The sequence below is a fragment of the Gymnodraco acuticeps genome, unplaced genomic scaffold, assembly GCF_902827175.1.
Source record: "Gymnodraco acuticeps unplaced genomic scaffold, fGymAcu1.1, whole genome shotgun sequence".
Lineage (NCBI taxonomy): Eukaryota > Metazoa > Chordata > Actinopteri > Perciformes > Bathydraconidae > Gymnodraco > Gymnodraco acuticeps.
In genome coordinates, this window is record NW_022990722.1 from 123820 (window position 1) to 195908 (window position 72089).

Below are 72089 nucleotides of genomic sequence, written 5' to 3' on the forward strand. Positions count from 1 at the left end.
CTGTTGGCTGAAATCGTCTCAGGAGAATACTTCAGTGTACCCTCGGTTATAGCTCCTCCAGAGACACTCCTCTCTCCTCTAAATCAGTGTATCCTCGGTTACGGCTCCTCCAGACAGCCTCCTCGATAATCGATCCTCGACGACCCTTTAGAGAAATTTGTTTTCCTTCGACATCCGTTTCCGGGTCGCTGCCGGAGCACCTGGGAGTCTGGGACGCGAAAATTAGAGAAATGACAAACGGCTCATTTCCCAGGACTCGCGCACGTCTGCTTGACGCCGGGACGACCTGCCGCCCTCCCCGACAGGCGCACGGACGCGAGGGCCCGCTCATCACTGCGCGCACAAGTGCGACCGCAGTTTTAATTAGGGCCCGAGCACGAGAGTGCTAGGACCCAACGGCGTCCTAGCACGAAGTGCAAGGATACCTATTGTTATTCGTGGAATTATTATTATTTATTCGCATAGTTTCATGCTTATTTGCAGGCCTTTAGGATGCTGAGAAAGTTGTATAATTTTGCACAGATTCCAGAATCGGTGAAAAATTGAATATTCTGGAGTCAATGTGTTCAAATTGTCCAACATGCTCTCTAGCGCCACCTATGGCCATTTCCGTTTTTGGAAAGATGTACAAAGTCGCACCGTAACTCCAAATGACCTGAAATTTTTCACACTTACTCGGGTGGACCTGCTCTACATATAATGTCCAAGTACCCGTAAGCTCCGCCTACTTTATTTTTTTTTAAATTAGCATAATTTGAAAAACAGTTAAATATTCACTTAAATTTCAAATTTTGGTTTTTCAACACCAAACTCAGTATACAGTATCGCCGGAGGGTCAGACACATTATCGTAGGAAATGAGCATGTTCAGTTGATAAATGTGGTCGTCATTACTCTAAATGTCTTCGCAAAAAGGCGGGGCTTAGATAGAAATGCTCATAACTCATCAACAATGTACCAAAAAAAACACACATTTTGGTGGTAAGGTTCAGTCTGTATTGGGGAAGAAGCACAAAAAGTAATTTCCATTTTGGACTATAGGGGGCGCCAAAAACATGACAAATGTCTAACTCATGAACTGATGGACGAAATATTTTTCTTTTTTTGTAGACATACTCTGGGGATGAGTATGGACTTATATTTAAAGTGTCACAACGAATGACAAATGTGGGCGTGGCCTGTACTTTTTTTTTTATGACGATGAGCTAAAATGGTTTTCGTTACGCAAAAATTGGTACACGAGTCACAGCCCACGACCTTTTCCATAATGTAAAAAAAAAACGTACATTTTCAAAAAAACTGCTCACTAGCGCCCCCTATTGTGTGGTAGTCGCATATAGTTTCTCAGAACTTCACGAATTTTGGCACAGACATTCCTCATGGAATTGCGGACATATTTGTACATACATTCCATTAGCCCCGCCCCCCAAAAAGTCGGCCATTTTGAAATATGTGCGTTTTTTATGCATTTTAAGCACATTCGTGCCGATTCCTCCTAGGGGAATGATCGGAAAAATTCCAATCCAGGACACGTTCAGCCCCTATCCAATATGATACTTAATTGAGAAGAACATTTTTGATAGCTCAATCGTGGAGGTCGTAAGCTAACAGCGAATACACCATTGTTGACGATTTACATGTCGCAAATTACTCCAAATTACTCGGATATAGTTAATCCGATATTCACGAAACGCTGTATACATATTGCTATTATGATTGCACACATATTTCAAATTGCCTTCCATTAGCCCCGCCCCCCAGAAAGTCGGCCATCTTTTAAAATGTGCGGTTTTCAGCCATTTTACGCACGTTCTTGCGAACTCCTCCTAGGGGAATGATCGGAAAAAATCCAATCCAGGACAAGTTCAGCCCATTTCCAATGTGATGCTAAATTGCGAAGGAATAGTTGATCGCTCAAACGACGACTTCGTAAGCGAACGGAGAACTTTCCATTTTTGACGATTTACATGTCCCAAATTACTCCAAATACTCGCGTATACTTTTTCCAATATTCAGGAAACGCTGTATACATATTACTATTATGATTGCACACATATTTCAAATTGCCTTCCATTAGCCCCGCCCCCCAGAAAGTCGGCCATTTTGAAAAATGTGCGGTTTTTCAGCCATTTTACGCACGTTCTTGCAAACTCCTCCTAGGGGAATGATCAGAAAAATTCCAATGCAGGACAGGTTTAGCCCCTATCCAATATGATACTTAATTGAGGAGCACATCTTTGAAAAATTACTCGTGGAGGTCGTAAGCTAACAGCGAATACACCATTTTTGACGATTCACATGTCACAAATTACTCCAAATTACTCCAAACTACTCGCGATATAGTTTTTCCAGATATTCACGAAACGCTGTATACATATTGCTATTATGATTGCACACATATTTCAAATTGCCTTCCATTAGCCCCGCCCACCAGAAAGTCGGCCATTTTGAAAATGGCCGTTTTTCATGCATTTTAAGGACATTTCTGCAAACTCCTCATAGGGGAATGATCGGAACAATTCCAATCCAGGACAACTTCAGCGCATATCCAATGTCATGCTACATTGAGAAGTAATAGTCCTTCGCTCAAACGGGGAGCTCGTAGGCTAACGGAGAATGTACCATTTTTGACCAATTATATGTCAGATAAGCTACTGAGGCCTGCCTGTTTGCCTGGCACATCAACTCTCACACACACACACACACACACACACACACAAACACACACACCTACTGTTAGTCCAACAACGCCCTTTGCTGGCGGCATATTCATTACAAAAGACACTCGCTAACCCTAACCCTAACCCTAACCCTAACCCTAATGTTTATTTGTAGATATCTCCTAAAGCCTACAAATAAAGTGTGACATGTAGGCCTGTTACATTTGTTATTGAGCGATATATATTATACACACTGTTCTGCTTTCTGCACTGACCTCAGCAGCTGTTCTCACTGTAACATCACCTAACATCCAGGGGACATGTGATTAGTGAGTAAACAAACGGTAAAGGGCAGAAAGTCTGATGCACATTTGATCATCTCAAATAACTTATAATCACAACGGGAACAGTTTGCAGAGCTGTGCTTCGTTTGACAGAAGTCCAGCCATGCGTCACGCCTCTTTTAAACATCACTGTTGGCTGAAATCGTCTCAGGAGAATACTTCAGTGTACCCTCGGTTATAGCTCCTCCAGAGACACTCCTCTCTCCTCTAAATCAGTGTATCCTCGGTTACGGCTCCTCCAGACAGCCTCCTCGATAATCGATCCTCGACGACCCTTTAGAGAAATTTGTTTTCCTTCGACATCCGTTTCCGGGTCGCTGCCGGAGCACCTGGGAGTCTGGGACGCGGAAAATTAGAGAAATGACAAACGGCTCATTTCCCAGGACTCGCGCACGTCTGCTTGACGCCGGGGACGACCTGCCGCCCTCCCCGACAGGCGCACGGACGCGAGGGCCCGCTCATCACTGCGCGCACAAGTGCGACCGCAGTTTTAATTATTATTATTCTGCATATTTCCATGCTTATTTTCAGGCCTTTAGGATGCTGAGAAAGTTGTATAATTTTGCACAGATTCCAGAATCGGTGAAAACTTAGATATTCTGGACTCAATGTGTTCAAATTGTCCAACATGCTCTCTAGCGCCACCTATGGCCATTTCCGTTTTTGGAAAGATGTACAAAGTCGCACCGTAACTCCAAATGACCTGACATTTTTCACACTTACTCGGGTGGACCTGCTCTACATATAAGGTCCAAGTACCCGTAAGCTCCGCCTACTTTATTTTTTTTTAAATTAGCATAATTTGAAAAACAGTTAAATATTCACTTAAATTTCAAATTTTGGTTTTTCAACACCAAACTCAGTATACAGTATCGCCGGAGGGTCAGACACATTATCGTAGGAAATGAGCATGTTCAGTTGATAAATGTGGTCGTCATTACTCTAAATGTCTTCGCAAAAAGGCGGGGCTTAGATAGAAATGCTCATAACTCATCAACAATGTACCAAAAAAACACACATTTTGGTGGTAAGGTTCAGTCTGTATTGGGGAAGAAGCACAAAAAGTAATTTCCATTTTGGACTATAGGGGGCGCCAAAAACATGACAAATGTCTAACTCATGAACTGATGGACGAAATATTTTTCTTTTTTTGTAGACATACTCTGGGGATGAGTATGGACTTATATTCAAAGTGTCACAACGAATGACAAATGTGGGCGTGGCCTGTACTTTTTTTTTTATGACGATGAGCTAAAATGGTTTTCGTTACGCAAAAATTGGTACACGAGTCACAGCCCACGACCTTTTCCATAATGTAAAAAAAAAACGTACATTTTCAAAAAAACTGCTCACTAGCGCCCCCTATTGTGTGGTAGTCGCATATAGTTTCTCAGAACTTCACGAATGTTGGCACAGACATTCCTCATGGAATTGCGGACATATTTGTACATACATTCCATTAGCCCCGCCCCCCAAAAAGTCGGCCATTTTGAAATATGTGCGTTTTTTATGCATTTTAAGCACATTCGTGCCGATTCCTCCTAGGGGAATGATCGGAAAAATTCCAATCCAGGACACGTTCAGCCCCTATCCAATATGATACTTAATTGAGAAGAACATTTTTGATAGCTCAATCGTGGAGGTCGTAAGCTAACAGCGAATACACCATTGTTGACGATTTACATGTCGCAAATTACTCCAAATTACTCGGATATAGTTAATCCGATATTCACGAAACGCTGTATACATATTGCTATTATGATTGCACACATATTTCAAATTGCCTTCCATTAGCCCCGCCCCCCAGAAAGTCGGCCATTTTGAAAAATGTGCGTTTTTCAGCCATTTTACGCACGTTCTTGCCAACTCCTCCTAGGGGAATGATCGGAAAAATTCCAATGCAGGACAGGTTTAGCCCCTATCCAATATGATACTTAATTGAGGAGCACATTTTTGAAAAATTACTCGTGGAGGTCGTAAGCTAACAGCGAATACACCATTTTTGACGATTTACATGTCGCAAATTACTCCAAACTACTCGGATATAGTTATTCCGATATTCACGAAACGCTGTATACATATTGCTATTATGATTGCACACATATTTCAAATTGCCTTCCATTAGCCCCGCCCCCCAGAAAGTCGGCCATTTTGAAAATGTGCGGTTTTTCATGCATTTTACGCACATTCGTGCCAACTCCTCCTAGGGGAATGATCGGAAAAATTCCAATCCAGGACAACTTCAGCGCATATCCAATGTCATGCTACATTGAGAAGGAATAGTCCTTTCGCTCAAACGGGGATCTCGTAGGCTAACGGAGAATGTACCATTTTTGACCCATTATATGTCAGATAAGCTACTGAGCCCTGCCTGTCTGCCTGGCACATCAACTCTCACACACACACACACACACACACACACACACACACACACAACACACACACACACACACACACACACACACACACACACACACACACACACACACACACACACACACACACACACCCTCGCTAACCCTAACCCTAACCCTAACCCTAACCCTAACCCTAATGTTTATTTGTAGATATCTCCTAAAGCCTACAAATAAAGTGTGACATGTAGGCCTGTTACATTTGTTATTGAGCGATATATATTATACACACTGTTCTGCTTTCTGCACTGACCTCAGCAGCTGTTCTCACTGTAACATCACCTAACATCCAGGGGACATGTGATTAGTGAGTAAACAAATGGTAAAGGGCAGAAAGTCTGATGCACATTTGATCATCTCAAATAACTTATAATCACAACGGGAACAGTTTGCAGAGCTGTGCTTCATTTGACAGAAGTCCAGCCATGCGTCACGCCTCTTTTAAACATCACTGTTGGCTTAAATCGTCTCAGGAGAATACTTCAGTGTACCCTCGGTTATAGCTCCTCCAGAGACACTCCTCTCTCCTCTAAATCAGTGTATCCTCGGTTACGGCTCCTCCAGACAGCCTCCTCGATAATCGATCCTCGACGACCCTTTAGAGAAATTTGTTTTCCTTCGACATCCGTTTCCGGGTCGCTGCCGGAGCACCTGGGAGTCTGGGACGCGAAAATTAGAGAAATGACAAACGGCTCATTTCCCAGGACTCGCGCACGTCTGCTTGACGCCGGGACGACCTGCCGCCCTCCCCGACAGGCGCACGGACGCGAGGGCCCGCTCATCACTGCGCGCACAAGTGCGACCGCAGTTTTAATTATTTTTATTTTTCGTCAGAATGTAAAAATTATATTAGTTACACATTTTTGTTCTCAAAAAACTGCATTGTGTGTAATACAACTGTGATTTTTATTAAATTAGTTAGTTTTTAAGGAAGGCCAGAGCTTCAGCTCTGTCAAATAGATTGTTCCCTTTAGTTAACGTTATTTAAAAGATAATGATTATGTCCCCTCTATTGTATTACGAGCGTCCATTGGATAACGGAGAATTGTACACCCGGAAGTAAGTATTCTCCTTACTGTCGATTGATTTTACAGTGATATCTGCACTACTCATCGACTAAAAAACACCAGATTATCCTTGTTAATTACACAACATTGATTGGTTTGAATTGTGTACAATGCTTTTGTATTTTCCCCCTTCGATTCGGAGAAACAAATATTTTTTCGGAGTTTTAGGATGGCCGAAGACACTACACTACCCAGAATCCTCAGCTATCGTTTGGGACTACACCATGTGCTTAGCTTGACAAACCCCGTGATCAGTCCTCAAGCTCGACATTAAATGGCCCGCATCATAATAACAAATCATTACCATGCTGTCATGAACGTGCGGTGCTGTTACGTGTACGCAAATTGATGTGCTTGATGTGAAGGAGCATTTTGGTTAAAGTTGCGCATGCGCTATGAGCGCACATACGGGTACTTCTCAGGCATGCCGGGTAATCTGTGACGTTTTGCTCTCTCAAAAGTTGGGCCATTTTATCATCATGCGCTAATGAGCAACTCTCATAGGAATGAATGAGGCCCCGCCTCCTACGCTGTATCCAGTTCTTATTATACATCCATGCGTTTGGCCAGCACGAATATTTTGATCTGAGTCCGGCGCACTTCCTGGGGGCTTGCTTCAGAGAGGTGGAGACTGCAGTACGTACACACACACTCTCACATACTCTCACACTCTCTCTGATCCTAGCAGTGGCTGAGTGAACATGCATTCATCATGGCAGCTTCCCCCAACGAGTCAACGCCTTAGCTACACTTGGGTCATGGAAATGAGTAAGTCTGGACAACAGCGTAAATGTAGTAATTTTAATAGATGCACACCCTTCTCTGTTCACAGGGCTTTATGCTTATACTCGCCCACCATTTATTTTTTTGCAGTCTAAAATGTATTACACGTGCTTTGACGTTGATGCTAAGCTAAAATATGCTCTCGTCGGTGGGCTCCATGTGGCATTACAAAGTGCTATAACGTTTATAATTGACAATTGGCCTTTTTTCCTAAGGAGCAACAACGTTTTAAAATGGCGCGTGAGTTTTTACTATGTATAAAACGTGACCAGCAACATTAAGCTATTGAATCAGTTTTGAAGCACGTGTTTAATAGATGTTACATATTTAAAGCAAGCTTATAGGATGGCCAATGTTAGCCGTATTTACAGCTCGAAAATATAATGCAAGTATTAATATCCTCACTTTCCAACCTGCAGGTTCTGCTGCTTGATGGCAGGGGCCATTTACTCGGTCGGCTTGCTGCCCTCGTGGCTCAACGGGTTATGTTGGGTAAGTCATTATAGCAAGCATTAACACTTTAATTAAAATACCCGGCAGAAACTGAAATGAGACCCTGCTCTTTTGATAAATATTAAGATTACCGAAGGGGAAATTAAGCTGCTTTGCCTCAGTCTGTCAATGATGATCACCTTACAGCTTTGCTTGAGTTTAACGACCATGAGAAAACTCACATGCACTACCATCTGAGACAGTATGCAGGCGATGGTTAATCTGAGCACAATATTGTTTTCTAAATGCTAAACTGCAGTTTTCTTTTAGGACACGTAGCTGTAGTGTTGGTGAGATGTGAAGGCATCAACATCTCTTGAAACTTCTACCGTAATACGGGTAAGTAGAGTTTATGCTCAAAAGAACCATATTTCCATTGTGCCTTATGCCTGTTGTCAGTGATGATTCCCTACTATATTGTTCGAGTTTAATTGACCATGAGACCACTACATGCACTACCATCTGAGACATCAGCATTTAATACTGCCATAATGGCTGCCCCTGCTTGGTGTCTTGAAGTATTTGTGACTCAGTTCAGTGTTTATATTTTGTTCCCCTTTACAGTGAAGTACCTGGCTTTCCTGCGTAAGAGGATGAACACCAACCCCTCTCGTGGACCTTTCCACTTCAGAGCCCCCAGCAGGATCTTCTGGAGGACTGTCAGAGGTGAGCATGAAACTAAGTGTAAAGTTGGGAAGAGGCAACTCCCAACACCTGAAATGTAATGCTGAAATATTCTTGTAGTGGGAATATCACAGCATTTACTGTGAAATAAATTGCCTTTCAGTGTCAAAGCTATTGAACAATGCTATTACCGTTTTGAATAAACAGATTACACTCAAACAAGTTGTTCAGTTCAAATGCAGTAAATGCACTTTATCTGTGGACTGCACATTGGACAGGCATTATTTACTTTGACAGAGATATTTATTCCTCTACCATGAAATGTGGCTGAGACACTAAGTCTAGTTGCAAGGCCTAAACCTTTTAATCATAAGAACCAACAAAGATCCAGTGTTGGCTAAAATATAATTGTGTGTAATCTAGGTTAATATTTGGTAATACAGGATCTTGGCATTTATTTGACCCAGCACAAGTTGTTCCTTGATTGACAGTGATGAACACTATACCGAAACTGATCATCCATTGATGAGACAACATTTCGGATCTGATTGCTGAGTTGAGATGAGGACATTCGTGTGTGCTTGGACAAATAAACTTTTGATTCAGGTTTAATTAATTGGCTATTTGAAACTGAACTAACGAGTATTCTCTGTTTACAGGCATGTTGCCCCACAAAACCAAGAGAGGACAGGCCGCTCTGGACAGGATGAAGGTGTTTGACGGTATCCCCCCACCCTATGACAAGGTGATTATTTCAATTGAAAAACAAAGGGCGGCCCTGACATCTCTGCTGTCTGTGATGTTAACATTTATACTTACTTACCTTGTTTGAGTTATGACTCTGAAAACAAACTCTCTCTGAGACATGCAAGCCTATCAATGCAAAGACATTTTGTTTTCTTCTTTTACTGATTTTGGCTTTGTTTCCACAGAGGAAGCGCATGGTTGTTCCAGCTGCTCTTAAGATCGTGCGCCTGAAGCCCACTCGCAAGGTGAGCATCCAATATCTCTCAAGAACAGACTAAATGGGATTTTGGCCACACTTAAGATTACATTTGTAGTTCTTACATGGCTTTCATATTAGCCAACATGCAGAAATACCAGTTGAATTGGTTCAACCTGCCACAACGGTTCCTACTCTACAGTGATGAACACTATACCGAAACTGATCATCCCTTGATGAGACAACTTTTCGGATCTGATTGCTGAGTTGAGAAGGGACGTTGTGCCTTTTTTATATATGAAACTTTAAACAAAGTTTATAGGTGCACTATCAAAGAACATGTGCAAGTTTGTTTTAGTTGGGAGTTTCTATTGCCTAAACTTAAGAAGGTTAATTTAGAAAATATATGATTCACTTTGAAAGTTACTGACTTTGACTTTTCTGTCTCTCAGTTTGCTCTTCTTGGGCGTCTGGCTCATGAGGTTGGCTGGAAGTACGCGGCCATCACAGCCACCCTGGAGGAGAAGAGAAAGGAGAAGGCTAAGCTGCGCTACGACAAGAAGAAGTGTACGATCAAGCTGACCAAGGTGGCAGAAAAGAACGTTGAGAGCAAGATCGCAAAATACACGGAAGTTCTTTTAGGACACGTAGCTGTAGTGTTGGTGAGATGTGAAGGCATCAACATCTCTTGAAACTTCTACCGTAACAAGCGTAAGTAGAGTTTATGTATGCTCGACAAAACACTTTTCCATTGTGCCTTATGATTTGCCTGTTGTCAGTGATGATTCCCTACTATATTGTTCGAGTTTAATTGACCATGAGACCACTACATGCACTACCATCTGAGACATCGGCATTTAATACTGCCATAATGGCTGCCCCTGCTTGGTGTCTTGAAGTATTTTTAACTCAGTTTTTATATTTTGTTCCCCTTTACAGTGAAGTACCTGGCTTTCCTGCGTAAGAGGATGAACACCAACCCCTCTCGTGGACCTTTCCACTTCAGAGCCCCCAGCAGGATCTTCTGGAGGACTGTCAGAGGTGAGCATGAAACTAAGTGTAAAGTTCAAATGCAGTAAATGCGCTTTATCTGTGGACTGCACATTGGACAGGCATTATTTACTTTGACAGAGATATTTATTCCTCTACCATGAAATGTGGCTGAGACACTATAAGTCTAGTTGCAAGGCCTAAACCTTTTAATCATAAGAACCAACAAAGATCCAGTGTTGGCTAAAATATAATTGTGTGTAATCTAGGTTAATATTTGGTAATACAGGATCTTGGCATTTATTTGACCCAGCACAAGTTGTTCCTTGATTGACAGTGATGAACACTATACCGAAACTGATCATCCATTGATGAGACAACTTTTCGGATCTGATTGCTGAGTTGAGAAGGGACGTTGTGCCTTTTTTTATATATGAAACTTTAAACAAAGTTTATAGTTGCACTATCAAAGAACATGTGCAAGTTTGTTTTAGTTGGGAGTTTCTATTGCCTAAACTTAAGAAGGTTAATTTAGAAAATATATGATTCACTTTGAAAGTTACTGACTTTGACTTTTCTGTCTCTCAGTTTGCTCTTCTTGGGCGTCTGGCTCATGAGGTTGGCTGGAAGTACGCGGCCATCACAGCCACCCTGGAGGAGAAAAGAAAGGAGAAGGCTAAGCTGCGCTACGGCAAGAAGAAGTGTACGATCAAGCTGACCAAGGTGGCAGAAAAGAACGTTGAGAGCAAGATTGCAAAATACACGGACGTTCTTTTAGGACACGTAGCTGTAGTGTTGGTGAGATGTGAAGGCATCAACATCTCTTGAAACTTCTACCGTAATACGGGTAAGTAGAGTATATGCTCAAAAGAACCATATTTCCATTGTGCCTTATGCCTGTTGTCAGTGATGATTCCCTACTATATTGTTCGAGTTTAATTGACCATGAGACCACTACATGCACTACCATCTGAGACATCGGCATTTAATACTGCCATAATGGCTGCCCCTGCTTGGTGTCTTGAAGTATTTTTAACTCAGTTTTTATATTTTGTTCCCCTTTACAGTGAAGTACCTGGCTTTCCTGCATAAGAGGATGAACACCAACCCCTCTCGTGGAGCGTTCCACTTCAGAGCCCCCAGCAGGATCTTCTGGAGGACTGTCAGAGGTGAGCATGAAACTAAGTGTAAAGTTCATATCCAGTAAATGCGCTTTATCTGTGGACTGCACATTGGACAGGCATTATTTACTTTGACCGAGATATTTATTTCTCCATCATGAAATGTGGCTGAGACACTAATGGTGCATTTCCACTACAGCGGGTAGCCCCGTTTAAGCGTCCTTAACGTCCTCAAGCGGCCAGGCCAGTTTTTGGTGGCCTTTCCATATAGCCTAGTACAGGCTAGCGGGTACTTTTTCCGGCCCCATAAAATCGTGGTTCTATCAGGCCAGGGCCAGGGCTGAACTAGTGACGTCAACACTCTCGACTGCTGATTGGTCAGAGAGAATCGTCACAAGATCGCGCGCAAGTTCATCCCTAGCGGCGCATATATATTTAGAAGCAAGCTTGCAGCATTTTTATAAACAGCATTTTGTAAACGGAGGAGCTACAAAAATGGCTACGTCTAATAATAAAAGCACACCGTGGTCGACCGAGGAGGTGACGACGTTCCTTCATATCATTGGGGATGATCAAATCCAGCGGGAGCTCGACGGAACAACTCGAAATGTGAAGCCGATCGCCCCGCTTACACTGCGTTGCTACCCCAGGTCCTAAACTGTAATGGAAATGCACCACGGCCTCGGACGGCCAGCGAGGCAGCCCGAGGACGCTTAAACGGGGCTACCCCGTTGCAGTGGAAATGCGCCATAAGTCTAGTTGCAAGGCCTAAACCTTTTAATCATAAGAACCAACAAAGATCAAGTGTTGGCTAAAATATAATTGTGTGTAATCTAGGTTAATATTTGGTAATACAGGATTTTGGCATTTATTTGACCCAGCACAAGTTGTTCCTTGATTGACAGTGATGAACACTATACCGAAACTGATCATCCATTGATGAGACAACTTTTCGGATCTGATTGCTGAGTTGAGATGAGGACATTCGTGTGTGCTTTTGACTCAGGTTTAATTAATTGGCTATTTGAAACTTGAACTAACGAGTATTCTCTGTTTACAGGCATGTTGCCCCACAAAACCAAGAGAGGACAGGCCGCTCTGGACAGGATGAAGGTGTTTGACGGTATCCCCCCACCCTATGACAAGGTGATGATCACAATTTTTTTTAAAAAAGAAACGGCCACATTGTATGCTATGTGGCCCTGACATGTCTACTCTGCTGTCTGTGATGTTAACCTTTATACTTACTTACCTTGTTTGAGTTATGACTCTGAAAACAAACTCTCTCTGAGACATGCAAGCCTATCAATGCAAAGACATTTTGTTTTCTTCTTTTACTGATTTTGGCTTTGTTTCCACCGAGGAAGCGCATGGTTGTTCCAGCTGCTCTTAAGATCGTGCGCCTGCAGCCCACTCACAAGGTGAGCATTCAATATCTGTCTCAAGAACAGAGTAAATTGTGTTTTGGCCATACTTAAAGGTAGGGTAGGTAAGTATGGAGAAACAGCTGGAGTGCGCTAGAATTTGAAAGTATGCAGCCGAAAAAAAGCTGCCCCTTCCTTACAGAGCCCCTCCTCCAACACACAGGAACGTGCACATGACCAATGAGGGCACGAGATAAGTTTGTATCCGGGCCGGCTAAAATAATTGGTCTTGCTTTTTACAGCACCACGGCTTCCACAGATTACATTTTTTTTTTTGTATGTATTTATTGTCAAAGCATTTAATGTATTCATTGCCATCGGGGTGTTAAGAGCATTCCATGGAATATAACAAAGTGTTTCTGAAGGGAATTACCTACCCTACCTTAAGAGTTAATTTGTAGTTCTTACATGGCTTTCATATTGGCCAACATGCCGAAACAAATTGCATCAATCTGCTACCGCGGTTACTACTTGACAGTGATGAACACTATACCGAAACTGATCATCCATTGATGAGACAACTTTTCGGATCTGATTGCTGAGTTGAGTAAGGGACGTTGTGCCTTTTTTTTTATTTTTATAAATAAATGTAACTTTAAACAAAGTTAATGGGTATCAAAGAACATGTTAATGTTTGTTTTAGCGGGGAGTTTCTATTGCCTACACTTTAGAAGGCCATGTGATTTGGTTATTTAGAAAAGCTATGATTCACTTTGAAAGTTTTTGACTTTTCTGTCTCTCAGTTTGCTCTTCTTGGGCGTCTGGCTTACGAGGTTGGCTGGAAGTACGCGGCCATCACAGCCACCCTGAAGGACAAGAGAAAGGAGAAGGCTAAGCTGCGCTACGGCAAGAAGAAGTGTACGATCAAGCTGACCAAGGTGGCAGAAAAGAACGTTGAGAGCAAGATTGCAAAAATACACGGACGTTCTGAAACAATATGGAGTTTGTCTTATCTAGTTTTCTCCGGCCAATAAATGTTTATAGAAAGTGTATTGACTGTTTCATTCCACTTTGCTGAAAGTTGAGCTTATATTGAAATAAAGTTAATTCCAATGTTATATTGGATTTGGCCAGTGTTTGCAAACTTGACTAAATGTATAGTGCGACCATGTGCCTAAGGGACTTGGCCAGATAAGCCAGGCGGTAATATGAAATGCATGGAAGGAGATACTGGAGATACTTTTTTTGGGCATGGGAATAAATATAGGCTTCAGGTATGAATATGGTGAATTCTGAAGGTTCTAAGGAAATCAGGCTAGATTTAAGAAATTGGGCTTTGAATGTCAAACATGCGAGTGATCTTGGTTTCGAAGGACTAACTGGGATGTATCACTCTAGTTTGAAATAAAAGGGTAAATAAGGGCCAAAAGAATTAAGACACACATTCAAGTAAGAATATTTGCTTTGTATGTTCACACTGTTCCCCCATCTTTATCTAAATTGTGGCATGTGCCATTAAGCATACTAATCTTTTACTGTAGTAAAAAGATCAGTGTTCAGAGAGCTATATTATTTTGAGTCTATTTCATTGGACATTGCTTCACTTAATTTACTGATAGATTACAAGCATGTTAAATATGGTTGATTATAACACCCTGTGGACTACATTAATTTTCACATTTAATTGAAAATAGTTTCAACAATCCTGTAAAATCACAGCGACCGCTGTAGATCAGCTTCTCTACCAGCAGAGAGCAGTGTTACCCTTAATTTGATTTGGGATCAATTGTGGAGATTCTCTTCCAAGTTACCTGATAAAAAAAACTTTATTTTCTATTGCACCAATTAGTTAAGGCAAAAAAGATGATTCAACCCTACTGACTTATTTTTGTCATAAAAAGTGTACATTTTTAAAATCCTTATATCAAATATGATCAAGAACCTTCAACGACTGAGGAAAAACACAATCCTATAAAGTGGACTTTATAAGTTTTAAAAGTCCATGTCATGGCCATTTCTACTGATCATAATTCCATTGTTGAGGTCTACTAGAATAGATTTACATTGTTCAATGTTCCAAAATCACATTGTTTTTCTCATACAGCATCTCTGTATAGTGTGTGTTGGGGAGGCTGTGGCTCAGTGGAATAGTGCGCTGAACTTTGAATCGGGGGATAGCAAGTTCGAGTCCCATTGCAGTCAGCATGTCGTTGTGTCCCTGGGCAAGACACTTCACCCCAAATTGCTCCTGTATTGAATGTATGTAGGTCGCTTTGGATAAAAGCATCTAAGAAGTGTAATGTAATGTGTGTGTATTCACTCTGTCCTACACGCCTTGTTACACAATAGAATATATAAAGAATAAATGAAAAATCTCTACAAAAGACCAATACACTACAAAAACAGAAACTTATTGACATAGGTAATATACATAAAGGTTTCAAATGTATTAATTATTGTATGAACATGTTTTAATTGGGGGGTGGATGTCACATCTAGCGGGGTATGCTCCCCCGGAAAGATTTGTTTTTAACATTTTAAAGTAAAATGCTTCAATCTGGTGCACTTTGAGCAAACAATTACTAGAGACCTGATAGGAGGTACAACTCTAAAACACCCATATGAAAAAGATCGGTTTACATTTTAATAACCAAATAAGTATGTGAACATAACCAATAACCCACAGCCAATAACAAATAAATGTAACATATTTATTTATTTTATCCTTATTATTAATATTGTAGTTATTAAATGAAAATCACTCATCAAACAAAAGTAGCTTCTCTTAAAACTTTAAGAAAATAAAGTGCAAACGTGGACACAAATATAGCCAACGGAGCTCTTACAACTGAGGTTATTGCAAATAAATCAAGATAATGAACAACATTGCACACACTATAAATCAAATGAAACAGGCAATCAGAACAACAAGTCTCCGCTATGTTATTGTTTCCTTTAATTAGTCCACATCCTTAAAGTCGGACACGTCTGGACTTCCTTGCTGCAAATTCATTTATTGTATCGTCAAATGATATCTGCCCGAAACCTCGCGATTGATGCTTATTAAAGCTAATCCATTGAGGCGTTCTTGAGCCATTGATGACCTCAGGTATGTTTTAATGAGCTTCAATTTGGAGATGCTCCTCTCCCCAGCAGCAACTGTCACTGGAATAGTGACAGCGATCCTGAGGGCCACCCACATATTTGGATACACTTCGTTCATTTTCTTCTCCTGTAGGAAAGTTAGAAGTTCCAGGGAAATGTTGGGAAATTCTGCATCTCCAGTGCAAGTTCCCTCTTATCCAGGTCTGACTGTCCACCCCAGCTCAGGGTGTTGCTGAGTGTTTCACACTGCTTCATCAGATCTTCCTTTGGCAGGTCAGGGAAGTTGAGTACAGTAGCACCCCAAACTTTTCCTCTACTTCACCTAAGGCCTTGAATCTCTCCTGCAGTGATGCAATGGAAACATCCACCACCATATTGAAAAAAGAAACTTCAAGTTTCTTTAGTGCATCACTCACTTGCTCCTCCGGGGACTCATAGGAGAACTGTCTCTTGGTTGTTCTCAGCCTCTTCTGCTTGAGAACAGCTTCCACATTCATTTGGCCACAGATGTCTTTGGCAGATGCTTGGGCAGAAGCAAATCCATTGCTTCTGTAGCTGACCAAAGAAACTTCTGTTTTTCTCAGGAGGTTAACAGCAATATCCAGCTGCATTGACACATACCACAGTGCATATTGCAAAGCGGTATGATCCAACCTCTTCAGCCAAAGATTGTGCCTCAATTTTTACAACTCCATCTGTGGCTTTATCCCTCACCTCTAGAAGTGCATCTCTGACTTCTGCAGCCTGATACCTTACCTCTATGCTGTTGATCCGACTCTCCCATCTGGTATCAGACCATGATTTCAATGTGATGGTCACATGGCTTTTTAGGATGGACCATCTCTGAGTGGAGGCAGAAAAGAGTGTGAAAAGCTTCTGCAGGTAGCCAAAGTAGCTAGTTGCTTCTGCAGAGCTTTTTGCTGCATCAGCTACCACCAGGTTCAATGTATGTGCTCCGCATGGCACAAATAAAGCCCTTTGATTGATTTGAAGAAGTCTGGCTTGGACTCCTTTCCTCTTTCCTTTCATATTTGCACCGTTATCATAAGACTGCCCTCAGTCTTCAAAAGGGATATCAAGCTGTTCTAATCTCTTTAGAATCAGGGTTGAAAGGCTTTCTCCAGTGGACTGTTCTACCTCAAGGAACCCCATAAAATGTTCTTTTATTTGGGGCGTGTCCTGGGTTGTAACTCGAATAATGACTGATAGTTGCTCTGTATGGCTCAAATCTGGGGTGCAATACAAAATAATTGAAAAGTATTTGGATTGTTTGATTTCATTGACCATATGGTCCCCAATCTTCCCACTGATGCAATCTATCAGTTCATTTTGAATTATTTTTCCTAAATAGGAAATATTGGTGGTTCCTCTTTGGACTTCAGCAACATGAGGACTGGCTCGAACTTCGCCATGAGCTCTACCTCCTTCAGGAAGTTGCCATTATTTGGCTGGTTAAGTGTTTCTGTGGTCCCTCTAAAGGCAATGTTTCGCTCTGCCAACGACTGAATTATTGCCACCAACCTGGTCAGGACTTCACGCCACTTCCTCTTTTCAGCCTCCATAAGTGCCATTTCTACCTTGTCTATAGTTAGGCCCTTTTGAAGTCGAGTCTCCAGTTCCTTCCACAATGTCATCTGCCTAGAGTGTTCTGGGCTGTTCTCATGTGTTTTTAGTTTGTCAGTGCAATTTTTCCTGTCATTTATTCCACTGCTGATTAGTTGGTACTCTTTTTGGGAGAACAGCTTGCAGCAAAAGCAGTAAATACTTTTGTTTTTCTTGGAATACACAACCCAGCTCCTCTTGATTGTCTCTCCATTCACTAATCTTCTGTAAAAGTAGTGATGATGGCAACTTCTCCCGTCCTCCTTTTTAGGAAAAATGAAGTCGGATTTTAAATGATATGGCCCTCGTCTGACTAACTCCATCCTCACTGTATCACTCCGTGCTGGCCAGTCAGCAGGATCTGAGGGGACTGCAATGTTGGACTCAGATGGGCCTGGGCAGTCAGCAGGATCTGAGCGGACTGCAATGTTGGACTCAGATGGGCCAGGGCAGTCAGCAGCATCTGAGGGGGCTGCAATGTTGGACTCACATACTGTGCTCGTTATTCCTTCACCTGCAGGCAGGCAATCCAAACATGCAAAGAAGTTATTCATGCTTCAGTTTTCATTATTTATCATAATAATAACAATAATAATAATGACAAAAAAGTAGTGTATTAACGATTACACAAAGACCATAAATGTTTGGCAAAACTTACATTCTTCAGAGTGTGATGTACATGGGAGATCAGATGTTCCTTCTCCAGCAACTGGGGGCTTTTTGAGGTATTTCTCAAGTGCAGCTGGAAAATGATATTAGCACATTACAAGCAAAAACATGTATATACAGTCAGGCAAAAATAACTGCTGCAATCTGCCTCAGCTGTATGCAAGTTCACAACTGGCCTATATAAAAGTTAGGTCTGGACTTTAAATCAGGGGATAGCAAGTTCGAGTCCCACTGCAGTCAGCATGTCGTTGTGTCCCTGGGCAAGACACTTCACCCCAAATTGCTCCTGTGGGGATTGTCCACAGTACTGAATGTATGTAAGTCGCTTTGGATAAAAGCGTCTAACAAATGACATGTAATGTAAATAATAACACATGCCCATATTGGTTGGTCAGCCTCACTTTATACAAAGGAGAGGTTATCCAGATAGCTTTCTTCTGGCTAACATTCACATTATTTCGTTACAGAAGCATATAAAACAAAGCATTGCACAATAATTAGACATTAAAAAGCGCAGAAAATAAACAAATTCTAAAATATAATAGAAAATAAACAGAAAAATAAATATATACACATACAAGTTGACTGTGAAAATAAACTATCTGACAAATTAAACACTATTGGAGGATCAATTTACAGCTATCACAATAGAAAAGTAGTATATTATTTACAAAAAGATTATATAAGAATAATAACACATAAATAAAAACATTAAATCATTTGTATTTATCATTCTGTATCAGAGGCTCGCGGCTAGCATGGCATCAAAGCTGTATCATGGGCAGGCTACCTCCTTAGCTAGCTAGCTAGCTTAAAATAGGGAGACCAGGGACAGTTGTAACACGGGTCGGTTGTAACACCTTCAATATCTCCAATCACAAACAAGCTAGACTCCAGTGATGAAACTCACTCTGCACATGCGCAGTTAGATGGTAAGATCGCTGAGAAAAAAAGGAGCCATGTTTGAATTTCTCGCGTAAGATATCAGCAAAAGTGTGTTTCTGAGGTAAAATATTAACTACAATTATATGATGTATTTTTTGGATACTGTCTTGAGTTCAAATGTCTAGGAATCCAAACTAGTATTATTAGAATCACTGTTTTGTAAGCTACAAATATAACTAGCTAAATATGGGTCAAGCTAGCAATCAGGCAGGTTCACAGGGGGTGGAAGCAAGACTGGTGGTCCTGGGACGGTTGTAACGGGACGGTTGTAACATGGCACATTTACAATGATGGCTCATTTGCTTGAATGATCAATTGTTCATTCAAGCATACAGTTGTATTGTTGATTGGTGTGCATTGTCCCTGTAAAAATAAACAGAATAACATATGTACATTAGGCCTAAAGTGTGTGTGTGTGTGTTTACAGTATGCCAAATGTCAGAAAGAGAAAGACAGACAGGGGAGTGCCACTTGCTCTGCTGCAGAGGGCCTCAAATTAAGTTGAGAAGGGTAAATCATTCAGGGAAGTGGCAAAGTCCCTGGATATATGCCATGTCACCCTGTACCAGTTCCATAAAAAGAGGCTGAGGTTGGAGAGTCAGGGATCACAAACACCCCCAAGAGTATAGGCTACTAGACACCAAAGAAGGTGTTCTCAACAGAGCAGGAGATGCTTTTGAGAGACTACCTGATGGAGGCAGCTGATTTATATTATGGTCTCAGCTCAAAGGAGGTAGGTCTACATAATTAAGGTAGAAGCATCTCTCAGAGAACAGTTTAATCCTTCACAGAGGATGATGCTGTGTGTGTTATCTGTTATCCTGTTCATTGCTCATTGTTTGTTGGGGGATGTGTGAAACCCCATTCAAATCTTGTTGCCTTAGAATTTGACAGCTTTCCCTATTTGTTGTCATGTAGTGTGAACAAGGTAACCGTTATTAACATGTTACAACCGTGCCTGGCATGTGTTACAACTGTCCCTGTAAGTTGTAACAGTTGAGTTTAAAAAAAAATAATATATTTTCCAACCTGTACTTATAAAAACATCTTAAATACATTGTTTCAGTAGCTGACATATTGATAATGTATAATATAGCAAAATGACTATCCTATTGTAAATGTTTTTTTACTTATTGGGGAAAAACCCCAAAAGTGTTGCAATTGTCCCTGGTCTCCCTACATACTGACTTTTTTTATTTTTTACACAAGCCGACGTATCTCTGTCTTTGACTTTCAATTCCTCCTGTTCTTTTTTCCGTTTCCTTCCCGTTGGCTTGGACCTTTTCATAATGCTAATTGTTTGCCTCTTGCTGTTGCATCCTTGCAATCTCCGACACTTTCAGCTGAAGCTGCCGCGTTACTTTGGCTGTGAGCCGCGGCCCGTGGATGCCAGATAAGCGACCATCCCCCCCTTTCATCACTTACAGCGCCCATCGTACAGGGCAAATGCAAAATGTTGCCGCCGGCCCGGGGTGCAAAGGATGTTCACTTTATTCAATTATTAATGTAAACGTATTACATCAAGTGCATAAAATTAGGCAGAATAAAAAAAATGTAAAAAACAAAATTAAAAAACTTTTTTATTAATTTTTTTTCCCTCCCAGCGCAGCGCCCCTCCAGATTTGGCGCCCTATGCGACCGCCTAGTTCGCCAGTGGGAGGGGCCGGCCCTGCACACACACACACACACACACACACACACACACACACACACACACACACACACACACACACACACACACACACACACACACACACACACACACACACACACACACACACACACACACACACACACACACACACACACACACACACACACACACACACACACACACACACACACACACACACATTTTTTTTCAATCAATAAAGTGAAAACGTTTCCATTAAAAGTTTTTTGTGTGAAATAATTCAGAAATAAATAATACAAATAATAAACAGCCTGAGGTGTGCTCACTGCTGCTCTCTGATTGGTGTGTTGCTTGACCAATGACCCCCGACCTTTGTTTTCTTATCATTACGTGGCTGTGTGTTTAGATGAAAGCCCTTGGCGATTTGTTCATCTGTTACACTGATTATACAGTAAAGCCATTGGAAATAATATGATTTATTATTATTAACTTGAGCGTTTTCAGGTGTGTGTGAGAGCGCTCTCACACACACATATAAAACACACTATCCCATATCTGTGGGAGAGCGTTTCAGGTGTGTGTGAGTGCGTATCACATGTGTATATGAGTGCGTTTGACATGTATATGTGAATAACTTTGGATTTCATTTGTGTGCGAGCGTTTCATATGTGTATATGAGAGATTTTTACATGTTTGTAAATTATGTTGGTTTCAGTTGTGTGTGTGAGAGTGTTTCACATGTTTATGTGAACGGTATTTCTGAATAATGTCCATAGCGGCCCCTCATACTTATAGTCCTATTGAAAATTATTCGCTGAGTCAAAAGTGTCATGAGAATTTCACTTGCGTTGCATTTTAGAGTGAAATAATGTTCTGTTTTTCTCTAAAGACATATCTGATGACTGACCTTTACTACGCTGTTTGAAAACAATAAAAACGTTAAAAGAAATCATTTGAGACTCATATTTTTCTTTATGCAAGCAGTCAAAGTTTATATCTTGATAGGATTAAAGATTTTTGAAGGTTTTGTCTCTACGTTTCTTGGTATTTAGCCTTATTTTAAGAATACTTTAATAGCACCAAATGCTGAATTTAAGTAGATTTTTCTACATATTAAGAAAATAATTCTTAAATCTTATCTTTGTATCTAGACAAATGTACCTGTTTAAAGTGAAGCTGCACTGGATTTAAGATATGTTGCCTAACATAAAATAGAATTTTGGGACAAAAGCAGTAGAATATGCTGAATTCAAGCACATTTCCCTCATAATAAGATTATAATTCTTAAAGATATTCCTTGCTTCAATTCAAATTTACTTAATTTTGGTTTAAAAACACTTCTTTTAATCTGTAGATCTTTTTAGGCTAGATATATTTACTTGTTTTAAGAAGGTCTTGGCAAGTGAATTTTTCTTATTTTAAGTAATATATTACTCATTTTACTACTTATTTTTCTTGTTTTTGAGGCTTAGTTTTTGCAGTGTTGAATGGGAACACATTTATTCGAAGACTCAAAGGCTGGCTCTGAGGAAGTATAGGACAAAGATAAAGAGTATAGAAAGAATTTGAGTTTGGTGAAACGTATAATGAGAAAAATCTGAAATCATAGACCTGACTGAGAGGAAGTGTGCAGGTATCCATATATCAGCAAAACAAAAACGGTCACAAATGTTGAATTGAAGTCCTATTATTTGTACGTAGGTCGACCGTCCACTATACCTATATTAATAGTTGTCAATCTTTATTGTACTCTGAAAGTCAATTTATTTTTGCTATGGATGTCCCATCATTGTTGTATTCTGCTTTCCCTCACTGAAAGAGACAGATAATTGCCCTCATGGGTAACTGAGGGACAATCCACTCTCATTTTATCATCTGGAGCCCTGATGATGATGATGATGATGAAACATGAGGTCCTAAGTGTCTATTGTATTTCATTGTTGTGATTTTGACCTAAACCTAACAGATAACTCAACACCTTAGAGAAATAATCTGCCGTGACCTTGTTTTTTTACGTATGGCATTTGAATTAATTGAACACTGGATGTTATTTAACCATGCAGATAAAATGAAGTGGACACAGTTCTGCAATATTTTGTTCCTAAAAAAATTGTACTTCTGTTGTTTAAACTTTCTGTGTTCATCATCCTCTTTGTTGTTTCTATGCATCTGCGCCCCTGCAACAGTTGAGGCTGGAAGCATTTATGTTCATTTTTGTGGAGGTGAGATCTCCGTAAAGCTTTGAGGGAATTTCTTCAAAAGTGGAACACATGGCTGAACTGATTAGAATAAAGGAGTCAAAAGTCAAGGTAATTGGGAATTCACAATTCACGTTTTTAGACCGTAAATCAATAATTAATTCATATATCTGGCTTGAAATAAATCAATAGTTCAATGGTATACACTACAGCTTGTAATGTATGCACATACATATAGAAACATTTACATGAAGATGGAGGCTGCTTATCACTTTGAACACACATATTTCAGCCCACACAGAGGCGTTGATGACAGGATATACGTACCTTTCAAAAAACCTTTTTACATGATGCATGCAGCACTATATGTGCAGCGCTGTAATGCATTTTTATTAACATGAGATGGAGTAAGGCATGGCCGAGCCTTGTTTGTATTCACTGACCTCTGAGTGTAATTGAAATGATTTGGTATAGTGCAACTCGATTCATTCAGTGATGATGAAGTCATTAAGTCCATTTACAGACGAGAGCATTGATAAGAGACTGCAGCGGCGAGGGATTTCTATTTGCTCACAGATACAAACTGGATTTAGAAATTGAGGTTCGGGAAGAGAGAACGACCAATCAGAGAAACCCTCATCAAGTGTATTCTAATGAAGCATCTCGCACGCACACACACACACACACACACACACACACACACACACACACACACACACACACACACACACACACACACACACACACACACACACACACACACACACACACACACACACAATACAAATACACCTGACCTCATTACACAAACACAAGGGACACTTTCTGAATGGTGGCCTTTCTATTCTCCATGACAGTCCATCTGTGTTCATACCAATGTGTCCTTGAACAAAATACAACCCTCCAGTTGCTGGAGATGGTTTCTAGCTAGTTGAACCTGAAATTTGACCTTTGAGGAACATGATTAATAATGAACATGTAATCATCTTTGATAGATCCATTGCTCAACCTTATATCCATATTAAATTGAGTAATACCTCAGGAATGAATATATATCACAAGTAGCCTCGGGGACAGGTTTAATCTTCTCTATCACAAATTAAAAGAGCTGCAACAGACATAAATGCAAAGCAATATATATGGCAACAGAGATGGAAATAAATCAGCTTTGGATGGAAAACACAAACGCTGCTAAATGACCCAAAGTGTCAGCTACATTCAGAGACTAGAACAAAGACAAGCTCTCAGCAGTACAGCTCGATTTTTGGATTGTAAAAGTGTGGAGAGGGCAGAAGGAGAGACAAGAGACAAGACTGGATCATAAATAAAAGCAAAAATAAATGACAGTACTATAGATACAAGGAATGCATTTGGTCAGTTCAGCAACATTGTAACAATGAGAAAAGGTGAAAGAGGCCTGAACTGTTTCTATATTCTTAGCTCATCATTTGGCATCATCGATTTTTCTTCTTTTTTTTTTTACGCTTACAAGTTTTCTGCAGCTCCATTGATTACATTACATTACATTACATTGCATTTAGCTGACGCTTTTATCCAAAGCGACTTACAATAAGTACATTCGACCAGGAAGACACAACCTTGAAGAAAACAGAATCATATAAGTACATCAGGTTTCATAGAGCCAAACATTTCAAGTGCTACTCAACTGGCTTTAGGTAAGCCAGTCCTTTATTAGTATAAAAGTGCTTCGTTAATAGTTCTAACGCTCGAAGTGGAGTCGAAAGAGATGAGTTTTCAGTTTGCGCCGGAAGATGTGCAAGCTATCTGCCGTCCTGATGTCAATGGGGAGCTCATTCCACCATCTTGGAGCCAGGACAGCAAACCCACGTGTTTTCGCCGATGGGAACTTGGGTCCCCCTCGCAGCGAGGGCGCAGCGAGTCGTTTGGCTGATGCAGAGCGTAGTGCACGCGCTGGGGTGTACGGTTTAACCATGTCCTGGATGTAGGAAGGGCCAGATCCATTCGCAGCATGGTAAGCAAGTATTATATAACTTCATCTTCCACAGGAGGGTACAGAACAGTTACTATGGAGGATTATCAAAGTTGACAGTCATGAAGCTATTTTCGATATTGGTCTCTGTGGAACAATAAACAATTGCTGCGTATTGATTCTTGGTTGGGCATTTACAGGGTACTGCATATAGCTGCAACCACAGAGGCAATATTGGCGACATTAAATCCAAGAGAACTGACACATTCAATGGGTTTCCTCGAATACATATCCTGGTATATGCTGTAAAACCGCATAAACGGTTGATCTTCAAATGTGAAGGCGATTACGTGAAGCAAATGCATTTCACGTTAATGCTTTTTTCCAGAAGCATCTGAAAGGCTTTCCTGCTGCCTTTTCACTCTATAACAGCATGAACTAGGCTTTAAGGCAGGGGTGGGGAACCTTTTTCCTCTCAAGGGCCATTTCAATTTTTTCAACATCCTCCGAGGGCCGTACAAATGATTGAACTCAACCTCTGCTTACAAAACTAAATTCACAGCCCATTCATTTCACCTTTCTTTCATGCTGACTGTGCAAAGAAAAAGCCTCTTAATCCAGATATTTTACCATGACTCGCGCATGCATGCATGTGCACGGTTGTGGCATGACCACCAAAACAGAAAGATATGGACACAAGATGTGTGTAATTTAGTTTCCTATCCATGTGAATATGATTTAAGTGTGGGGGGGGGACCTAACCTCCTCTAGGGGGGTCCGGGGGGCATGTTTAAATGTTGAAGTTAAAAGCATCAATCTGGTGCACTTTGAGAGCAACATTAAGAGATCTATGGATACATCTCTCAACACCAGTGGCGGGCCGTGCATTTCACACCTAGGCCTTCAGTGATGTCCGACACAGTCCTACCTGAATTATTGTTTGTGGACAGGTGGTAATGCAAGTCTGTGTTGTTCTCAGCAAGCAAAGAAAGAAGCTCCACGTAGTTTCCTCTGTTTCTGGACTCGGCGCTTTCATCATGTCCCCTAAATGAAAGTTCCTGTTTACCCAAAAACAGGACACAATCAATCAGTCTTTTCAATATTTCCCTATTTTTTTTCACCCTTTCGTTGTGGAGCTCCGTTTCCCGTCGCACTTGTTCGTTGAGCTGTAGATCCACTCGGGTGTCCCCAAAGGTTTTCAAAAGCACCATTGCTTGTAAGTGCCCAGCCGTGCTTTGGTGTCTCGTTGCTGCCTTGGTTAGACAACTCAAGTTTGCAAATCCAGTGTGGCTCCAAACACCAAATCGATCATTTGCAAATAGCAGGCATTCCCAGCAGTACAATTTGCAGTGCCTCTCGGAGGCTGTGAGCCAGGGGTACCGCTCGTAGTTAGTGATTTGAAAGTGGCGGACAAACCCTTTTCCCCATTGTGATAGGCTCGCTAGCGTCGGGGTTGGCCGTTCTCTTCTCACAATGTCTAGCTTTTCTTGAAAAGTTCGTCTTGAAAATGGCGTTGTAATTATATCTGCGACCAAATCGATCCCTTCTCCTCCTTCAGCCATTGTGGGTTGAAAAAAAACAGCTTGTAGAAATCTACACAAATTAGCTCGTTCAAATTCAAGTTCAGTTTGCTATAGGGGTGGGCGGATCGATCCCAAAATATCGATACTTCCGATATTACGTTACGTTTCAAAATATCGATACTAGAGCCAATAGGATCGATACTGTTATACTTTTTTTCTCGTCTCCTCTACTCGTCAATTTCTTCAAAAAACTATGTGCAGACGAACACAAGTATATGCTCTTTTCTTCTCTCTCCACTGCTGTCCTCTTCTCCTCGAGGGCAGGACAGCAGCAGCCAAAGACTCGCGAGTGCAACACACACACGCGCATGATGGCTGAGAGAAAGAGCAGCGTTGTGTGGAGCAATTTCACAACTGGCAATTAAAAAAAAGCGAACTGTGATGTGTGCAAGAAGACAGTTCGCTACTTTGGCCACTTTGTATTGTTATTTTTCATGTTTGCACTTTAAATTTGCAAAAGTAAAACGTGTATTTGTCTATAAAAACTGTCCTGTCTTTATTCATGAAAATGAATTCAGATTTAGTCTATTTATGATGATTTCAGCTCAAAAATCATGTCATGCAGCTCTCCCCTATATGAAAGTACATAAGACGCTTTTCATTAAAAAAAGTATCGGTATCGATATCGGTATCGGCGATACTGGCCCTGAAATACTTGGTATCGGATCGAATCCAGATTTTGTGGTATCGCCCACCCCTAGTTTGCTAGCTCTACATAGCTCTGCCTCTCAATAGTGCGTATCCAATCAAAAGACGTGCACGTGCTGACGTCATCATACGCCTGCTAGCTGGCCCGTTGTCGCCAACTCAAAATCTGATTGGTTAACGCCACAGTTTTGTTTCCGTTCACTTTAAGCTACAGGCGCCCGCACTGTTGATTCTGAAGGCCTAAGGGCAGATTTATTGGACCCTGGCAACACATTATGGCTGAAATATGATTGGATAAAAGCTCTAACATAAAGGCCAGCCCTCCAAATCTTGTTCTGAGGCTGGAAGCAGCGCAACCAAGAGGAAAGCTATGAAATGAAAAGAATAGACTATGGGGAATAATTTAATACATATTTGTGGAAAAAATATATCAAAATTAAATGTATATTCTGATGATGTTTAGGCCAGCAGAGAAGGCCTTGCTGGCCCTGACGGCCCACCACTGCTCAACACCCATATGAAACAGAACTGTAAGCAGATTTTCTTTTTCTTTATGGATATTTGACAAATCACTCCCCTTTCAAACTGTATTCTTGTTTATTAATAACAACTTTTTTGACTGTCATATAGTATTTTATACCTGTTTACTTTATTCTCTTTTTTTATAACTATAATGATCATATAAAGATGTGCCTTTACCTCACTGGTTGGAGAAAAAGCTTCTTATATTCGTTAGCATAGCTAGCTAACCAGATGCTAATAACAACAAAGTTATTGACTGTATGATCAGTATGTCAGATGAACAGATCGCCACTTGGCTTACAACTAAAGGCACAGCCACGTAGAAACTGCGGCATGTGTACGGCTCCTTATGGGTACTGACATTTGTGATGTCCCGGCCCGGAGCGACGTCCTGGTGCTCTCCGGAAGCTCTAAACCCCTGTCGGACGAGAGATATACCACGTGATGACACGTTAGGCTCGTGTTGTGTTCAAGGACCCTGACCGTGGCCAGGAAAAACAGGCACTCGCTTGTTTAATTATTTTGCGGTCTAGATTTCTTAATTGTTTTTCTTTTTTGCGTGAGTTACCTCGAGGGCCGTATCGAATTGTCTCGCGGTTCGTATACGGCCCGGGGGCCGGAGGTTCCCCACCCCTGCTTTAAGGCAAGCATTTGAACAAGTGCTTAGGTATGTGTCTGTCCTACTGCACAGCAGACGTCTCAGCTGCACAGCACGTGAACCATTAAGGCTTCAAATGCATTCACGTTTTAACACATATACACACATAAACCCCCCAGACACATGTAGCTCATCCAAAACAAATACCATCTCTAATGAAGGAATCCAAACCCTTCAATGTGAACTGTGAAACACTGTTATTTTTCTGTTGTTGCAGCTATAAGGGGGCAGTTATGCTTAATAACCTATACGGAGACAGATATTTGTGGGGGCTGTTGGCGTCAGGGGACAAATGTCACACCAATATATGTCCTGAAAGACCACCAATATTCAAGAATGTGTGAAATATACACAGTCTTGAGAGATTTATGGGATAAACAACAAGCACAAATATGCATATATCCTCTCCTACTACCCAACTCATCAACATACATTCACACACTTGGGAATATGAGAAAGATATGGAATTGCAATGAAGAAATCCGTCAATGCAACAATCCCCGAGTGTACTGCTTATCACTTCTGCAAGAGCCCGCTGGAGAGCTCTCTTCATACACTCCCTGTTCACTGAGGTCATAATAAGCCACAACAAATACAATTATCTTCTTCATAACTTTCAACCATCTGTTTTCTGCTCAAGCAGCTCGTGAGTGTCCACTGGATGGATTGAGGCTTCAGATGTTCTTCTGTGTTGACATCAATCCCTGCTGCCCGTATGCCGAGTATTCAGAAGGAGACTTCTTTGAAAGCTTGGACTTGAAAGATGTTTAATCCCTAAGCTCAACAGCATTTGAAGCACGTATTTGCACACCATCCAAGTGTGTGATGGAGTCTGGCAGCAAATTGCAGCTACATTATTTATGTGCAGGTCTTGCTGTTGAATTGTATGCAGTTTTTATACACAATATATCAGTAAAAGTGAAAGCTGGAATGATCCCTCAATTAGTTTGAAGACCGTTTCTCTCTCAGGCCAGTACAGGGACACATGGACGTGTTTATAACATGTAGAATCGACTATTGCGATGCTCTACTTTCTGGTCTCCCATAAAATACTATTTCATGACAACTGCAAAACTATGTACACATCTCTGCAGTGGCTCCCTGTGAGCTACAGAATCCATTTTAAAATACATGTATTGGTTTTTAAAGCTCCTAATGGTCTCAGGCTATTTATCAGATTTTCTTTTAAAACATGACCCCTAGGACCCTCAGGTCTCCTGGTACTGGCCTTTTAATCATACCCAAAGTGACCTGAGGGCAGCGGAAAGCAAACTCGAGACCCACCATTTTAATTTGGCTTTTAACTGAATTGTATTTTTTAAATTATTATTCTTCTTTTATTTATGTATGTATGTATGTATGTATGTATGTATGTATGTATGTATGTATGTGTATGTGTATGTGTATGTGTATGTGTATGTGTATATATATATATATATATGTATATATATACAGTATATATATATGCGTACATATTTAAATAGCTATATATTTTTCTTTTTTTTGGGTCTCAGAACTGTTACAGTGATTATTGACCGGGAGGGGGAGATAGTATTGTTTTTATTTGTGAATTGTCTATGTTTTCCAAGACTTATGTGGTCTTGGAAAAGGGGCTATAAGTTATCAGTTCTTTGTGATTTGTTTACAGCTTCCTTTTCTCCAACTGATTTTTAGCTAAATGTCCCAATTCCTCTGTGTTGATTGGAGGGTAATTGAGATCAGCTGTTGCAGGGTGTGGGGACTGACTGCTAATTAAGAAGTGAGAGCAGCTTGTTGCATTTCTCCTTTTGGTCAATAGGGCTGTGATGTCACCCTCTCTTCAGGACTTCAGAGAGGTGGAGACTGCAGTACACTCTGATCCTTCCTAGACTAAATGCACACCTCACTTAAACAGATATTATCAACAAGGAACTCTCGTTTCAAGCATAGACTGTATATATATGATTATTATTATTTCAAGGCACTTTAGCTATCTTAATTTGCCTTTTCTTTCGTTGTTATTGAAGAGATATTTGGTTACTCCAAAGAACATTTTTATCCAATGCTATATTGTTCTCAAGTAAATATCTTCAGCTGAGATCTGCTGATTTAGAACTGACACACAATACTGAAGCTGAAGAATAAAATGTAAATGTGGCATAACATATCTCAATAGACAGTGACTTGTATCTAAACCTGTATGGGGGTTTTAATTAGATTAGATGCTGAGGTACCTGCAGTGCTTGAATTGGAATGAAAAAGGTGCCAGTACTCTAAAATCAGCAACTTTTTCAAGTCAATTGTATATATACAGCCCACAAACAAGAATTTGGCTACTATAATGCTGGTGGGTTTGTCTCTTTACTACTGTATATTTTAGAAAGGTTCACTGTACTTAACATTTTTTATGATAGGCAGCGGATATGGCTAAAGCTCAGTAAGGTCAATATTAACTGAAAATATAGCAATCAAAGTCTAGATCTTCTGCTGAAGACACATGAAGCAGAGACCTTTCAGGTGAGAGCCCCTCTGGTAGTGTTCAACATTAATGACAAGGAAACAAAGCTCTGGTCAGAAGCATTTTTTATAAAAAGCTTTAACAAAATTAAGTATTTCTGTACATTTTGAATGCAATCTAACTTTCCAACTCAGAAAACGAAAAACGAAAAAGTGCCAAAAGTCTTCTCACATGGCTGAGCTGCTTTGCAATATACTTCACCACTGAAGAATACAAATATGTATAAAGTAAACTATGATGCAATCTAACTTTCCAACTCAGAAAAATGATAAAGAGCATGAACAAAGAACATGTAAAAACAAATGCAAAATTTGCACAATCTAAAATGAGAAACTGTAACTGCAAGTAACAAAGTCTGAGCCATGGTAAAGAGTTACATTGAACACCAAGCTGATCAGATAACTCCCTGGTTGGTCTGAAGTCCTTCTATCTCCAGGATCTGTACAAATCGGCACATTATGCCAAAAGTCTTCTCACTGGGTGAGCTGCTTTGCAATATACTTCACATTGTTAGAAAAGGCTCCAGAAGGCCTTGGGGACATCAGTATCAGGGGCTGGAGCTGGACAGGCTCTTTCATCAGCACTTCTCCTTCCCTTTGCCAGCCAGGACCTCACATACTGTTCCGGATTGAACTGTCCTAGTGATGGTCCATTACATTTAATGAAAACCAGGCTGGACAGTCGGCTGACAGAGAGAGCATTCCTTTTTGCAGTAAGGATATCGTTCATGCAGCTGAATGCCCGCTCACACTCACTAGTGGAGACAGCGATGGTTCGGACTGCTTTCAGTAGAGGCTCCATGGCAGCAGGTGTACGGGATGCCCTGGTTTCCTTGTATTTGCGAAAGCCCTGAACAGTCTCTCTTCTGTCCACTTTCAGCACTTCGCACAAACGTAGCACCTCTACGTCCCCATACTGTACGTCTAACTCCTCTTCAGGCCAACTTCCAGGATGGATAACTTTCATGTCCTGGATTAGCTGATTGTCCCGGGCCTCCCGGCCATGTAATGGGATTTCTCTTGTGCTGACATGAGAGGAGGTTGTGGAAGTCATTCTGTGTCTCAGATTCTCTACCATACTGCGGAAAAACTGACCTGCATGAATCTGTACAAGCCTGCCATTCTCACGCAGGGCAACACCCTTGAAGGACTTCTCAGCTAGAGCTGTATGAACTGTAGTCATGTGTGGGCCAGGCATGGTGACCATGGATTCAAAAACTCGTATTTCTCGAGTTAAGAGCCTATCTGCTGTAGGCAGTGTCATCTCTCTTTTTTGGAGTTGCCGAGAGAGGTCGCTGAGCTCTGTGAGCGCATCGTACATCAGTCCCAGATTGCTGACAAACGTTGCAGATGTGAGCACATCATCCAGGCCCTTGTACTTTGCTCTGTCTCTGGAATCCCTGCTCGTGTCGTTTGCAGCATTTGTGAAGTGATCATGAAGCACTCGGTAGTTTTCCCAGACTGCTCTGACGCTCCTTTCACTTGAAGCCACCCAGCGGATGGACAAAACACGCCCTATCACCAGGAGACGCTGTCCGACTGCTTGCGCACACTGCACTAACTGCCTCTGATTTTTGGGGGAGGCATGGAACAAGGAATAGAGTTTGTCAAAAAAGATCTGGAAATGATTGAGCCCTGAGACCTCCTTGACCACATCCCCAACTGCCAGCTCTAGACGATGATTGGAGCAGTGCCACACAAACAGGCTTGGGAATTTACTACACAACTGGGTAGCAACGCCTGTTCTCTTCCCTAGCATGACTGAAGCCCCATCACATGCAAAAGAAACGAAACACTGACCTAAAAAGTCCTCGTTAAAATCTCTTCCAAGACACTCCATTAACGCCTTTGTGATGTCATCAGCCGTTGTTCCATCCAACTCGATCAGCTCCCAAAAAAACGTTTCGGGCTCAGCATCAGCTAATGCTGAGCGTAGACACACAACAAGCACCGTTTTACCACTAATAGTGGTAGATTCATCGACCAAAACACAGAGTTTTCTTTGGTTTTCTGTAATGTCTTTTGCCATTTTTTTCTTCAGCTCATGAGCTATGTGGTCGATGATTTCGCCACAGGTTTTATTGGAGTGCAAAACCCTGCCCACGTTCAGCCCATTCAGTTTCTGTACATTCAAATCAATTGGCATGTCTGTGAATGGCCGGCTATGTTTGCCAATTTTATATGCCGTTCGAAAAACTCTGATAGTGGTGTCTAATTCAGATTTATGCATAGACTGCACTTGATGTTGAATAGTTTCACGTGAAGCAGATGTAAGGATGTCAGCAGCTTTTACATGGGCTTGTGATTCTTTATGTTCTTTGATTTTTTTTCTCAGGCTAGCTTGTTGTTTGCCCTTGTCAACACCGAAATGAGACACTGCACACTCACCCCATTCAGTTGACAGTTTCAGTCCTTGTCCAGTGTGTATTCCCAAAGATTTGACATGATCTCTGCATATCCGACATCCTAGCTTCTTATCTTTAAGAAGGAGCCATGCATTGGTCTTGCAAAAATATTGCACCTGGTCCGTTGTCCAGCAGTCAGGTGCATCGCTTTGCCCGGTGTTGGTGGTGGCAGTTGCGCCTGCAGCAGCTAACGTTAGAGGCTCTGGAGGAGGCGGCGGAGCTAGTGCTAATGCTAATGCACTAGAACTTGGAGCAGGAGGATCAACCAAAGAAAGCTCCCCATCAGACACAATTTCCAACACAGGCACAGCATTCTCTGTATTTGAAGTTTCTTCCGGCGACAACCGCTGTCTTTTTGCACTTTTATTAATCCACGCTAACATTTTAGAAATGCTAATTTGTGACGTGACTTGCTTTCCTTCTCTCGGGGGCGTGCCTGCTCTGTTCTATCACTCTACATAGCCACCCACTGGGTGGGAGTTGCACTGCATAAACACAACACACGTGCATCTAGGTATGTAAATTGTAAAGCATTAAAACATGGTTTTACTAACAGTTTTCAGTATGTTGTTACTTCGGCATTATTATTATTATTATTATTTTGAAACGTGTATTACTATTAAATCACGGTCAAATAGGTTAATTTTGACATAGTCGTTTCCACCACAGTATTTACATGGAGAAGATAAGCCCCGCCCCCTCTCCAGCACGTTCTGTTTGAATGACAGGAGTAAACAGCTGACAGCCGCTGTGAAACTCCAGCGGTTAGAGAGATGAGAATGTCCGTTCGGCACCTCATGACGCATCTACTGAGTAGGCCTACCGGGCGGCTGTATATATATATATGGATGTATAATAAGAACGGCGGGAGAGTGTTGAGTACTGGCACGGTGCATGAGTACCGGAGTACCGCCAGCATGCCGGTACTGAGCAAGAAGTGCCGGTACTCCATGGGTCAGAACCAGAAGTGCCGGTACTGCGTACCGGTGAGTACCGGCCCAATTCCAGCACTGGGTACCTGAGGAGGAGAGGAAAATATCAATAACAAACCATATATAGCAGCACAAGCGTGCTTTCACAGTTTAATGAGAGTAGTTTAACTGGCTTCAAGCTGCTGACAAACTGAGTTTTTATGTCTGATTGCTGGATAAAGCTTGACAGGGAATCTTAGATGACACATGCAGAAGCAGAGAGAGACGTTTGCACACAGAAACCCACACAGTGATGGACATCTATAATGAGGACAGCAGTGTGTCCTTGTACCAAGAGCAAGACGCTACCCACCTGCAAACTGGCAACAATATTTTTGAAAGTATGTGGCCCAGCTTATTTTAACTTATTTATAACAAATAGGAACATGATCTCCTTAAGCAGAGACAAGGAAGAGCATCGGAGCGCTAAGAGGATCGTAAATTGATGATGATAATCAGTAATGACACTCACAGAGTACGTACAGTATGGATTTTCTCTCCTGTAACACGGTGTACGAAATCTGCTCCAGTCGCATTTCCTTGACAATAATGAATGGAAGAATGAGTAAATAGTGTCTATATTGCCAGAATCTGCTGCGATACAGTCACAGGGGATCCTCTGCTTCTCCATGTTTTTACTACAGCTCCATAAATCAATTCTCCAATACGCAAAGGGCTTGTCTTTCAACAGTCTTAAAGACTTAAGAAGAACTACTCTTCATCACTTAAGTTATTTTCTACCACGCATTCTTTTTTTTAAATAGATTCTTCTTATGATTTTCTTTTCTCCCTTGTACTTATTCTTTATGATTATACTTTCAGATAAAAGCTTGTTTCGTTGTATTATATGACACTGGGCTAGAAAAAGCAAGGGCATAGCCCCTATGGTTTAGCTGCTCCTTTGATCATTCACTGTTATAGAAAGGGTGGTGTAGGCACTTACATTGACCTGAGGATGATCCACTACAGACTGCAGTGTTGTCCTTGTGTCCATATTACTGGAGGGGTAATACAAGCAGGCTGTAATTTAATAAATCACTGTCTAACTCATACAGTGCATACTTAAGTGACTGTTAACTGATAACAAATAAGTGCATATAAGTTTAGTTAGATTGTTTTGCCAGGGTTACTTTTAGTATTCTTGATAAAAACAATGGTTGGCTTTTGCTATCTGACATACATCATCCTGTTATGAATTGGCCTATATAGAGCCAGAGGTCTTCATTGTATAATGACTTATTGTTGCTTTTGTTGAAACGCTGTATATCTTTAGGGGTAGCGTGGGGATTGTTGACCGCTTTCTCTGTTGCCGCCTGTTTTGAATTCATATAAAGCACTTTGTAACTTTGTTTTGAACAGTGCTGTATAAATGAAGCTCAGTGTAAATTCTTTCAGGAAAACTGGTTCCCACGCTCTCATTCACAATTCTCCCTCACTCACTCGCCCCCCTTTCTCAATTAGCAAAAGGCGCAACTCACCCCGACTAACCAATCGGCCGCGTCTTATTTCCCACAGCCAATCAGCACACCAGGCAAAACGTTTAAATCCGCTCTTCTCTCCCCCGTCAGCATCGTTCAGGAGAATTGATGCAACCCTCCTCCACCTCCTTCACCTCCAGCTGTTCAGATCCAAGGCAGGACAGCCCAGAAGAACCCTCATCACTCCGGATTTTATTTTCCCTTAGTATTCACCACCACCAGTATCTAGACCCAGGGGGGGTTTCTCTTTTTAGTTGGCTTCCCCTCCCCCTAATTCATCACAGTATGATGGGGTCTAATCTCCAAAAAACACTATTGCGCACATGGCAATACAAACGCTATCAACCTCAACTAAGTCTCTTCTGATTGAAATAAAGTTAGAATATATTATTATTTTAATCAATGGTCACTTTAAAAATGTACTGAAAACTAATTCTGTCACTAACAAAAAAGGTCTGGGTGGCTGGTATTACTTCTCAAGTGAACACCATCACAGCTAAAATGCTCTGAAGCAAAAACACTGAACCCGAGGGATGCTCTGCAGGCCATCCAGAGCTCTCTAAACCAATGTGTACTTTATGTGGAGGGTAGTAAGTGAAGTGTATGCTTATAAAACTGTATTCAGTTATTTTTAAACTTTATATCCGACTTTATGTGCCATGGCCCCACTATCTTTCTTTATCTTTTATTCTCAGATGTTGTCTAAATTGTTATACTTCCAACATCATTAAAAATCAATATTTATATTTGCAGTACGGAGCGGCAACATTGCTTTATCTTTGATCTTCTTCTTTCGATGAGAAACAGAGAGTTTGAGGCAAAGAGATATTTGAAGTAAGAAATGAAAAAGAGTGAGTGAGTTATTGAGGAATCCAATTACCTCCATACATTAAACTGTGTAACACTATTTGCTTTTTTCCTTTGTGGAATTACAGATTTTTACTTGAACCGACAAGAGAGATTTTTCACAGGCTGCTGTGATGTTTTCAGATTCATAGAACTTCACAAATACAACCAAAAGAAAGTCCGTCTTGATAATCTATTTTTTCAACTTATCTACTGAAAGAATGTTCTTGTTTGGAAATTATTTTTTGCTGAATAAATCAAAAAATACTTAAATATAACTTTGAGTTGAGATTATGAAGTTTAGTGGAGTTCTGGTTGAGCTGACAAAGGGATGTATACATATTTGTAATGGTAGTTGATACAAAATTCCACCTACTGTTGACAACTAAAATACAAACTCCTGTCTGACTGATAACTACAGCTCAGTGAGGTAAAGGACTCTCTGAGGGTTTAGATGGTTCACTTAGTGGGTCTCAAACGGTTTGGTAATCATTTATGTAAACAAGTATTTCCAAGGCACACTTTTATATGATCATTATAGTTATAAAAAATAAGAGAATATGAAATAATTCCAACTCATTCTATAGGACAGTAAAATAATACAGTTTAAAAGGGGAGTGATTTGTAAAATATGCATAAAGAAAAATATCTGTTTACAGTTCTGTTTCACATGGGTGTTGAGAGATGTATCTCCATAGATTTAGTCCCTAATGCTGCTCTCAAAGTGCAGCAGATTGATGCTTTTAACTTCAACATTTAAAACAAATCTTCACGGGGGAGCATGCCCCCGGACCCCCCTAGAGGAGGTGAGGTCCACCACCTGCCCACACCCCCTGTCATATTGTCCCACCCACATTGACGATGCTTCCTATGCCCATGGCCACATGCGTTTTAATTGTGACAGAGCGTTACATTTAAAGCATCACTTAAGGTAATTCATTCTGCAAGGCCACACTACATGCAGATTACTTTTCTATTGTTCCTATATCTTAGATTTATATCTTCAAAATAACACAGCTGCCCAAATGACTCCATCTTCTGAATTGTCTTGCAGGAGAGTCTTTCTTCAATATCTTGTAGATATCGCTTGATCCCTTGAGCCTCTTGTTAAATGTAATCATATCTCTTTGATATATAAATGTGGTAAAAATGTGGATGGCGCAACAATGGTGTAAAGTCCCATTCATCAACCACAGTATGAGATTCAGCCTACTATAAAATACAATCCCTGGGAAGCTCCAAGAATAAAACCATGAACATACTGTGACGAGTGACACCCTCATTCTACTGCACAAGATGAAACAGAGAGACAAGTGAATTCTTACCTAACTCTGAATGTATTCATGATGTTCCCATGGTAATGCCTGGGAATAAATCACTTATTTCCCAGAAACCTTTCTCCTCTGGACCCTGCCCCCTGCCCCCTCCTCATACTCTCACAGCATGAGGAACTCACACAGAGAAAGAGAAACTCATTGCCATTGGGGGTGGAATTAGTTATCGGAATCAAAAGTACAGTGCATTAGCCGAGTGATGCATTAGCAGGTGGATACTCAATAACTTCTCTTTGAGTTATGATGTAATAGTAGAGCACTGTGAGAGAAAAATAAAAAACAGTAGTTTTGGACAAGAAACACAGGCTCTTTTACTTCAGATCTAAGGCTTGAGTAAAATGTATGAATTGCAAAGATGATCCAATAAAAGTCCTGCTTTAAAAGAATTAAATATAGGAATGGTTTTGCATTATGATTGCACATTTATTTCTTGTCATGCTGAGAGTAATTCGAGATGTGTTAGTTGATACCACTCTCATCTGTACGGTAAATATGTAGCTAGAGCAATCAACAGCTAAACTTAGATTAGCACAAACATTGGAAAAAGGTGGAAACAGTTAGCCAGGTTCTGTCCAAAGGTTCCAAAATTCTATGGAGCTAATTACCTGCCATAACTCCACAAACAAACTATTTGCACCCGGGTGTCCGTAGCTAACAATGCTATTTGCACCCGGAATACATGAATATGCCGGAAACTCCAGATGCTGTAAGCTTTTATAATATTTATTGAGTCACTGCACACAAAGCTTCCAAATAAAGGGGGACTGGTCAGAAGAAGTGAAATAAAATAGGCAGCTGCTATTTACACCCGGGTGTCCGTAGCTAACAATGCTATTTACACCCGGGTGTCCGTAGCTAACAATGCTATTTACACCCGGGCTACACATTAGATCAGGGGTGCCCACACTTTTTGGGCTGGTGAGCTACTTTTGAAATGACCAGCTCACCGAGGTCTACCAACCAAAAATACAATCCCAAATTGCAAGGGTTGCTGAATAACACGTTTTATTTATACATGGGATAACTACAATAGGGCTGCAACAAACGACTAATTTGATAATCGATTAATCTATCGATTAATGAAACGACTAATCGACTATTCAGACTATTACTGTATGCCTTGCACAATTTCTCAAACGCTCTTATTTAGCCATCAACTTTTAGATTTAACTTGAGGTTGTTTTAGGCATGTGGAAACTAACAATGAAGACAATAAAGATGAATACTTGATTCAAAAATACATATATTATTAAATTAACAAATTGTTTACAAAATTAACATTGCTTTTTATTTAAATTAAATAAATAATATTTCGCATCAAAAGAAACAACAATGTTTTAACAAATCCTATTAAATAATCTGATGACAGAACTGTGAACAGAATAGCTGAAACTTTAACAAAATAAGTAACTCAGTTTCCTCTAATCATTAACCCATGTTTGTATCATGGTGTTAACTGCGTGTGTTGCTGCTAGCATACATAAGACCTGACGTGGAAACGTTACTCGTGGATGGAGCTACAGAGCTGCTAGAAAGACAGTGGAACCCGGTGCATTCCTCCGTCTGGATGTGGAGCACTTTTGATAAATGTTTAGATAGATTGCTCGTGTTACCGCCCTTACATGCTAAAAACTCTTGGCAAGGAGCATTGTCCACCTCAAGACGGGTAACATTTAACCACACCTTGGAGCGCTTCTCTCCGCCATCCCCGCCGTGTGTTGCTGCTTGTAGCAGCCGCGTGTGTGTAAACTGCCCCGCCCCCTCGCGCACAGACGGGGGAGAGAGAGATCTCGTCTCGATTGGAAAGATCAAAAATACACCGACCATAGACGCATTTGTTTGTCTTTTTGCATGTTAGAAACGAGTTGGCGACACTAAGACTGCGAGATAATGTTTGTGTAGCAATAATACATGACCTTTCTCAACTCGCTACTCGGAGGGAAGTCGCTGTCATATGCCTTGTGAACACTCCGATAATGCCTCTCCACGTTACCTTTCTTTGGCAGAGCGACGCTTGCTTTACAAATAAGGCAAATAACCTTTGAATGTGACATCACAAACAAATATTCTTCCTCCCATTCTGGGTGGAAGTGGTTTGTCTTTAGCTTCTTGCTCGGTCCCGCACTCATTTTGTTGTTTGTCTCTTGTTTGTCTCTTTAACTTAATTTGAGTTTTCCCGGCACTTGACTGATTTTGTATCGCTTTGCATTCTGGGTTAACAGACTGGAAAGCGATAGGTCGCTTTTTCTGTCAATCAAGTAAACTCCTGAATTAAGTGGCAGGGAGGCCAAGGGAGGAGGGATCAAAACCTGTTTTGTCTATTTTAACGGAGCTGGATTTTTTTTTTTAAGAATGACTCGCGATCTACCAGCTTTGCCCCCGCGGGCGACCGGTCGCCCGCGGTCGACGTACTGGGCACCTCTGCATTAGATACTGTTTTGGATGTATAGGTATGTATGGAAATTCTTCTTTGATAACTTAATTCCCTTGTGCTGCTGGTCTATACAGAACATGAATATACCGGTGCTGTAAGCTTTTGAAATATTTATCGAAGAGAGAAGAGTCATTGGGTACAACACAAAGCTTCCAAATAAAAGGGGGACTGTCAGAAGAAGTGAAATGAAATAGGCAGATGCTATTTGCAGGGGGTTATAGGTGTGTTGTTGACTCAGGTTAAGACTCTTGGCCATAGCCCATTGGCATACAGTATACCTCCAATAGACAATTAAGAGGAATCAGAAATGCTCAAATTAGTGGGAGGGCCATCTGTTAAATCACCCTCTCTTTTCGTCGGATCCACTTACTGCAAAAGGATGTGGAGTTTACAGTTATTCAAACACAGATTATAGGTGGCAACCTGCAGGTTTTCAAGGTCATGGAAGCATGCAGATAATCGAGTGTATGTCAATGTGTGACCTGTTAGCTGTCTGATTTAAAATTCCCAGTGTCTTTTCCATTTCCTCTCTGTGGGCAATCCCCTCTCTTCTCTGTCACTGTGTGAGTAGAGTTTGAGTAGAACCTGTGAGGGTCTAATGACATGAAACGCATATATTTTAAGGTAGCCCCTATGGAAAAGTGAAAGCCCTGGTGAGATTGAGAAATGGAGTGTGTGCATGCAATCTGTGAACCCAGATAATGCATGGTTATTAAATGTGAGTGGAAATACACATTTGTATGCACACGTCCTCTTTTTTTTATTATGGATGGGTTATTTTAGGATGGAAAATTCCGCTTTCCCCCCCAACTCTCACTAGGCTATTTAGATTAGATATATGCTCCCCTATGTCTGTCCTTTATTTCTGATTCATTATATCATTATTTCATTATGTCTCTTCTATATGGATTTCCTCAGAGACTATGATGATTAACAAGCACAACGGCAGGAACAGTATGCCAGCCTCAAAGTCCCGATAGACCAACTGTGGCTGAGGTCAGAAGCACTGAACATCATGGTTTGAGTAGCCATAACTAAGACAAGCAGGAACACAAAACAAGCACCTTAGGAAAACTGAGTCATTGAATAATATATATGAGATGGGATTATTTTCCTGGCAAACAAACTTTACGTCTTCTTTTTTTCGACGTGTACCTCAGGTGGGACGACAGGTATGGGACAACCTCATCGCTGTCTGGTGGGAGAGTCTGCTGTTTAGTCTGCAGGCTATGAAAACTGCAATTTGAATTTTGTTTACTGTAACTTCAGAAGCATTCATTGCTCTGCGAGGCAAAAAATGCTGACTAGCACCAGCAACACAGCACTGGGAACCAGACACAGATAAGTCAACAACTGCCCAAACTTTCCTTGTTCAACCATCGCCAGCAGCAGCCTGGCCAAATTAATTCTCTTCATGAAACTTTTCAGAAAGTTTATTTTGGGATGTCGACATCGAATCGCCTCTTTTTCTTCAATTGATACTTCAGGTTTTACACTTCCTTTTCATCCAAAGATATGTTTGTCTTCCCTTTTTCTTCAGTTGTGTGTCAAGGCCCCATAAAGGCATCAAATGCTCAGGTGAAAGAAGAGGAGGAAGAACTGAGAGATAAATCTTTGGTGATATTTTGTGTGTGTGTGTTTGTGTGGGCTGCTCGGGGCATCACAGGGGACTTTTAATCATCAGCTGAGAGGGGAGGAATTCCAGGTGGGCCTTCAACAGAGCTATTGTTCATCTCTGGTGGGTCCGGGCATAAACAAAGATGACGACAGGTGCAAGTTATCACACTGCCTTTAATGGCTTTATTTTACCCTATCTGACGTAAATCACATATTTTGTTTGGTCCCACACAACACAAAAAGATTCAACCTTCAGAGACGTATTAAAGCAAATTGCCCCTGACATTTTTGTCATTTGATTTTGAATAAATCCCAAAAAGTAACATCCATCCAGTTTGGCACTTAAGTGGAGTTCCTCTCTCACGGCTCTGTCACTTGACAGTATTTGAAGGTGACAAGCTTCATCTTTGCTGTCTTCAATTGAATTTAAAAAAGGGGAAATCCCTTATATTGAGAACATTTTTCTACTTTGTATCAGAGAGATAACTGGAAACTGTAATGATAAAGGGGGAGAAAACTGGTTTAGGGTTTCCATTTTTTGCTCGGTTTAATTAACTTTCACCATTGGAAACATATGTGATGTGAGGGCTGTTTTGTGTCAGAGTTCATCTCATAGTTTTTAGGCTGTTTCTGAAAATCATACATTGATTGTTGTTTCAGAAAAGTTTTAGTATATTTCATGGATAACGTTTGTGCCAGGGGAATGGATCTTTACTGGCCTTCATAAATTCAAGCTACCAAAGTTTGGAAAACAGACATTCGTTAAAGTAACTGTTTTTCAGTTGTTTAAGTTTCATATTTGACTCATATTGTAAAGTGTGTTGATATTAGAATAGTTTATAACCTTTCACAAAGGCTGATTCACCCAAATGGCAAATAACTTTTTCAAACCCTTTGCCCTCATCTTATCCAGCCATGCAGATAATTATGTTTTTATTCTGAGATTAATGCAGAGCATATATTAATCATCTTAAAATATATGAAGCATATGCTGTGTATACATAACCCAATAACCTTTAGGGTTTCATTTGTTTTTACAAATACCTAACCTTGAATGAGAAGCGGTAAAAGTACTATTGATTTGTCTTCTACAAAGAAAACTTATTTTCTGCTATGGAAGGATGAGCTCATATATTTCGGTGGTGATTAAAGTTATTTAAGGTACAAGACGGCAGAGGAGTTAAGAGAGAAGTGAGATGAGGTGAGAGAATAAGAAATTCAGGCCATTAATCATGACAGCTAATTTTGGTCTACACTGCGAACATCTCCTCTTGCTGACATTTTCATTAGCACAGTTCTCTCTTCTCTACCTGTCTTTCTATTCTGTCTCTAACCATCTTCTGCTTTCTACCTTGTTTCTCTGTATGTGACTTCATTTAGAAAGATACAGTGGCAGTGAGCTAGATTATCTCTTTCTTCCAGAAGAAAACAATTTGCCCCATAATACAATAAATCAATGTCAAAGCTGCAGTCTTTAAAAACGAATTCCAGGACTTAAAATGTCATCTACATCAACGTAAATGATAGAGACTTGAGTAGCGAAACCTAAATTGGTGTTAACAAGAAAAAGCTTTGATAGTTTCAAAGCACACACAGCATACCCTGGAGCAAGACGAGGCAACGCGTGAGATTAAACGCAGCAATTTACAAGATAGGGAGAGAAAAGAGAATGTGTGAAATAATTGAAGTCAACGAGAGCTCCCATCAATGTTTGTGAATAAAGGCTCTGAAAGCAGAGTAAATCTAAACCTGATTGTGTTGCACTCGCTGAACAGAAGTTCAAACTGGTTGCAGCACAGCACAACATGCAAAATAGCCTGAAATACATTGTTAGCTGGAGAGAAAAATCTTCAGAAATGATTGTCCTATACATGTTGCAGAGAGATTCCCCACTCCTGCATGACTCTTGCATGCTTATGCTTATAGGCTGCAAGGTTATAGTTTTTAGTTTTTATCTACTAACTAACTAACTAACTAATTTGTGATATACATAGCTCATCTTACAAATCACTGCTTGGACACCGAAAATGTGGTTCAACGTTTTTGAGGAGTCAACTACAGGAGCAAGTTTGCAGACCACAAATGTGCAGTATTCAAAATCTCCTGCTGACCCTGAGTCAGTGCTCCTTTAGTTTTAAATTGAGACACTTGGACCGTGACATATAGCTGCTATAGGTGAAGAAGAGCCGTATTTTAAGCCTTATCTTGTTAAGGATCTTGACTCAACATTACATTACATTGCATTTAGCTGACGCTTTTATCCAAAGCGACTTACAATAATCAATCAATCAATCAATGTTTATTTATATAGCCCAATATCACAAATGTTACATTTGTCTCAGTGGACTTTACAGTTTTTACAAAATATCAGTATGACAATACGACACCCTCTGTCCTTAGACCCTCACATCGTACAAGGAAAAACTTCCGAAGAAAACCCACAGTTTAAAGGGAAAAATGGGAGAAACCTCAGGGAGAGCAACAGAGGAGGGATCACTCTCCCAGGACGGACAGACGTGCAATAGATGCCGTGTGTAAATTGAAAAGATAATACATTTGCAACATAGGTAGTAATAAGTACATTCGACCAGGAAGACACAACCTTGAAGAAAACAGAATCATATAAGTACATCAGGTTTCATAGAGCCAAACATTTCAAGTGCTACTCAACTGGCTATAGATAAGCCAGTCCTTTATTAGTATATAAGTGCTCTGTTAGCAGTTATTTGTTAGTAATTCTATCGCTCGAAGTGGAGTTGAAAGAGATGAGTTTTCAGTCTGCGCCGGAAGATGTGCAAGCTTTCTGCTGTCCTGATGTCAATGGGGAGCTCATTCCACCATTTTGGAGCCAGGATAGCAAACCCACGTGTTTTTGCTGATGGGAACTTGGGTCTCCCTCGCAGCGAGGGTGCAGCGAGTCGTTTGGCTGATGCAGAGCGTAGTGCACGCGCTGGGGTGCATGGTTTAACCATGTCCTGGATGTAGGAAGGGCCAGATCCATTCACAGCATGGTAAGCAAGTACCAGTGTCTTGAAGTGGATTCTAGCAGTTACCGGAAGCCAGTGAAGTGAGCGGAGGAGCGGCGTGGTGTGGGAAGGTTGAAGACCAGACGAGCCGCTGCTCAATAGTATGAGGACTCAAATGCACAACCCAAATGCTCAACCCAGACAAAAAAGGTTTGAAGAAAAATAATCTTTACTTTGCAAAAACAATATTACTCTTCCAGAGGATATAACAAACTGTCAAAAGTAAAGCGCTCACAATGGAGGATAAAAGGCAAAACACTGACGGCCCGTCCACACAGCAGCTTTAGACGATTCTTCCACCACTTCCAACGCTTCTCTGCCCATTGACTTTGAATGGGGATGACGTCACTTTTCATCGCTTGTCGCCGAACTGCATTGTGGGGGAGCGAAGCGAAGATTTACAGGATTTCCAGGATGTTCAGGATTCAAAAGTTGAGCAATGTTCAACTTTTGAAGCTGAGCTGGAAGCGTCAGCCAATCAAACCCGTTTATGCAAATCTGACAGTAGAAGCTCTAGCCAATCAAACCGCGTGTAAGCAGGGAGAGCCAGACCGCAGTTCATTTCCTCATATTCCAAACGAGAAATTACGGTAGCAAATCACCCGGTTCTTTACGACCAGACTATTTACCGGGATACAAACCGGAGGAACCAGGCATGTAGGGAGGTGCCAGAGACAGTGGATGAAACTGGTAGGTTTTCGCCTGTTTGGGGAGTTTATATATATATATATTGCTCGCATAAAATCCCTGTTTTTTTTGCTTTGTATGTCGGGGGCGGGAGATTCATGTGATTGGTTGTTGGTCGTGTTGCTCGCAAAAAATCCCCAAGCTGTCAGACACGCCCAGCTCCAAGATTTTCAAGATTTGTTCAAAGCTGCTGTGTGGACGGGCCGTGAGTCTTAAGCCCCGAGCCTGTTTTTCAGGTCTCAGGCTCGAAAATGACATTCCCAGAACAAATGACCATATCTTCCCTTCTAAAAGGGTTAAATTAATAATCTTTTTTCTCAAAGCAAGGTTACACCTGTGAGTTGGATGTAGAAGTGTCAGAATCAATATAGATGTTTTTATTTTAAAGTAAATTCAGATTGAACACAGTAGAACAAATTAAATTATTGTGTCCGTCCAAAAAAAAAAATTACTTGCATGATGGGATGGTAGACTAAAAGCTTTAGGAATCCAAACTACAACATATAATAAGTACCCTGTATCAAGATTGATGCAAAACAAGTGAAATTTGACCTTTTTAGAGAGATTTAGCACAAAAAAAACCCACTTCTGGGGTAATTTGGGTGGATTTGACCTATCTCTGGCCCCCCTTGCTCGATTTTGCTGATTGACATCTCTATCTATGTGTGTGTGTGTGAGATTGACGCATAGCCAAAACCGGAAGCTGCGATAACTCTGGTGGCTACCATTAGCAGCTAACTTTTACTCTCCGATTTTTACATAAAAATTGAATTATGGATTATAAATAAAAAAAATTATTCCACAGAAACATTATCAACCTATAGATTAACCGATTCAGCTGCGTTTTTTCTCGTTTTAATGCCATTGAACAAGTCTTTTGATCAGATTGACAGCTAAGGTGAGACGATCTCCCGTAAAAGCTACATAAAGGTATGTGTTGGGATGTCTGTGTTTGCTTCCCCTGTCGCGAGTTCGGATCACTCAGTGATGATATATATATACTTAAATAATCTGTGGAACCTCAGCTTTAATCGGATATCTTGTATTTGCAGCTACGATAAGTAATAAGGGTATATTTTATCTTGAGTTCTGTGCCAAAGTGCGTTAGCATTTTTCGCTCAGGGGTCATTTAGATGCTTCTTATGAGACTTGTGTTTTGTTTTGGTAAAAATGGTTTATATAGTCAGTTAGCTGAGATTATTCCCGTCAATCTGGTATAACACATTAATAGGTTCTTAAATATTAAGATCCCCTGAGACACAGTGTCGTGAAAAAAAAAAGAAGGACCCGCCGAGGGGAACCTTGGGGTTTAACAGGTTGCGATGGCTTGGATCTGGCTTCATGGAACGAACGAACAATACGAACCGACAACTAACAAGGGGAGACAGGACAATATATACATGAGGTAAGTGGGCACAGGTGGAAACAATCAGGGGCGGGGCAGAAGCTGACGATGGCGGGAAAAAGAACCAAGGCAGGAAGTAAAGGGACCTGGAATGAGACATGGTGAGTACAAAATAAAACAGGAAGTGGAACATAAACTAAACTAACATGAACATGACAAACATATTTGACGGGACACTATTATCCTCCTGCAAATATTTGTCAATTATAGCAGGTATCATCAAAGTCAAAGCAATGCTCTGATGATTTACATTTTGGGGTAAACATCTTGGTACAAATCAAAGGAGTGATCTGTTTTTTTAACTGAAATTTAATAAAAATGTTTTCCCCTAAAATCAATGAAAAATCATGATAAATAATCATGATCTCAGAAACAATTTTGATCATTATTTGCCCGTAATTGTGCAGCCCTCCTTTTTAGTGCACTTTATCACATTTTCTCCACGGGAAGAGCAGAAAAGTTGATTTACTATATATCCGGTGCATTCCTTTGTATGCCAACCAGTTCAGAGACTCAAAACAAAAAAGAGAAAATGAGCTTGATAGGGTTTTTCCGTAATGCCTGTCTCTCTGCCCAATTAGCTTGCATGGCTAGTTCCTCTTTGCTAAGCTCCCAACTGCCTGCAGGCTCATGAAATATCATGAAATGAGGATGTCTTAAAATGCAAATCATGTTCTCTGCGTATAAAAGCAAGATAAATGTGTTTCCGCACCATGGAAGAGGAGACAGAGCAGGAAACAGACAGCAGACTGACATGGAGCAACAGAGTGGGAAGATGTGTTTTTATATTTGTGACATTCCCTAACTCTCAACGTTGAGTTGAGAGACTGCATTTTCCATTGAATAGATACCATAATCAGTGTGTATGGAGGATGAATGAAAGCTTAATGAATCTTGGTTACATGTTTGTCATGTGAAAGCCCAATCACCAGTCATCTACAGTCATCTACAGTCATCTACATACTTCAGGTATTTTTAGCACACTTTATCATTAGTATCCGTGTCTGACTGGAGCTGTGTAATTCTGACAGCAATGTGATGGTGCCAATAAGACCTGCAGAAAACCCCACTGAGGATGTTTAATAACCTCAGTGAACCTCATACAGTGAACACGTAGGAAGAAAAGATAAAACACAAACGTGATCAGTTCAGAAACTGCATATTCCAGAGATAGGTGTTGCCTATGTGACTCTAACGTCAATACTGTTGCTGTTTGGTGAAAACCTCTATTCTTATTATTTTTTAAAGCTTTATCTGTAAAGCTCATATTTTGTGGCTACTCCATGGTTGATGATTGACTTTACAAAACCATGAATTTCTAATGCACATTATTGCAAGAAACAATCCTCATTCCACCCTAACCCTAACCAGATGAGCTGTTCTTAAATGCTATGGTATTATGTGACATTCTGTTTAATTTGGTAATAATCCAAGCGGATTATATTGACCACTTATTGACCAGTTCCTTTATGTTCCATTGATGAGCACACTCATTAACTGATGACCAGATGAAATTAATAGTTTGTACTCAGGCTCCTTTTTATTAAAAACTAAATGAACACCAATGAGTAACTGCATCCAGTCTGTTTACTCTGTAGCTGTAGGTGACACTGTAGAGACCAGTTAAGATACAGTATTCATATTCTTCAAAAATGTATTATGTAGTTGCTCTTTAAAGCAACTAAGAGTTGAATCGTTGACTGTTTATAGAGAAGTTCAATTACTGCTATGGCAAATGTATATAGAAACAAACAAATCAATCCCAGTAGAAATTGGTGCAGTCCCTGTTGCATTCAGTTTATTTATCTCATTTTATAGCTGGAGAAGTTGAATTGCATCTGCTTTTTGATTACCCTAGGTGTGTCTAAACAATTTATATACATATATATATATATATATCCTGATCTGTATCACTCTTTAGTGTGCCAATGCGAAAATATAAAATAAAACGGCTGGTTTAACATTTAGCTTTCAGACACATTTCCCAATGCCTGCAAGTACAAGCAATAAGAAAGCAAATCCCTGCAAATGGAGGCTCCAGCAGTGCTCTTATTATATATATGTCTAAACCAAATTTATAACCACTTTTAGTAGCTTTAATTGTATGGATCCCTGTGGTAATTATGCATGGTGTATTTTCTTCACTCGTTTTTCCCATTTAATCTTTGCGTGACTAATCAATCCATGTTTTATTTCTTTTAATATCAGCAACCTTTTAGTAGTAGGAGCTTTTGCCAGCACAAACTGTCTTTATCTGAATGCTAAATACATTTTCAGTAAAGCAAAGGCATCGACTATTGCTATGTCTGTGTGTTGATGCTAATTATGTTCCCAATAATTTCTTTTTTGTTTTTCTAGCCATCTTCAAGGTTTGTCAGCAGTCACACATCTTCAGCAATGTTCACACCTGAACTATTGTTCTCATGGTTTATACCAAAGCAGACACGATATTTTACTTTAGATCAGTCTATGTTTGGTTCAGAACACCAAACTGTCACGATCTGTCTTTGTGGTGTTTTGTCTTGTCTAGATCTGTTTTTGGTTTTCTGTCTGCGTTGTGTTTTGTCTGTAGTTCCCTGTCGTTAGTTTCCCTGGTGTGTCTGATTACCTGATTGTGTTCACCTGTGGCCCCTGTGTTTTCTCCTCCCTCCTCACCTGTGTCTTGTTTGTGTGATTAGTCTTGTGTGTATTTAAGTTCTGGTTTTTCTGTCTGTCTTTGTCGGTTCGTCTTTCGTTGTTGACTGTGTTCACCGGTGAGTGTTCTGTCTGTCCTAGTTCTATTTTTCATTTTCCTTGAAATAAAGGTTAAATCAGGTTAATCTGCATTTGGGTCCTGCTTCCTTCGCTCTACCGTGACAGAACGAACCGACCACAAGATGGACCCAGCAGATGATCCATGGGAGGTTGAATTACAGCATTTAACTTTCTATCTGGCTTGCTGCTTCGATTGGTGGAAGGGAGCGTCCAGTGTTCAGCAGAAGAGGGCCGCTCTGGTAGAGGCGCTCCGGTTGGCAGCAGAGAAACCATGTTTTGTTGAGTTTTTACCTGACTGGATTTTGGACTTCCTTCAAGCATGTGATTCCAGGCATGCTAGCTCCCTGTCTCCCAATTCCCAACCTGGCACCATACGCCTTGGTGGGTTCCGCCTGAAGTCAACCCGTGCTTCTTCCCCAGTTCCTGCTCCTGTCCAGGAGTCGTATTCCGGAACTCGTCAGGCTTATGGAGGTCCACGGAGTATTCAGGAGGCTGCTAAGAGGAGTCGTCGCAAGGCCAGGCTAGCAGCCCGAGCCCCAGCAGCCATGGTTCCGGCTCCAGTACAGGCCCCAACAGCCATGGTTCCGTGCTCCAGTACCATCCCACATAGCCATGGTACCGTGCTCCAGTACCACCCCACACAGCCATGGATCCGTGTTCCGGTTCCTTGCCCAGCAGCCATGGTTCCGGCTCCGGGGTACTGTCACGATCTGTCTTTGTGGTGTTTTGTCTTGTCTAGATCTGTTTTTGGTTTTCTGTCTGCGGTGTGTTTTGTCTGTGGTTCCCTGTCGTTAGTTTCCCTGGTGTGTCTGATTACCCGATTGTGTTCACCTGTGGCCCCTGTGTTTTCTCCTCCCTCCTCACCTGTGTCTTGTTTGTGTGATTAGTCTTGTGTGTATTTAAGTTCTGGTTTTTCTGTCTGTCTTTGTCGGTTCGTCTTTCGTTGTTGACTGTGTTCACCGGTGAGTGTTCTGTCTGTCCTAGTTCTATTTTTCATTATCCTTGAAATCAAGGTTAAATCAGGTTAATCTGCATTTGGGTCCTGCTTCCTTCGCCCGTGACACAAACAAAGCTGTAACTATAACTAACTATTGGAAAGTTTTGGTGGCTTGTTATTATGTGTTGCACAAATCCACACGGGACAATCAAAACCAAAGTTAGACCCACAACAACATAACATACATTATCTGAGGATTTATCCATCTTCTCTGGCGTTCTGACCAGCAAATAGCCAAAGGTGAATTACAAGGGTTAGAATATTAGTCTAGACTGCAAATAGGCAGCATCCAAAATAAATAACAAAGAGAACAGGACATGATGCGGAAGAAAGTTCAATCAGGAAAGATACTATAAGTAAACAAAACAGCTCAAGACTTTTCCATTGACCCTATTTATTATTGATCTGGAGCGATACAACCTCAAGCTCTTTGTACGCTGGCTGACACTGGTGTTGGTGGGGTGGGGGACGACGACGACTGCAGTGAGAGCAGAGAGACTTGTAGATCTCAGGACCCCTTTAGGAGAAATGAATACAAACCTGTCAAAGACTTTCTGGAGAGCAAGAACTTTACAAAAATAACGTGACTTGAGTATTTCTGGCTACAGCCCTGTATTGGTTGACAAGAAAAACTGCAAAGTCACAAGTAAAAACCATTGCATAAAAACCAGAAGAACACTCTCTTCCTGCTTTATCCTGCACATTAAACTTGATTTGTTTCAGGATAGCAAAATGAATCAGCAACACCAAGGTGTGATCTCTTATTGCATCAGCTATGGATTGAGAAACACATATTGTAAAATAATCCAATAAAAGAAAGAGTGTGTGTCTGTTTTACCTCAAGAGGTCATGGAACAAGATGCCTCTTGATAGTCAAAGACAATGACAGGAAATAATAGGTGTGATCTCCTGGTGATCCTTTGCCTGATGACTGATTGATCACTTTGAAAGGTTTTAGAGTGTCATTTATTTTCCTAATGCCCTGCGCCTTAAGGGATAAATCTGCCATTATAGTATAAACAAAACAAAACAAACTAACAGTCATTCATCGTGCCAACCTGCTGTTTTAAACATTTAATTCAAAGGAACTTAACAAGGCATCTTGATTGTATGTGCTCAGGGAGCAGAGCAGAGTACGAATGTGTTTCACAGTTTGCATCATGTGTCGAGGTGCGGCTTCAAAATGCTAATCACTCTTGTAGGCAATCTGACGGAAATGAGATGGATTTAAGAAATGTCTTCTTTAGAAGTTAGCGGTTTGATAACAGAAGACAAAGCTTCATCTGACAGCAGTGTGGGTGTGACAGTTTGCCAAGTCGCCATACAACAAGCTTTGAGTCATCAGGATGGACGAATAATTAGGTGGATATAGAAGTGTGGGAAGCAGAGGCAGCCTACATTCACCTTCGTGGTGACCATGAACGTCTTCCTCACCCACTGAAACATTGTGCGGTTTCCAGAGTAGGAACTGATTGGCAGCACTTTGAGGTTACCAATAACAAGGCTGCTGAAGTGGGCAGATTACATTTACTCCTTCAAGCTGATTTAAGTTTAAAACGAACACTTAAATGCTCTATGTTTTGTACTAATGTGATTTATAGTCGACACAGTTTGAGTCATTGTCTCAAACTCCTCTTGGCATTTATTATTCAGAAGCTACTCTTTTGCTTTGTTTATTGAGTAAATAATCTGAGCAGTGCAGAAACCGGTGACTGAGGTTATCATTGTTTTTCTTGTTTGAGGAACCACATCCTCACCAGACAAAAATAAATAATGTGCCATAAAAGGCCAAGTGATAAGAGTCATTCTTCACATTTGCATACCCTAAAACATTTAAAGAATTATTTTCCTCTCCGTATTTTCTCAGGGATATCACTTCAGGATATTATGAGAGTTTCTTCTCTAGACCAGGCAAAAGGATGAACATTAAAACCCTCCAAAACGTTTGTCTCTCTTTCTGAAGTGCACAAGGTTAACTACACTGAGTGTTATCAAACTTTTAAAGGTTAGACAAGGGGTAGCTTTGAGGTTTAGGGAAAGAGATAAAGTGCAGACACATTACATAAATATTCTATCGCTTTAATAGTTGAGCATTGTGTGTTTTAGGAGCACTCAGCAAGTTTTTCTCTGCAGTTTTAAAAAACATGCTTTTGTGGACCAGCCTCTTATTCCTTAAAAAGGCAGACAGCAGAAACATAAAACGTGAAGTTCGGAAAATGGATTTTGAAGCTGATTATCTAATGTCTGTAAAAACGTTATATGAAAATATGAACAGTAAAGTAATTGGAATAATTCTGTACTTTGTGTATGGAGAACATCAAGCTATTGGCTATACGTTTAGCTGCACACCCACATTGTTTATTAGCATAATATTTGTTACTTCAAAATTGTAATTAGGTTTATCTTTATTCCTTATTAGGTCCTGGTCCATGATTGTGGTATAACAAACTCAATATGTGAGATGTTGGATCATCAATACTGATTTTTCAAATACAGTACACAGCTGCTTCTATACCATGAAAAAGGTTGTAAATTAGCTTTTGGCATGGCATCCTTGTCCTCAAGTGTGTAAAAATTCACAGTTATTATTATTTTTTTTACGATAAGTAGTCTGAGCTACAATTGTCTGAGCAAGCAAACAAATACATAAATATATGGTAACTAATGACATGTAAATAACATGCAATGCATACATGTTTTTGAAACCACATCAATACATTTTTCTGCCACTTATCCAGGTAGCGAGGCAGCAAGGTAAATGTTATGGTCTTCACTCCAGTCACGTTCCCTCCCTCCTCCCGGAGGGACCCTAAGGTATTTCTAAATAGATGTGACATATAGATATGTAATAATTCCAGCGTGTGGTGGGTCTGCCCCGGGGTCTTCTCTCCGCTGGCCGTGACTTGAATACCTCAACAGGATTCATCCCAAACTATCTCAACTGGCTTCGTGACATAACAGTGAGCAGAGAGAATGGTGGAGGACTCTAAGGACATAATTCACCATTTATTGATGTAAACTCCCACACTGTTACTGTGTTAAGGTCAAACATCAGAGAAAATACACATACGGTCAATGTGTATTTTCTCTGATGTTTGACCTTAACACAGCAACAGTGTGGGAGTGTCAGTTGGTTTCTATGGAAACATAGCGTGTTGAGAGTAACTGGTTCCAATGGTTTTCCTGTTGATTTTCTCGGCCGTGGTAAAAGAGAAAACCCACATGCAGATGTGCAGTTGTTTGTCTCTGTTTTCTTCTACAATCTCTTCATTACAGCAGTACCCGAACCTCATCGCTATAGGTAAGCTTTGTAGAGAACTTGGTAAATCGAGCACTTCTTCTTCTTCTTTACCAAAATTCACCACGACTGTCTGGCTGATCTGCCTTTCACCATTCACCACAATAATGGGCACCTTTCTGATCAGATCGTTTGCCTTCTGTACAGATCTTATCTTAGCAAAATCGTGTGCAACGTAGCCTTTGTTACTGCCAACTGCGCTTTGGAACCACTAATAACAGATTGCCAACAAGCAGCAATATCTTGGGGTGGTAAGATTTCTAATCCTCGCTCATCCGTGACTCTGGCTGATTAAGGTAGAGTTGTGGAGATAGCAAGATGATTGAGTTTAAACAGGTTTTCATTTAGGAGCACCGCTCTTGAAAGCATAGGGGCAATACCGCATTGCATTTGCTTTAATAGGCTTTTCAAAACACAATAACACAAAGTCGCTGAACAATCATCAAGTATTTTATTTTGTATTTGCCTCAGATTCTGTCTGAAAACCTTGGAAAATATGGCTTTAGCGGGAGACCAAATTGTCTGCCATAAGTATAACCCTCCAATACTCCACACCTTTTCACAAAGTCATTCAGTTCAAATAACATTATTGATGATTGCCTGAGATTTGAACTAGTTGGATGTTGGATTTTTTTCGGTCGGATCACAGCAATGGTAGAAATGCCGGTGAAGGTAAAAATAAGTCTTCCAATGAAAGCTGTTTTCTTTTGAAAGCATTGTGTTCCACAGCTGGAATCAACTCACTGTAAGATAAAAACAAGTTGTAGGAGAAGTGTTCACGTCAAGATAGATTTGGTAGAGCTGGAGGTGCTGCAAAGCTGCTTTCATTGAACCTGAAAGTGATGGAGGTTGCATCACCTTCTTCTGTATAGTGTCCATAGGAGGAGAGGTCTTTTTTATATTTGACAACAGAAACTAACTATCCTTTTTGACAGAAGATGAGGAATTGAGGCTGCAGAGCTCATTTCTCTCTGGATAGTTGACATCATTCCTGCTCTGGTAGGTTATCAGATCACAGGAGATCACATCAGTTTGATTCACAAACACGTGCACATACAGAAAAGGGAACAACGTGTCTGTTATTTCAAATGTTGAACCACATAGTGATGATGGCAAAGACAGTTCATTCTGGTATGTTGCAGGATCTGACACATTTTTAATAAGACAGCCATCTCTTCCTTTCCTGGATGTCCGCTGATCAGCAGTAAGTTAATTTCCTGTCGGCTGTGGAGTAAACAGAACACATATTGCCGCACGCACATCCATGTACATACACACAAAGGAACATAAATACACACTGGAAATGAATTCAGAAGAAGGCTGTTAGCTACAACATAAAAAAACTGATTATAAAGCAAAGAAGATTCAAGGGAAGTCATGTATTTTTATCTACAATGCTGGATTCTGTTGCTTGTCTACTAAAAATACATAAAGACTGCATCCATATTCAGTTTTTGGATTGAAGGATTACAGAACATACATACTAATACAGAGCCTGCATCGATTGTTTTACTGCTTTCCATCCCCGTCAAGATCACATTCAGCCTGCAGGTTCACACAGCTGTCTTCACTGACAGCTCTAGAAAGGCACTTTAGCACCAGGTCACCTCAGTGCAATCAAGTGAATCCTATCAAGGAACTGTAGTTTCACACTGTGGTAAAAGTATTACAAGGTTATTATTTGTTAACTGACCACACACATTGGTATAGACCCAAATCTGCAAACTCAAGTCAATTCAATCGATACCAGTCAACAGGGCCGGACTGGGACAATAAGTCAGGCCGGGAATTATACACCCAGCCAGGCCACTACCAGTTTTTATTTGTGCCATTTTGCTGGATTTATTTGTCAATATTTACAGTGTTGCTGCCCATAGTGATAGCCCTATAGTTTAAATCTACTACCCAAAAATAAACATATGGACATGGGTAACTATTTAAAAAAAAATGTGAAAATCTATTTAGAAATCTATTCATGTGCACATATTTTAAGTGGGGGTGGACCTCAAATCCTCTAGGGGGGTCCGGGGGCATATACCCCCGGTAAGATTTTATTGTTAAATGTTGTGGTTAAATGCATCAATCTGGTGCATTTTGAGGGGGAACTAAAGAGACTAGATCTATGGAAACACCCATATGAAACAGAACTGTATACATTTAAATAATCATAAAATCATAAGAACATGGCCATAACCATACCATTTCCAATATTTAAAAACATTTGAACTTGTTTATTTATTTGTCTTTGGTTCATTTATTCACATTTATGTGTACAGTAAGGATGGGACGTTGTTGACCTCAACTGATGGAGTGTTAGGGCGTTGGAAGGAACACTTTGAGGAACTCCTGAACCCGACAACTCCGCCCTCTATGTTAGAGGCAGAGCTGGAGTATGACGGGGGATCAACACCAATCTCCCGGGGGGAGGTCACTGAGGTCGTCAAACAACTCCACAGTGGCAAAGCCCCGGGGGTGGATGAGATCCGCCCGGAAATGCTGAAGGCTCTGGGTGTTGAGGGACTGTCATGGTTGACACGTCTCATCAACGTTGCGTGGAAGTCGGAAACAGTACCGAAGGAGTGGCAGACCGGGGTGGTGGTTCCCCTTTTTAAAAAGGGGGATCAGAGGGTGTGTGCCAATTACAGAGGCATCACACTACTCAGCCTCCCCGGGAAAGTTTACTCTAAGGTACTCGAAAGGAGGGTCAGGCCGATTGTCGAACCTCAGATTGAGGAGGAACAATGCGGATTCCGTCCTGGTCGTGGAACGACGGATCAGCTTTTTACTCTCGCAAGGATCCTGGAGGGGGCCTGGGAGTACGCTTATCCGGTCTACATGTGTTTTGTAGACTTGGAGAAGGCGTATGACCGAGTTCCCAGGGAGTTACTGTGGGAGGTGCTGCGGGAGTATGGGGTGAGGGGGTCTCTACTCAGGGCCATCCAATCTCTGTACTCCCAAAGCGAGAGCTGTGTCCGGGTCCTCGGCAGTAAGTCGGACACATTTCCGGTGAGGGTTGGCCTCCGCCAGGGCTGCGCTTTGTCACCAATCCTGTTTGTAATATACATGGATCGGATTTCGAGGCGTAGTCGTGGGGGAGGGGGTCTGCAGTTCGGTGGACTAAGGATTGCACCACTGCTTTTTGCAGATGATGTGGTTCTAATGGCTTCATCGGTCTGCGACCCTTTCAGCACTCACTGGATCGGTTCGCAACCGAGTGTGAAGCGGCTGGGATGAGGATCAGCACCTCCAAATCTGAGGCCATGGTTCTCAGCAGGAAACCGATGGACTGTCCACTTCAAGTAGGGAATGAGTCCTTACCCCAAGTGAAGGAGTTCAAGTATCTCGGGGTCTTGTTCTCGAGTGAGGGAACAATGGAGCGTGAGATGGGCCGGAGAATCGGAGCAGCGGGAGCGTTACTGCAGTCGCTTTACCGCACCGTTGTGACGAAAAGTACGGTGGCCCTGAAGTGCAAGACACCACAGCATTTCACAAAACACAACAGCATTTCATAAAACGCTACAGCATTTCAGAAAACACAACAGCATTTCACAAAACACTACAGCATTTCAGAAAACACCACAGCATTTCAGAAAATGCCACAGCATTTCAGAAAACACAACAGCATTTCACAAAACACTACAGCATTTCACAAAACACTACAGCATTTCAGAAAACACCACAGCATTTCAGAAAACACTACAGCATTTCACAAAACACTACAGCATTTCAGAAAACACCACAGCATTTCAGAAAACACAACAGCATTTCACAAAACACTACAGCATTTCAGAAAACACTACAACATTTCAGAAAACACAACAGCATTTCACAAAACACTACAGCATTTCAGAAAACACCACAGCATTTCAGAAAACACCACAGCATTTCAGAAAACACCACAGCATTTCAGAAAACACTACAGCATTTCACAAAACACTACAGCATTTCAGAAAACACCACAGCATTTCAGAAAACACTACAGCATTTCAGAAAACACTACAGCATTTCAGAAACACAACAGCATTTCAGAAAACACTACAGCATTTCAGAAAACACAACAGCATTTCACAAAACACAACAGCATTTCACAAAACACTACAGCATTTCAGAAACACCCACAGCATTTCAGAAAACACAACAGCATTTCACAAAACACTACAGCATTTCAGAAAACACCACAGCATTTCAGAAAACACTACAGCATTTCAGAAAACACAACAGCATTTCACAAAACACTACAGCATTTCAGAAAACACCACAGCATTTCAGAAAACACAACAGCATTTCACAAAACACAACAGCATTTCACAAAACACCACAGCATTTCACATTGGACGGAAAGGGTATTCCTTTAGCGCAATATGTCCCAACCGGTCCCAACACATCAGCTGTTAGCACACACTCAGAGCTCACAGCTCCACATATCTGTTCAGAAACTGGACAAAAGTTAAACATACAAACCACAGACTGTCTATGTCATGGCGAATACAGTCGCTGCTTTATTTATGTCTGTATGACGTTGTTGTGAGTGTGGACGGAGCAGCTACAGGTTAGTTTAGCCTGATGGATCCGATTCCATTCAGAAAACACGCATTTTAAAAGCTTTCCGCCTGCCGTCTTGTCTGCAGACTTGTCAAAGCGTTAATTCATGGTTTTTACTAACCGTTATCAGTATGTAGTTGCTTCGGCATCACTTTGAAACATGTATTACAATTAAATCACGGTCAAATATGTTCATTTTGTTGTAGTTGGTATCTCCCATTTGATTTACATGGAGATACTTCCCGCCCCCTCTCAGCGCCTCTTGTTTGAATGACAGGAGCAAACACAGCTGACAGCCGCGGTGTGAAACTCGAGCGATTAGAGCGATGCGAATATTGGGTGGTCTACCATAGTATTTACATGGAGATAAGCCCCTTAAAAACCATGAATTAATAAAGCATTAATTCTGTGTTTACTCCTGTCATTCAAACAAGACGCTGGAGAGGGGGCGGGGCGTATCTCCATGTAAATCCTATCGGAATCTGATCGGATCGATCAGCTAAACCAGAGCCCTAGAGAGATAGGGCTCTGAGCTAAACTAACCTATAGCTGCTCCGTCCACGCTCACAACAACGTCATACAGACATAAATAAAGCAGCGACTGTATTCGCCATGACATAGACAGTCTGTGTTTTGTATATGTTTAACTTTTGTCCAGTTTCTGAACAGATATGAGGAGCTGTGAGCTCTGAGTGTGTGCTAACAGCTAACGGCTGATGTGTTGGGCCAATCACGAAGCGTCATTTCTTGACTGGCAGCAAAAACAACCAATCACAGCAGTACTTCTCTGGCTGGCTCTGTCCAATCACAAACAAGAAGTGTTCTCCCTAAAGGAATACCCTTTCCGTCCAATGTGAAATGCTGCGGCGTTTTCTGAAATGTTGTAGTGTTTTCTGAAATGCTGTAGTGTTTTCTGAAATGCTGTTGTGTTTTCTGAAATGCTGTGGTGTTTTCTGAAATGCTGTTGTGTTTTCTGAAATGCTGTTGTGTTTTCTGAAATGCTGTGGTGTTTTCTGAAATGCTGTTGTGTTTCTGAAATGCTGTTGTGTTTTCTGAAATGTTGTAGTGTTTTCTGAAATGCTGTTGTGTTTTCTGAAATGCTGTGGTGTTTTCTGAAATGCTGTTGTGTTTTCTGAAATGCTGTGGTGTTTTCTGAAATGCTGTTGTGTTTTCTGAAATGCTGTTGTGTTTTCTGAAATGCTGTGGTGTCTTGCACTTCAGGGCCACCGTAGAAAAGGGAGCTGAGCCAGAAGGCAAAGCTCTCTGTCTACCGGGCCATTTTCGTTCCTACCCTCACCTATGGTCATGAAGGATGGGTCATGACCGAAAGAACGAGATCGCGGGATACAAGCGGCCGAGATGGGTTTCTCCGCAGGGTGGCTGGTGTCTCCCTTAGGGATAAGGTGAGAAGTTCGGTCATCAGGGAGGGACTCGGAGTTGAGCCGCTCCTCCTTCGCGTCGAAAGGAGCCAGTTGAGGTGGTTCGGGCACCTAGTTAGGATGCCACCTGGGCGCCTCCCTAGGGAGGTGTTCCAGGCACGTCCAGCTGGGAAGAGACCAAGGGGTAGACCTAGGACCAGGTGGAGGGATTATATCTCTTCGCTGGCCTGGGAGCGCCTTGGGATCCCCCAGTCAGAGCTGGTTGATGTCGCCAGGGAAAAGAAAGTTTGGGGCTCTCTGCTGGAACTGCTACCCCCGCGACCCGACCACGGATAAGCGGGAGAAGATGGATGGATGGATGGTTCATTTATGAAATTCCCAAATGTAAAGCGTCTTTGGGTTCAAGAAAAGCGCTATAGAAATATAATTTATTATTTATAATTGTGAGTGTCTGGGCTCCTGAATCAGCCTCTCCTGTCTCCCCTCTCTCCCCCTTTGAGGCAGAAGCAAAGACTAGTTTTAGCTCTCAACAAGTTTATCTTACCTTTTTTCATCTAGTTAACATTTGTTTTTTTAATTATTCATGCATATTTCACTAATCTCACTCCCCCCTCAAATGGAAATATGTGTTTACATAAATGGTGACCAAACCGTTTGAGACCCACAGAGATAACTTGGACAAAGTTAACTATCTAAACACTCAGAGTCCTTTACCTCACCTGTAGTTATCAGTCGGACAGGAGAGGACTCTCCTCCACCTTGCTTTTGAAACAACTCCTTATATCCGTTAGCGCAGCTAGCTAGCACCAGATGCTAACAGCATCTACACACACACACACACACACACACACACACACACACACACCACACACACACACACACACACACACACACACACACACACACACACACACACACACACACACACACACACACACACACACACACACCACAAGCAAGCTTGAATGACACAGAGACCAATCGAGGGCTTTAGTGTATGATCTGTATGAAAGTGGCCATGTTGCCAGGCCACATCATGTAGACAACCAGTCACCCTATGTGAGGCAGAGTAAGACCCACATTTGCGCAGCGTTGCGTTCACAATACATACATAACAAAAATAATCCTCAGGCCAGCAGGCCACTTAACAGGCCAGGCCATCGGGAAACCTCCCGGTCCTCCCAATGGCCAGTCCGGGCCTGCCAGTCAAAGAGCAATGTAAATGTAAATGTAGGTCTGTCTAAGAAATCTATAGCCATCTAAGTAGTAGTATTTGATAGGAATATAGCCACACAAATAGCATTAATATTGGTGTAGACTCAACAACTATAAGTGGGGCATACATGAACAAAAACATCCTGTAATTTGTAAAAATAGTACAAACAGAAATAATTACAAAAACTCCAAAAAAGATACCATAAATCAAAAACGATGTATTATGGAATAATGCTGTCCAGTGAAAGGAAAGTGGTTGGATATAAAGACCAACAACAAATTGCTTTTGATTTGACCCTGCTTTTACAGTCGTTGTTGGTTTCCTGAGGGAGCGCATGTTTTTATCTTTCTAGATGTCTTTGCTTTAGGCTTTTTGCTTGATAAATAAAATATAGCTCAGACAGGAAATGAACCAGTGAATGTTGTATTCTTGGCCTCAATATGTTATTGACTGTATCCTACACTGCTACAGTCCATCCATATCTGACTGGAATAAGAATTACATCTTTAAAGTTTTTCATCAATAAGCTAATGCATTTTAATCATACACTGGTGGCCTCAGTAAATGATGGTACTATAAAGTTCCAACTATAACTTCAGCTACTTTAATGATTTTTCAATGAAGGCTTTTTAAACCGTGTAGCTTGAAGACATACTGTACAGTGTAAACAGTACTCATTCTTATTCATAATCTTTGCCTTACTGAACGTGCTTCTGTCAAGTTTGCTTGTAGTTCCAAAGTTAATGAATATTTGATGAAGTGAAGTGGAAAAAAGCACGAGGTGCAGAAAATATTAAAAAATTAAAAAACAGAATTCCTTTTGAGCACAGCTTTTACTTCAGCTCCAGCCTATCCTTTGCATAACCTTTTGTTTTGGAGTCACACAATTCTGTTGTTGTTGCTGTTTTTACAATGAGATACATGGATAACTTGTGGGTTACTTTTAATTTTACCAAAATTGTGAAGATAAACTTCTGTTGTTGCAATGTTGAGGTAGAATGAAGGAGTCTGGAACGTCGTTAGCCAAAGCACTGAGAGTTTTATTGAACACAGTACATACAATACGGCCGGGAGATCACTTTAGTTTCCCACCGTCCATGTGGTCCACCAAAATCATCTCTGACGAAAAGACCTACAGAATCACAGTACCACGAGGAGAGGCGGGCCCCCAGAAGCCCGCGTTTACCTAATCAATAGCAGATGGGAGACAATAATCTACTTGTCTCAAAGAGATGCAGACAGGCCTCTACCCTCCCCACGGATATAGGAGAAGCGTTTGACCTGTGACCTCAACCTACAGAGGAGTCTTTGACTGATACTTACAAACACATGTTTGCAGTATCACAGATTCTAAGAAACTATAAGAAACTCTATAAACAGATCAGATTAAAATATTCTCTTACAATATTCTCAGATCTAAATAACTTTACCAACTCTCACCATGTTGTTTTTGGTTTTTATTGAAAAAGCTTTGATAAACTGCTCAACACCAAACAACTGACAAGAAGTGACTAGTCCGTGAAAAAGTGGATCATTCAGATCATCAAATCCTTATCTGCAAATGCAGATGTCAGATAAATGTGGAAAAAAAACTACTTTAAGTTATTCAAATAGAAATGGACTCCAGTACAGTTTATAGTAGTGTTAATACATTTCAAATAAACTCAATAAGTAAACTCAACACATCACTAATGGATATTTTGGTAGCACAATGTGTTTGCCTTATTTTTACTTACAATACATACAAAAATTGAAGTGTGTTATTTCTAGTTCAGTTAAAAGGTGGGGTAGGTACGTTTGAGAAACCGGCTCGAGATAGACTTTTTGTTATATTCCATGGAATGCTCTTCACATCCCGATAGCAATGAATATCTTAAGTGCTTTGACAAAAAATCTATAAAAAAACGTCATCTGTGGAAGCCGTAGTACTGTAAAAAGCACGACCAATCATTTTAGCTGGACCGGCTAAAAATAACTGGATGGCCTTCCTGCCTGTCAGCCTTCCATCTGTGCACAAACTTATCTCGTGCCCTCATTGGTCATGTGCGGGTTCGTGTGTGTTGGAGGAGGGGCTCTTTAAGGAAGTGGCAGATTTTTTCCGGCTGTGTATTTTCAAATTCTAGCACACTCGAGCTGGTTTCTCCAAAATGACCCACCCCACCTTTAATGTTTATTTTACAACAAGTCCTCCAACTCATACGACCAAATATGCCGATTGTTCAGGCCCAATTATTACGACCAAATATGTCGTTTGTTCAAGCGCTTAATACGTCCTGCTCCCGTTGAATGCAAACGTTGCAGATGGTCGTTTATTCACAAATAACCCTCTCTGTAAAATCCTAAATTGTAGGATAGTTTGGCCATTAAAACGCTTTTTGATTAGATTTCTAGCGAGAAGTGTATATTGTAGCCTACTTTTAGAATCCACGTCCAGTCGATATGTAGGATATATAGGCCTAGTTTGATAGATATTGTAGCGACAGCAGGAAACAAACTAAGTCGCTGACAGGCTGAGGCCGGGCCTGTTTGCTGTTGTATGACACGCTAAAAAAAGTACTCGCTGAGATCTGAGAATCTGTTTCGTAGTATGTTAGTTTAATTAAACAACTCGGTGATCAGACATATACATTGTTATAATCCAAGCAATTGTAGTCTTGCGGTCAACAAAAAAGTACAACGGCCCAGTGTCACCCTCTCTTCCACACACACTCACACCTCACACAGGTGAACAGGATTATAATGAGTGCCACCCATACCCATGTGACCCAAGCCAACCAATCAACAGCGATCATGGCTCCTACACACCAGCCTCTAATTATTAGGATAGTATACATAATAATTACCAGAGGTGGGACCAAGTCATTGTTTTGCAAGTCCGAGTCAAGTCTCAAGTCTTTGCACTCAAGTCAGAGTCAAGTCTCAAGTCTTTGCGCTCAAGTCCGAGTCAAGTCTCAAGTCTTTGCGCTCAAGTCCAAGTCAAGTCTCAAGTCAGGATGGGCAAGTTCAAGTCAAGTCCTAAACTTTGACAGAACGAGTCATGTGTTTTTCACCAAATGTAATGACGTGTTTTTTTCTAATTTAAGAGGGATCAGTAAGGCTACCGTGACGGTTTGATTCAGAAGGAGTTTAAAGTATAAGATCCCTGATGTTAAGGTGACCAGAATGTTTATTTCCACTGTGTACAACATGTTATAAGGGACCCACAATCTATCTTTATGCAAGGGATAATGTGCAGCGAGGCGGTCTCTATGGGGAAAAGAACACCTGCATCTAGATCCCTCTGCAGGTGGTACTTTAACTATGTTTTGATGCTAATACTTTTACTTGTAACATTTTGAATGCAGGACTTTTTATTGTACAAGGTTCCTGCAGGTTTCGCCAACTCAAATGTAAGACTTTTTAACACCTTTTTAAGACCACTTTGAATAGAATTGAAGACCTATTTCACGGCAATAAAGTATGAAGGAAAATGTATATGAAAGAAGAAATACGTCCCATAAATGTATTCATGTTCAACATAAGAACAGTGACTGAACATAACAGCAGAACTGTGTTCGCGTGTTAGACAAAAAGTGTGTCTGTGTGTGCGTCTGTGTGTGTTAGGGCTGTGCAATTAATCATATTTTAATCGCAATTATGATTTTGGCCTGCCACAATTACGAAAACAACATAATCAAAAAAAACGATTATTTAGCTTTGCTAGGTTGTGACAGTGCACTACAACATATTTGATCTAATTAATTTGTTAGTAATGTATCATTTATTTAATGAATTTTTGTATTGGTTTTTCAGTTGAATTATACGTTCAGGGTAATCAACAGTTAAAAAGATACTGTTCAAATTATTATTTGTTTTAAAGTTCAATAAATGGATGTTTTCAAAGTCAATGAATAATCGTGATATTAATTATTGACCAACATAATCTTGATTATTGCCATAATCAAGCAGCCCTAGTGTGTGTTTTGATTGATTGATTGACTGAAAAGTTTATTAACAGCTTGTATATTGGGTACAGTACAGTACAGCTCAAAACATACAATTGTTAAGGGGATGCAGACCAGAGAAAGACTTTCGTCTTGTTTACATCAGGGTCCCCCATTTCCAATTCATCATGTCATTTAAGACATATAAGACATATTTGACATACAGATGGCTTATTTACAATTTACATACAGGTGGTTTTTTTACATACAGATTGCTTGTTTACAATTTTCATTTTAGATTTCGTTCTAATACATCCTAACCGGACATTTAAGACATACCAAGTCTACAGATATACAGTTAGTAACAGAGTCTAAAATGCGAGTATATACATAGATGGGGGGGGGGGGAAAGCTGTCCATTGAACGACAGGTTGAGATTTGTACCATTACCGGGGCCAGTTTTGCAATGCTCTCCCCCGAAGGTGCTCTTTAAGAGAGGTTTTGAAGGTAAGTATAGTTTTACTTTCCTTTACAGTTGTGGGAAGAGCGTTCAACCTTGATGTGGCATAATTGCGAAACGTGTATTCTCCCTTTTTTGTGCCAAATCTGGGTTTCACATGATTTGTGGAGCTCCCTCTGGTGTTATGATCATGGTATTCCTTGACCTTTGGGAAGAATTTTTACATGTACATGGGTACCATAGAGGTGTAGTGGATCTTGTAGACCAGGCCCATTGCAAGTAGCTGTACTCTGTCGTCTACTCTAAGCCATCCTAGGTTGTCAAAGTGGGCAGAGGTGAGGTGGGGTTCTAGATGAAAGGTCAAGCAGTAGTCTGACCAGTTTATTTTGCGATGTTTGAAGTTTTATTTTTAGCGCCTTGGAGGTGCTATGGTACCATGACGTGCAAGCATAGTCATAGTACCCTTGAATGAGTGCTCCTGCCAGAGTTTTCAGGGTGTTTTTGTTTACCAGAGAGGAGATCCGGTATAGGAATCTAGTTCTTTGATTGACTTTTTTTATTACATTGGATGCCATTTTGACACAGGAGAGGTTTGCCTCAAGAATAGATCCTAGGTATGTAATTTCCTTCTTACTTGTGACAATAATGTCGCCCACTGCAACTGAGAAGTCGTCGGATTTGCTGAGATTATGTTTCGAACCGAAGAGAATGGACTCTGTTACACCCAGGTGTAATGATAATTTATTATCGGCGAGCCAGGTGCAGATTCTGCCGAGCTCGGAGCTGAGGGTTTTTTCAACCTGCAACCTGTTCCTGTCAGAGACCAGCAGGGCTGAGTCGTCCGCGAACAGGAACAAGTTGCAGTCACATGCTGATGACATGTCATTTACATAAATTAGGAACAGTAACGGACCTAATATGCTTCCTTGTGGAACACCACAGCTCACTGGGAGGGGGGGGGACAGAGTACCGTTTACCTCCACCATCTGTTCTCTCCCCTCCAGGTAGGATTGCATCCAGCTCACCGATAGTTTATCAAAACCAATTGCTTTTAGCTTGTCAATCAGAATGGGGTGATTGACAGTGTCGAAAGCCTTTTGTAGGTCCAGCATCACCATGCCGCAGTACTTGCCCTCGTCCACCTCTTGTTTGATGTGGTCGCTCAAATAAAGAAGGCATGTGTCAGTGGAGTGGGATGTTCTAAAGCCAGATTGAAATTCATAGATTAGTTTATTTTCCGCGAGGTACTTTTCGACCTGTTCATATACTATTTTTTCCATGACTTTCGAGATGGAGGTAAGTATAGAAACAGGGCGGTAGTTGCCTGGGTCCAATTTGCTGCCCTTTTTGTGCAGGGGGGTTACTCTTGCAATTTTGAAGTCTTTGGGTACTTTTCCCTGTTTTATGGAGAGGTTAATTATGTGAGCTATGACTGGTGAGATGGCGGTTGCTGTGTCTCTGAGGAATTTGGAGGGGATATTGTCGTGGCCAGTGGCCTTGTTAGGTTGGAGGGCGCTCAGTTTAATGAGTACCTCTGCTGTTGTTACCCTTGCTAGACTGAAATCATCTTTGCGTACCCCTAGGTTTTTGTAGTAGGTCATGATGTGATCTACTCCAAAAAGCCCTGAGTGGGAGGGTAATTTATTTACAAGAGTTGTGGCTATGTTTGTGAAAAAAATGTTCAAGTACTTGGCCACATCCAGTGTGTCTGTGTGTGTGTGTGTGTGTGTGTCCGAGAGCGAGTGACAGGAGCAGAGCTCTGATGCCTTGGCTACACTATTTCATCGTTGCTGTTGTATGATTGGTGTTTAGCTGCGGTATTTAGCGTCTACAGCACCTCCACTTTTAGGGTTGACGTAGACCCAAACTTCGCCCGGAGGTCCCCCGGTGTTGTTGCGGGAGCTGCTGCACTAGCTAACGCTTCATTAGCAAAACAAACGCTAATTTCTTTTGCAAAAGGTGCAGCGGGCTTCAAACACGGTCCCCTCCACTGGTTTCAGCACTAAATTAGATGTTTTCCAACCAAATACGGTTGAATTTACACTTCCCCATATTTATTTGTAAGTAGATTAGAAGATACCTGAGTTTCTGACTGCCGCTAGCTGAAGCTTGGTTGCTAGGTGCTGGGTGTTCTCCGATAAGGGGCCGGGGGAAACAAAGTTAGTGATTACTGGTTCCATGTTGATTTATTTCAATACAAATTGTTGGGGGGAACTGAAAGGCTCTTACCGTACTGGTTACTTTGCAGCCCGGACATTTCCCCCAAAACACATTTAGACGCGATCACAACACATAAGTACCTTTCAAATCCCATCATTTTTAAGACCTTCTCAATCATATAGGCCTTTCTTAGGTCATATTTAAGACCTTTTTAAGGCCATAAATTCAGATTATCAAATTTAAGACTTGTTCAGCCCCCGCGGGAACCCTGATTGTAACTTTTTTTAAATTGTCTGAACTTCTCCCACCTCTGACAATAAAGGTGGTTACCAAAAAAAAAAAAACCCTGCTCTGAAGGTTATTTTCATTTTACAAATCCTGCACTCAGCTTTGCTTTCTCCAATATCATTGCAAAGCAGCCAGATGCTGCTTCTTTTTTCGGTTTTCGCTCTTTTCTTGATTTATTCCGACACGCTTGCATTTAAATCTGGCTCCCCGTCGCTCTGTGCAACTGGCCTGTACCACTACACATGCTGTGCCCCACACCCTTCTTTCACATAATGGTATGATCCTAGTGTGTCCTCGCATATGATTGGCCGCATGGTGGCCCAGCTAAATAAAGACCCGCCCCTGCCTGCAAGGATTCTCAGCAAGAGTAGGAGCGGCTGAAGATTCTGCTTTCCCCGACGGGAGTCTGCTCTTCTAACCGCAGCTCGCGATCGGCGTGTTGAAGACCTCTGAATTAAAGTATCAAGTCACCTCAAGTCAGAAGGCTCAAGTCCAAGTCAAGTCCCGAGTCATTGGTGTTCAAGTCCAAGTCGAGTCGCAAGTGTTTTGTGATGTTGTCAAGTCGAGTCTCAAGTCATCAAATGTGTGACTCGAGTCAAAGTCATGTGACTCGAGTCCAATTACTAACAATTCAAATGTGAGACATGTGACAATTATAACTTAGTAATCAAGTCCATGCAGTTGCAGTTCATGTATGTGTAGTTTTCCTTCTTCTTTTCTGTGTACGAGTCACAAGTCAGTTAGGCCAAAAGGTACCACCACCTTGGCTCAGTCAAAGATAATCCTTAGTGTCATTTAAGTCTGTCAGTCGAAAAGAGTCAATACTGTGGAAAAGATGTCACTGATGTCGGATGTTCTTCCGTCTCTTCCTGCCGTTTCTGCATCTTCTCCACGATATTCTCGCCCCACTCCTTTAACGAGGAGCTCAGCATGTCCTCGTTGTCTTTGATTTTGAGTCCTTCGGCCTTGTAGAGCACGTTGGTCCACTTCATCCTGTTCTCCATTTCTTTGTTTGCAGCGGGGGCCTTTCTGAGCAGCCGTTGAAGGAGAGGGCTTTTGTTGGGATTTGAGATGAGGCTTCTTCTCATATTTAAAACTTTTCTTTTTACACTTCCTCTTCGACTCTTGCTGAAAAAACACTCTCTGCAAACTTCTTAAACTTGAGATCCTCTCTTGACATTCCAGCTTGTTCCTCCAATCTGCATTCAGGGAAGTCTGCGCTGAACTGCTGTTGCCAAGGTCCATCCAAATTCACAACTGAGATTCTGTTCACAGATACTTCTGGTTTGTCAAAGTCCATTGCATTCCCACTCACTCCTTCTAGTGGTCCATTCACTGTCCAGCCCAGGATTGTCCTGCTTGCATAGGGTCCGTCATCCACACTGCGTATGACTTCCAATGGTTCCAAGGCCTTAGCAACATTGGTTCCTATCAACAGTCCAATCCCTGCATTTATTTCAGGCAAATTAACATTTTTCAGATGAGGCCATCTCTGTAGGTCCGCTTGTCTAGGAATGTTCCCACTGCTGGCAGGCATGCACTCTTGGGTGTAGCTTTGTGGCAGTTTAAAGAAATTGTCATTTTTTAAGCGAGCCACTTCTAGTCCGAACACAATATGGCTATTTACCACCCTTTCTTGGCCCATGGTTCGTAAACTAATCTGCGCCTTCTTTCCAATTAGGCCGAGCTCGTGCATCAGATCCTCTGTACAAAACACTGCTGTACTTCCTGGGTCCAAGAAAGCATGTGGTGACAATCTTGCTGCCCTTCGTTGACTTGACTTGCACTGGAACTATGGGAAGTTTACAATTGTCATCACCAGCCCCTGTAAGGCCACTTGAAACCAGTGCGCTGTCCACTGATAGCTCCGATGTATTCTTGGCTTGAGCAGGATTGTGTCTTGCTTCATTGGAAGGGATGTGAAGTATGGTTGGATGTTTGAAGCCACATTTTGAACAGGAAATTCGCTTATTGCAATTTCTGCTAATGTGCCCCACGCACAAACAGCCGAAACAGACACCTTTTTCCATCAAGAAGCCTATCTTCTCTTTGTGTGTTCCTTTTTCAAGCTGATGGCACGAGTCGAAGGTGTGACCTCCTCCGCAGCACAGACATGTCCTCCATCTTGTCAGAATGTGTTCCTTCCCTTCAGTATCTGTCTGGGTTTCTTTTTCTACAAGAGCTACAGTGGTGGCAAAGCTAGTTCCTACGAAATGTGAGCGAGGCTGTGATCTGTTTAAAGCAGTATTTGTTGTTATGAAGGGAGCATCTTGAATGTTTCCAAATACTGGGTCGGTTAAGATTTTAACTTGTCTCTCAATGAAGTGTGTGATGTCAAAGAATGTTGCTCTGCGGCTGTTCCTCTCTTGCAGCTCACAGGCTAAAGTTCTCCACTCGTCTCTGAAATGGTAAGGTAACTTTCTTATTATGATCATCATATTCGCAGCCATGTCAAGCTCATGCAAATACTGCACCTCTTCCATTGCGTTTGCACACGCTCAAAGGAAGAAGCTGTAGTCTTGCAGAGCCTTAACATCCTCGGTTCTTATAGGAGGCCATGAAAGAGCCTTTTGCAGATAAGCAGATGCCACTTTCTGCTCATTTCCAAACTGCTCCTGGATTAGAGCTTTAGCCTTGATGTATCCCCTCTCTGGATCCATATGCTGGCAACTTCGAACAAGTCCTTTGGGATGACCCTGAGTGTACTGCTAAAGTAGAGTCGGTCACTGTAGCTGTTTGTGTTTTTCTCAACACCATTCTCAAAACCCTTCATAAATGTGTGATATTTTAACGGGTCGCCATCAAAAACTGGAATCTCTCTCTTTGGCAAGGATGAAAGGCATTGCTGTTGTATTAACAGGGTGGTTATTTCATTTTGTTTTCTCATAATGCCCAGTATGTTGTTTTGATCTTCACTTGCGTTCAAGCTATCTCCATAATTCATTTGTGGTTTCAAAGTGGATTTTTTCTGGGATACTGGCTCTGAGGAAAGGAACCAAGGTGAAATGTTCTTATTAGGCCGTGTTGTTGGCTCCTAGAAGTCATTGCTAGCCTCCCTTTGGTTTAGCAACATTTGTGGAGCATTTATATTGTCCTTAGCAGTGTAGAGGACTTGTGGTTTAATGTTTCTTTGTTCAATGTAAGAGTTCATTCCATCCGAATGCCTTGTTTTTGAACTTTTCCCACTTAGGATGCTCCCTGTTTGCAACACATCTAATTTAGCCACATGTGCTGCAATATCCTCCTCCATCTGAAGTTGCTCCTTTCTCCTCCTAATTCGTTCCTCCTCCATCTCCAGTTCATGTTTGTCCTTTAAATCGTTTATTTCTTGCCATTAAAGCTGCCAAGTCAGCCTCTGTTTTACGGCATGCAGACGAAGCAGTAGAAGTTGCAGACTTTTTCCCCAAAGCAGAATTTTGTGATCGGGCTGCTCTTCTTCCGATTTCCACGTTTGACACACTGTCACTTGGTTGTACATCCTCTTGCATGTCATCTGTAGTTGGAATATCCAGCACCGCAGCAGTTATTGTGGTAAAATCCTCTTGTGGCTCTTTTAACCACTGTTTAATATTCCTCTGAAAGCTTTCACTGTATTCCAAGATACTGGCAAACCATTCCTCTTGTTTCTTCAGTTCATCCTCTGGGAGTAAAGGAATCAACTTTTCATGTGAAATAATGGCTTTTTCACCCAGTTGAATTAATTTCTCTAAATGAGTTTGCACACATGAGGCCTTTCCCCTTTCTCTCATGTGTCCTTTTATTTCTGGTATGAGTGCTTTTATTTTGTTCACACTTGTTTTACGTTCCCGTTGAAGATTTTCGATGTTATTTACCAATGCCTTCACAGTGAGTGTGCGTTCTCTTTTCCCATAGTCCATTTCAACACCTTCAACGTCAACATTTATTTGACTAATTTTCTCCGTTAGATTATTCAAGCCTCCTCAGTGCACTTGTCTGATTGCAACACACCCAAAGATGTTCAAAGCATCACATTTCCACATCAACAGAGCAGCGCGATTGTCCAATGACGGCCATGCGACAGAGCGGAGTTATACAGA

The 72089-nt window shown here is 41.2% G+C and overlaps 1 protein-coding gene, 9 non-coding genes and 1 pseudogene across 10 annotated transcripts; all 11 read left to right on the forward strand.

Moving 5' to 3' along the window:
- Positions 1 to 7079: 7079 nt before the first annotated feature.
- LOC117556407 (60S ribosomal protein L13a-like) lies at positions 7080 to 10038 on the forward strand. Its single transcript, XM_034231732.1, has 7 exons — positions 7080 to 7252; positions 7687 to 7759; positions 8030 to 8098; positions 8324 to 8425; positions 9043 to 9128; positions 9316 to 9375; positions 9779 to 10038. The coding sequence occupies exons 4-7, from the start codon at positions 8353 to 8355 to the stop codon at positions 10016 to 10018; spliced, it is 459 nt and encodes a 152-aa protein (XP_034087623.1). The 5' UTR covers positions 7080 to 7252; positions 7687 to 7759; positions 8030 to 8098; positions 8324 to 8352; the 3' UTR covers positions 10019 to 10038.
- LOC117556458 lies at positions 7882 to 7963 on the forward strand. Its single transcript, XR_004570576.1, has one exon. It is a non-coding gene; the product is annotated as a small nucleolar RNA Z195/SNORD33/SNORD32 family (small nucleolar RNA).
- On the forward strand, positions 8151 to 8231 carry LOC117556460. The gene has a single exon (XR_004570578.1). It is a non-coding gene; the product is annotated as a small nucleolar RNA Z195/SNORD33/SNORD32 family (small nucleolar RNA).
- On the forward strand, positions 8869 to 8941 carry LOC117556455. The gene has a single exon (XR_004570572.1). It is a non-coding gene; the product is annotated as a small nucleolar RNA SNORD50 (small nucleolar RNA).
- On the forward strand, positions 9523 to 9595 carry LOC117556457. Its single transcript, XR_004570574.1, has one exon. It is a non-coding gene; the product is annotated as a small nucleolar RNA SNORD50 (small nucleolar RNA).
- Positions 10039 to 10097: 59 nt separating the features above from the next.
- LOC117556461 lies at positions 10098 to 10178 on the forward strand. The gene has a single exon (XR_004570579.1). It is a non-coding gene; the product is annotated as a small nucleolar RNA Z195/SNORD33/SNORD32 family (small nucleolar RNA).
- Positions 10179 to 10294: 116 nt separating this feature from the next.
- Positions 10295 to 13919, forward strand: LOC117556387 (annotated as a pseudogene).
- Positions 10648 to 10720, forward strand: LOC117556451. Its single transcript, XR_004570569.1, has one exon. It is a non-coding gene; the product is annotated as a small nucleolar RNA SNORD50 (small nucleolar RNA).
- On the forward strand, positions 11216 to 11296 carry LOC117556449. The gene has a single exon (XR_004570567.1). It is a non-coding gene; the product is annotated as a small nucleolar RNA Z195/SNORD33/SNORD32 family (small nucleolar RNA).
- On the forward strand, positions 12337 to 12409 carry LOC117556452. The gene has a single exon (XR_004570570.1). It is a non-coding gene; the product is annotated as a small nucleolar RNA SNORD50 (small nucleolar RNA).
- Positions 13334 to 13406, forward strand: LOC117556454. Its single transcript, XR_004570571.1, has one exon. It is a non-coding gene; the product is annotated as a small nucleolar RNA SNORD50 (small nucleolar RNA).
- Positions 13920 to 72089: the final 58170 nt, after the last annotated feature.

What these genes read in the sequence shown, in the direction of transcription:
- LOC117556407 (XM_034231732.1), top strand. Translation starts at nt 8,353, where the DNA reads ATGAACACCAACCCCTCTCGTGGACCTTTCCACTTCAGAGCCCCCAGC. An exon ending in CTTCTGGAGGACTGTCAGAG is followed by an intron (nt 8,426 to 9,042) that starts GTGAGCATGAAA and finishes CTCTGTTTACAG; the next exon opens with GCATGTTGCCCCACAAAACC. An exon ending in GCCTGAAGCCCACTCGCAAG is followed by an intron (nt 9,376 to 9,778) that starts GTGAGCATCCAA and finishes TCTGTCTCTCAG; the next exon opens with TTTGCTCTTCTTGGGCGTCT.